Source organism: Hordeum vulgare, chromosome 7H (assembly GCF_904849725.1).
Source record: "Hordeum vulgare subsp. vulgare chromosome 7H, MorexV3_pseudomolecules_assembly, whole genome shotgun sequence".
NCBI classification, from domain to species: Eukaryota; Viridiplantae; Streptophyta; class Magnoliopsida; order Poales; family Poaceae; genus Hordeum; species Hordeum vulgare.
Genome location: NC_058524.1, coordinates 32679717 through 32751805, shown reverse-complemented (window position 1 = coordinate 32751805; position 72089 = coordinate 32679717). Strand labels below are relative to the sequence as shown.

Sequence of the window (72089 nt, the reverse complement as noted above, 5' to 3'; positions counted from 1 at the left end):
ATAATCTTGATGCTCAATGTTCAAGTAGCTTAATCCAGATTTTCCTTTGAAAAACACCTTTCAAACAACCCTTTATGCTTTCCAGAAATTCTATATTATTTCCAATCAACAATATGTCAACCACATATACTCATCAGAAATTATATACTACTCCCACTCACTTCTTAGGAAATACAAGTTCCTCACAAACCTTGTATAGACCCAAAAACTTTGATCATCTAATCAAAGTGTATATTCCGACTCTAAGATGCTTGCTCCAGTCCATGGAAGGATCGCTGGAGTTTGCATACTTGTTAGCATCCTTAGGATTGACAAAACCTTCTGGTTGTATCACATACAACCTTTCCTCAAGGAAACTGTCGAGGAAACAATGTTTTGACATCCTATCTGCAAGATTTCACAAATAATCCAGCAACTGCTAACATAATTCCAACAGACTTTTAGCATCGCTACAAGTGAGAAAGTCTCATCATAGTCAACTCTTTGAACTTGTCAGAAACATCTTTGCCATAAGTCAAGCTTTTAATAGTGACTTTTCACCATCATCGTCTGTCTTCTTTTTAAAGACCCATCTATACTTAATAGTCTTACGACCATCAAGTAGTTCTTCCAAAGTCTACACTTTGTTTTCATACATGGATCCTCTCTCGGATTTCATGGCCTCCAGCCATTTGCCGGAATTCGGGCCCACCATCGCTTCTCCATAGCTAGTAGGTTCATTGTTGTCCACCAACTTGACCTCCAAGATAGGGTTACCATACCACTCTGTAGCAGTACATGACCTTGTCGACCTACGAGGTTTGTAGTAACTTGATCTGAAGTTTCATGATCACTATCATTAGCTTCCACTTCAATTGTTGTAGGCGCCACAGGAACAACTTCTTGCGCCCTGCTACATACTGGTTGAAGTGACGGTTCAACAACCTCATCAAGTTTCCACCATCCTCCCAGTCAATTCCTTCGAGAGAAACTTTTTCTCGAGAAAGGACCCGTTTCTCGAAACAAACAGTTTGCTTCCGGATCTGAGATAGGAGATGTACCCAACTATTTTGGGTATCCTATGAAGATGCATTTATCCGCTTTGGGTTCGAGCTTATCAGACTGAAACGTTTTGACATAAGCATCGTAGCACCAAACTTTTAAGAAACGACAGCTTAGGTTTCTCCAAACCATAGTTCATACTTTGTCATGTCAACGGAATTACGTGGTGCCCTATTTAAACTGAATGTGGTTGTCTCTAATGCCTTACCCAAAACGATAGTGGTATTTTGATAAGAGGCATCATAGTATGCACTATATCCAATAGGGCGCGGCTATGACGTTCGGACACACCATCACACTATGGTGCTCCAAGTGGCATGAATTGTGAAATAATTTCCACATTGTCTTAACTGTGTACCAAACTTGCAACTCAGGTATTCATCTCTATGATCATATCATAGACATTTTATCCTTTTGTCACGATGATCTTCACTCTGAAATAGCTTTGAACTTCTCAATATTTCAGAATTGTGATTCATCAAGCAAATACTCATGTATCTACTCAAATCGTCAGTGAAGTAAGAACATAACGATATCTACGGCGTGCCTTAGTACTCATTGGACTGCACACATCAAAATGTATTACTTCCAACAAGTTACTTTCTTGTTCCATCTCACTGGAAAACGAGGCCTTCAGTCATCTTGCCCATGTGGTATGATTTGCATGTCTCAAGTGATTCAAAATCAAGTGAGTCCAAACGATCCATCTGCACGGAGTTTCTTCATGCGTTTATACCAACAGGCATGGTTTGCATGTCTCAAACGTTTCAAAAATGAGTGAGTACCAAGATCCATCAACATGGAGCTTCTTCATGCATTTTATACCAACATGACTCAAGCAGCCATGCCACGAGTAAGTGGTACTAACATTAATACTTTGTATCTTTTGGTATCAATATTATGAACATGTGTAACACCATGATCGAGATTCAATAAACCATTGAAGGTTATCATTCAAGCAAATAGAATAACCATTATTCTCTTTAAATGAATAATCGTATTACAAAAAACACGATCTAATCATGTACATGCTCAACGCAAGCACCAAATAACAATTTATTTAGGTTTAACATTAATCCCGATGGTAGAGGGAGCGTGTGGTGTTTGATCACATCAACCTTGGAAACACTTCCAACACACATCATCACCTCGCCTTTAGCTAGTCTCCATTTATTCCGTAGCTTTTATTTCGAGTTACTAACACTTGGCAACCGAACCGGTATCTAATACCCTGGTGCTACTAGGAGTACTAGTCAAGTACACATCAAAATCATGTATATCAAATATACATTTGTCGACTAAGCCAGCCTTCTCATCTACCACGTATCTAGGGTAGTTCCTCTTCAGTGACTGTTCCCCTCATTACAGAAGCACTTAGTCTCTGGTTTGGGTTCAACCTTGGGTCTCTTCATTAGAGGAGCAACTGGTTTGCCGTTTCATGAAGTATCACTTCTTGCCCTTCCCCTTCTTGAAACTAGTGGTTTTACTAACCATCAACAATTGATGCTCCTTTTTTATTCCTACTTTCGCGGTGTCAAACATCGTGAATAGCTCAAGGATCATCATATCTAACCCTGATGTGTTATAGTTCATCACGAAGCTCTAGTAGCTTGGTGGTAGTGACTTTGGAGAACCATCACTATCTCATCTGGAAGATTAACTCCCACTCGATTCAAGCGATTGTAGCACTCAGACAATCTGAGCACATGCTCAACGATTGAGCTTTTCTCCCTTACTTTCTAGACAAAGAATATTGTCGGATGTCTCATACCTCTCAACAAGGGCACGAGCCTGAAATCCCAATTTCATCTCTTGGAACACCTCGTATGTCCCGCGACGTCGAAACGTCTTCAGTGCCTCAATTCTAAGCCGTTTAAGCATAATGTACTGAACTATCATGTAGTCATCAACAACGTGTGTGATGGATGTTCGCAACATCTACAAATGACGCTTGAGGTTCAACACACCGAGCGGTGCATTTAAGGACATAAGCCTTCTGTGCAGCAATGACGACAATCCTCAGTTTACGGACCCAGTCTGCATTATTTCTACTATCAACTTTCAACTAAATTTTCTCTAGGAACATATCTAAAACAGTAGAGCTACAGCGCAAGCTACAACATAATTTTCAAAGACCTTTTGACTATGTTCATGATAATGAGTTCAATTAATCATAATACTTAAGAACTCCCACTCAAATAGACATTCGTCTGGTCATTCGACTGGTGCATGATCCAAATCCACTAACTCAAGTCTGATCATCACGTGAGTTGAGATTAGTTTCAATGGTGAACATCTCCATGTTGATCATATCAACTATATGATTCATGCTCGACCTTTCGGTCTCTTGTGTTCCGAGGCCATATGTGTACATGCTAGACTCGTCAAGTTTAACCCAAGTGATCCACGTGTGCAACTGTTTTGCACCCATTGTATGTGAACGTTGAGTCTATCACACCCGATCATCATGTGGTGTCTCGAAACAACGAACTGTCGCAACGGTGCACAGTCGGGGAGAACACAATTTTATCTTGAAATTTTAGTGAGGCATCACCTTATAATGTTACCGACGTTCTAAGAAAAATAAGGTGCATAAAAGGATTAACATCACAACAAATCATAAGTGACATGATATGGCCATGATCTTGTGCTTCTTGATCTCCATCACCAAAGCACCGGCATGATCTTCATCGTCACTGGTGCCACACCATGATCTCTATCATCATGATCTCCATCATTGTGCCAACATCGAGGTTGTCGTTCTATCCATGCTATTACTACTAAAGCTACTACCTAGCAATATAGTAAACGCATCTGCAAGCACAAACGTTAGTTTAAAGACAACCCTATGGCTCCTGTCGGTTGTCGTAGCATCGACATGCAAATCGATATTTAACTATTACAACATGATCATCTCATACATCCAATATACCATATCATGTCTACGACCATATCACATCACATGCATACCCTACAAAAACAAGTTAGACGTCCTCTAATTTGTTGTTGCATGTTTTACGAGGCTGCTATGGGTATCTAGTATGATCGCATCTTACTTACGCAAAACCACAACGGTGATATGCAAATTGCTATTTAACCTTCTCCAAGGACCGCCTCGGTCAAATTCAATTCAACTGAAGTTGAAGAAATAGACACCCGCCAGTCATCTTTATGCAACAAGTTGCATGTCAGTCGATGAAACCGGTTTCTCGTAAGCGTACGAGTAAAGTTGGCCTGGGCCGCTTCAATCCAACAATACCGCCGAATCAAGAAAAGACTAAGGAGGGAAGCAAATTGAACATCAACGCGCACAAACTCTTTTGTGTTCTATTCGAGATATCATCTACGCATGAACCTAGCTCATGATGCCACTGTTGGGGAACGTCGCATGGGAAACAAAAAAATTCCTACGCACACGCAATACCTATCCATGGTGATGATCATCTACGAGAGGGGAGAGTGAATCTACATACCCTTGTAGATCGCTAAGTGGAAGCGTATATAACGCGGTTGATGTAGTGGAACATATTTGCGATTCAAACCGCAGCCCGTCCCGCGATCTCATCACGATCCGTCCCGTGATCCCATCACGATCCATCCCGATCTAGTTTCGAACGGACGACACCTCAGCGTTCAGCACACGTACAGCTCGATGACGATCCCCGCCTTCTTGATCCAGCAAGAGGGCGGAGAGGTAGATGAGTTCTCCGGCACGGCAACATGGTGGTGGTGGTGGTGGTGGTGGTGGATCTATTCCAGTAGGGCTTCGCCTAAGCGCTGCTGGAAAACCGATCTAGAGGAAGAACAGATCTAGAGAGAAGTAGAGGGAGCACGTGGCAATTAGGGTTAGCCCTCACCTCTAAAACCTCTAGTATATATAAGATGCAGGGAAGGGAAGAGGCAGCAACCCTCAAGGTTTGGCCGAAATTGGAGGTGGAGGAGTCCTACTCCGATCCTACTAGGAGTAGGATTCCTCCTTTCCACTTGGAAACTCTTTCCACCTTTTCCACCTTTGGGTTTTTTGCCTCTCAAACCTCGTGGGCCTTAGTGGGAGCTTATGTCAGCCCACTAGGGGCTGGCTTGTATCCTCCCACAGCCCATAAGGCCCCTCGGGGCGTGACACCCCTCCCGATGGTCCCCGGTGCCCTCCCGGCACTCCCGGTACACTACCGGTGAGCCCGAAACTTTTTCGGTGACCAAAATAGGACTTCCTATATATCAGTCTTTACCTACGGACCATTCCGGGGCTCCTCGTGATCTCCGGGATCTCATCCAGGACTCCGAACAACTTACGGTTACCAACACCTATTACTCAACTATACTGAAACGTCACTGGACCTTAAGTGTGCAGACCCTGCGGGTTCGAGAACTATGCAGACATGACCGAGACACCTCTACGGTCAGTAACCAATAGAGGGACCTGGATGACCATATTGGCTCCTACATACTCTACGAAGATCTTTATCGGTTGAACCTCTGTGTTAAGAATTCAGTTAATCCGGTATGTTGTTCCCTCTGTGCTTCGGTATGTTACTTGCCCGAGATTCGATCGTCGGTATCTCCATACCTAGTTCAATCTTGTTACTGGCAAGTCTCTTTAATCGTTTCGTAATACAAGATCCAGTAACTAACTCCTTGGTCACATGGTCATAGGAACCCAGTAACGTTGCAACGTTTGATACACACAAGGTATTCGTCCGGTATCCGGGAGTTGCACGATCTCATGGTCATAGGAACAGATACATTGACATGCAGAAAACAGTAGCAATAAACTGACACGATCATATGCTATGTTTATAGTTTGGGTCTTGTCCATCATCTCATTCTCCTAATGATGTGATCCCGTTATCAAGTGACAACACTTGTCTATGGCCAGGAAACCTTGACCATCTTTGATCAACGAGCTAGTCAACTAGAGGCTCACTAGGGACAGAGGGTTGTCTATGTATCCACACATGTATTTGAGTTTCCAACCAATACAATTCTAGCATGGATAATAAACGATTATCATGAACAAGGAAATATAATAATAACAATTTATTATTGCCTCTAGGGCATATTTCCAACAGCTACAACCGGGACTAAAGGTCCCTGCCAATGGGCCAATCACCCAACCTTTAGTCCCGGTTGGTGGCTCCAACCGGGACTAAAGGGTCTTTAGTCGAGGTTCGTAGAGCCAACCGGGACTAAAGGTCCCTGGCATATATAACCGTTGCCTTCTCCTCTTCCCAATCGACCATCATTTTCGCGATGAAATAGAGCAGAGCAGAGCCGCACTCTCAATCTCGACGCCGTCAGGCTGCCCATTTTCACCGGTGACCCGTGCGCGCCCTCGACGTTGCAGTACGGCCGGTCTGCTCACAAGCGCCTCCCGAGCCCGCTACCCCGACACCGCCAGGCTACCGGAGTTGTCGCCGCCCCCGAAGCCGTCCTCGTTGTCGCCGCCACCGACGTCGGCCACCCGCGCCTCCTCCATCAGTCCGCTGACGAGCCACTGCTGCGCCCCAGCCCTCCTCTCCCATGGTGAGCTCCACCGGTCGCCTCCTTCCCCCTCTTTGTTCGCCTCAGCACCTCGCTATGCCCGAGCGTTCATTCGTTTTTCCCATTAAGTACTCCAGTCGATTCTTCTCAATTATTTGTGATGTCATGATGTTGTTGATCTTAACCAGCGTTCGTAGTCATTCATTCACTTAATCAAGCCGCAAACTACTAGCTAATCCTAATTAACATTCAAAAATCCGAAACAACCATTGCTATCTCACTTGAATTGTGGAGGACTTCAACATTGCACCCACGAGATTTTAGACCATGTAGAAGAAAGTGGAGTTTGTGTAATGGGTTTTGATAAATTGTAATATTGAAGTGTTGCAGATTACTAGACGCAAAGTACATACTAACTTGGTGATACAGTTAATGGGTTTTGATAGATTGTAATGGTTAATTCTTGCTAGGCTCACACATGAGTCTTTTGTTACTGAAATCACAAACTAATGGTAAACTTGGTTAGTTTGCTGCTAATCGATTTTGAAGTCCATCTTTTATAGAAACTGAGTAGACCGAAGTATTCATGTTCCTTACAATAAGATGTCCGTTTATTATTAATTCTAGAAACTTGGATAGTGCTCCTTCTCTAGGTAACATCTTGTAAATAAGAACACAAACATATGGTACAATTGTTGCACTTAAATACTTGTAGAAGTTTATTAAAGTTTATTAAATAGTAGGAATTTAAATAGTTGTAGAATTGGTTCTCGACGTCGACGATACCTAGCTCACATCCTCGTCGATGACTCGGTGGCGACCACCTGTTTGAGAGGCGCCAGCATGTCCGGGACTGGCCTCCGTCGGGCTGGCACTGGGAGGAGCTACCTTCCAGGGCACGCGGCTTGGTGAGGAACCGGGCTCCCACCGTTGACCCGGAGCTTCTTTGGTGGCGTTCACGTGGGCCACTTTCGGTGCCGAGGCGATCGACCCCCGAGGAGGAGGTACGTCGCCGTGTCAGGGAGGAGGACAAGAACGTCCGTCCCTACATGGAGGCGTTGAACGCCGGCTTCTCCAATATCTGGAAGGTTCTTGAGGGATCTCACATGATCTATGATCCGGTGACGGTTTCTGCTCTTTGGTTGTCCACCGCCCAAGACTCAGTACAGCGGCAGCTCTTTGTAGGTTGACCAGTTAGATATTATTCGAGAGATGTATTCGAAATTATATATTTGATAATATTAAGTGGCTTATTCGATGATGCATTAATTAAGTGGATTATTTGATGTATTAGTGATAATATACATGATGATCTTGCTAGCTAAAGTGAATACTAAATTGTTTTATCTTTTTCTCGGTTAGTTAAGCTATGGACGGTAGATACAGAGACCATGATTAAGAACATGTCTTGTACGACATGATACGCTCTGGAAATGAAGAGAATGAAGAAGAAGATGATTGCTCATAATACCTTAACCCATCAGTTGAGGGAACTGAGGAAGAATAACCAAGAGACGAAGGGGAACCGGACGATGATGCTGAAGATTTTTTTTTCGAATTATGAAAGTCCGGTGAGGTATATATTTGATCCTGCTAATCATTACGGTTGACGAGGGAACCGCTCACGTATTAGACTTACTAAGAAAAGACGAGGATGAGTACATGTCATTAAAATTCATGCTCGACCGGTAATTTCAATCATTATCGCACTATGTCGGCCTCTTTAGTTCATTTCCTGATAATCAATGACTCATTATATTCTTTTTCTTTCCCGGGAATGGTTTGGAGCCGGTTCATCAAGAATGTCCGTAGTGAATGGAAACCAAATCTGCGATGGACAACGTTCAGGGTAATTAAGTAGTTATAATGCTTGATTATTATCTGACTGAATTCTATTCTCGAAGACCATTGCATGCGGCAACAATCGGGAAATAATCTATGTGCATACTATGTTTGCGAGAACATTCGCTTTATAATTGAACGACGGATCAAAAATTCAGGAACTCTTGTGGTACATAAATGGTATTCACAGTTTTCATATCATGGTCTAATATATATACACACGTATAAAATATTCATATTGGTCTCTTTCTTTAAAATATATTGGAGAAGTAGGAGGAACTCCTCCGAACGGAACGCATACGAGCTCTTCAAGAGGAAATTTCAGGATTTTTGCTGGAGCAGGTCATAGATCCCAAAGGAGAATATCACTTCACCTATTAATTCATGCATGTAATTGATCCACAAATTGTAGGAGAAATTGTATATACCAAATTGTATATATGTGTGTTTTATATAATATGCGCATGCATATGTTTGGTCCCTCTCCAAATTCTATGATATGTGATTGGTCCTACGAGATATCCTATGATATATGCATAACGTGTACGGTATGTACTAGCTAGCGTAAGATATGTTCTAAATGAAAAAGAATTAAATGAAAAACAGAAAATGAAAATAAACAATAAACAATAAACCACAAAACCACAAAACCCAAAATCACCAAAGCCTGTAGTCCCGGTTGGTGTTACCAACCGGGACTAAAGATTCCGGCCACGTCACGCACACAGCCAGCCACGTGGAAAGGTATTAGTCCTGGTTCGTAGCAAACCGGGACTAGGGGGGTCTTTAGTCCCAAGTTAATAGTCCCGGTTGGTAAACCGGGACTATAGGCCCTTACCAACTGGGACTATAGCCCCGTTTTCCACTAGTGTAGCCCTATCACAAACGATGTGATGTAGAAAATTGTGTGTGATGTGCAGTATGAACTGAGACGTATCTTTGGGATTCCCTATGTGGGATGCGAAGCACATCTCACACGACTTGTTCAGTATGTCTATTCGTGATGATCCTCCCAATTGCACATGCTCTATTTTTGCCTCGCGTGTGTGACCAGACGAAAGCATCATCGATGATTTATCTGTATCATGCGGGATAGGCCCCTCTATCGCCCATACAATAAAAGGTCACTTTTTAGAACTACGTCACAGAAGAGGGATAAAAACTGTTTGTATATCATGCGGCTGTACTAGTGAAAACCCCGGGTTGGAGGACGGGTGGCGCATATGCGATGCGCCACTTATGCCATCACAATGTGAGTAACCTTTGCAAAGGTGTATTTTAACTAATTTTTGTTGGGTAACGTAGCATAAATTCAAAAAAAATCCTACGCATGTTCAGATCTTCCTATGGAGAGACCAGCAACGAGAGAGGGGTAAGAGCATCTTCGTACCTTTGAAGATCGCTAAGCGGAAGCGTTGCTAGAACGCGGTTGATGGAGTCGTACTCGCAGCGATTCCGATCTAGTGCCGAACAACGGCACCTCCGCGTTCAACACACGTGCAGCCCGGTAACGTCTCCCGCACCTTGATCCAGCAAGGAGGAGGGAGAGGTTGGGGAAGAAGACCAGCAACACGACGGCGTGGTGTTGGTGGAGAGACGAGGTCTCTCGGCAGGGCTTCGCCAAGCGCCGACAGAGAGGAGGAGGAAGAAGTGCAGGGCTGCGCCGAGGGAGAGGGAAAATTGTGTCCTCCAAAGGCCAAAAGTGCCCACTATATATAGGGGAAGGGGAGAGGGGGTGCCACCCCTAGGGTTCCCACCCTAGGGGGTGCGGCAGCCCTCCCAGATGGGGTTTGTGGCGGCCAGATGGGGAGGAGGGGTGGGCGCACCCCTCTGGTGGGCCTAAGGCCCACCTAAGTTAGGGTTCCCCCCCTCTTTTTCTTTCCCCTGCGCCATGGGCTGAGTGGGGAGGCGCACCAGCCCAACTAGGGGCTGGTTCCCACCCCCACTTAGCCCATCTTACCTCTTGGGGTCGCAGCCCCCCTTCGGTGGTCCCCCGGGACCACCTCCGGTGGTCCCGGTGGTCCCGGTACGTTACCGGTGATGCCCGAAACACTTCCGGTGTCCGAAACCATCCGTCCTATATATCAATCTTTACCTCCGGACCATTCCGGAGCTCCTCGTGATGTCCGGGATCTCATCCGGGACTCCGAACAACTTTCGGTAATCTCGTATAACAATTCCCTATAACCCTAGCGTCATCGAACCTTAAGTGTGTAGACCCTACGGGTTCGGGAGACAGGCAGACATGACCGAGACACCTCTCTGGCCAATAACCATCAGCGGGGTCTGGATACCCATGGTGGCTCCCACTAGCTCCACGATGATCTCATCGGATGAACCACGATGTCAAGGATTCAATCAATCCCGTATACGATTCCCTTTGTCTGTCGGTATAGAACTTGCCCGAGATTCGATCGTCGATATACCTATACCTTGTTCAATCTCGTTGCCGGTAAGTCTCTTTACTCGTTCCGTAGCACGTCATCGTGTGACTAACTCCTTAGTCACATTGAGCTCATGATGATGTTCTACCGAGTGGGCCCAGAGATACCTCTCCGTCACACGGAGTGACAAATCCCGATCTCGATTCGTGCCAACCCAACAGACATTTTCGGAGGTACCCGTAGTGCACCTTTATAGTCACCCAGTTACGTTGTGACGTTTGATACACCCAAAGCACTCCTATGGTATCCGAGAGTTGCACAATCTCACGGTCGAAGGAAAAGATACTTGACATTAGAAAAGCATTAGCATACGAACAATACGATCTAGTGCTAGGCTTAGGATTGGGTCTTGTCCACCACATCATTCTCCCAATGATGTGATCCCGTTATCAATGACATCCAATGTCCATGATCAGGAAACCATGATCATCTATTGACTAACGAGCTAGCTAACTAGAGGCTTGCTAGGGACACATTGTGATCTATTCATTCACACATGTATTAGTGTTTCCTGTTAATACAATTATAGCATGAACGATAGACGATTATCATGAACAAGGAAATATGATAATAACCATTTTATTATTGCCTCTAGGGCATATTTCCAACAGTCTCCCACTTGCACTAGAGACAATAATCTAGTTACATTGTGATGTATCGAACACCCATAGCATTATGGTGCTGATCATGTTTTGCTCGTGGAAGAGGTTTAGTCAACGGGTCTGCAATATTCAGATCCGTGTGTACTTTACAAATATCTATCACTCCAGTTTGGACATGGTCCTGGATGGAGTTGTAGCGGCGCTTGATGTGCTTCGTCTTCCGGTGAAACCTGGGCTCTTTGGCTATGGCAATGGCTCCAGTGTTATCACAGAAGAGTGTCATAGGACCCGACGCGCTTGGAACCACTCCAAGGTCGGTGATGAGCTCCTTCATCCAAATTCCTTCATGAGCCGCTTCTGAAGCAGCTATGTACTCCGCTTCACATGTAGATGCTGCCACGACTTCTTGCTTGCTGCTGCACCAGCTCACTGCCCCACCATTCAACACATATACGTATCTGGTTTGTGACTTAGAGTCATCCGGATCTGTGTCGAAGCTAGCATCAACGTAACCCTTTACGACGAGCTCTTCGTCACATCCATAAACGAGAAACATTTCCTTAGTCCTTTTCAGGTACTTAAGGATATTCTTGACCGCTGTCCAGTGTTCCGCACCGGGATTACTTTGGTACCTCCCTACCAAGCTTATCGCAAGGTTTATATCAGGTCTGGTACACAGCATGGCATACATTAGAGAGCCCACGGCTGAAGCGTAGGGGACAGAACTCATCTTCTCTCTATCTGCTGCCGTGGTCGGCGACTGAGTCTTACTCAATCTCATACCTTGCAAAACTGGCAAGAACCCTTTCTTTGAGTTTTCCATATTGAATTTCTTCAATATCTTGTCAAGGTATGTACTTTGCGAAAGACCTATGAGGCGTCTCGATCTATCTCTATAGATCTTGATGCCTAATATGTATGCAGCTTCTCCAAGGTCCTTCATTGAAAAACTCTTGTTCAAATAGGCCTTTATGCTCTCCAACATCTCTATATCATTCCCCATCAATAATATGTCATCCACATATAGTACGAGGAAAGCTACAGAGCTCCCACTCACTTTCTTGTACAGACAGGCTTCTCCGTAAACCTGTATGAACCCAAACGCTTTAATCACCTCATTAAAGCGAATGTTCCAACTCCGAGATGCTTGCACCAGCCCATAGATGGAGCGCTGGAGCTTGCATACTTTGTTAGCACCTTTAGGATCGACAAAACCTTCTGGTTGCATCATATACAACTCTTCCTTAAGATTCCCGTTAAGGAATGCTGTTTTGACGTCCATTTGCCAAATTTCATAATCATAAAAGGCGGCAATTGCTAACATGATTCGGACTGATTTCAACTTCGCTACGGGAGAGAAAGTCTCTTCGTAGTCAACTCCTTGAATTTGTCGAAAACCCTTTGCGACAAGTCGAGCTTTGTAAACGGTTACATTACCGTTTGCATCAGTCTTCTTCTTGAAGATCCATTTATTTTCTATGGCTCGCCGGTCATCGGGCAAGTCCACCAAAGTCCATACTTTGTTCTCATACATGGATCCTATCTCGGATTTCATGGCCTCAAGCCATTTGTTGGAATCCGGGCCCGCCATCGCTTCTTCATAGTTCGAAGGTTCACCGTTGTCTAACAACATGATTTCCATCACAGGGTTGTCGTACCACTCTGGTGCGGAGCGTACCCTTGTGGACCTTCGTGGTTCAGTAGTAACTTGATCCGAAGCTTCATGATCATCATCATTAACTTCCTCTTCAGTTGGTGTAGGCATCACAGGAACAACTTCTTGCGTTGCGCTACTTTCCTGTTCGAGAGGGGGTGTAATTACCTCATCAAGTTCTACCTTCCTCCCACTTACTTCTTTCGAGAGAAACTCTTTCTCTAGAAAGGATCCGTTCTTGGCAACAAAGGTTTTACCTTCGGATCTAAGATAGAAGGTATACCCAATAGTTTCCTTAGGGTATCCTATGAATACGCATTTCTCCGCTTTGGGTTCGAGCTTTTCTGGTTGAAGTTTCTTCACATAAGCATCGCAGCCCCAAACTTTAAGAAACGACAACTTAGGTTTCTTGCCAAACCATAGTTCATACGGTGTCATCTCAACGGATTTAGACGGTGCCCTATTTAAAGTGAATGCTGCAGTTTCTAATGCGTATCCCCAAAATGATAGCGGCAAGTCGGTGAGAGACATCATAGACCGTACCATATCTAATAAGGTGCGATTACGACGTTCAGACACTCCGTTGCGCTGCGGTGTGCCAGGCGGCGTTAGTTGTGAAACGATTCCACACTTTCTTAGGTGTGTGCCAAACTCGTGACTCAAATATTCTCCTCCACGATCAGATCGTAGACATTTTATTTTTCTGTCACGTTGATTCTCAACCTCACTCTGAAATTCCTTGAACTTTTCAAACGTCTCAGATTTGTGCTTCATCAAATAGATATACCCATACCTACTCAAATCATCGGTGAGAGTGAGAACATAACGATAACCACCGCGAGCTTCAACGTTCATTGGACCATACACATCAGTATGTATTATTTCCAATAAGTCGGAGGCTCTCTCCATTATTCCTGAGAATGGAGTCTTAGTCATCTTGCCCATGAGGCACGGTTCGCATGTGTCAAATGATTCAAATTCAAGAGACTCTAGCAGTCCATCAGTATGGAGCTTCTTCATGCGCTTAACGCCGATATGACCAAGGCGGCAGTGCCACAAGTATGTGGGACTATCATTATCAACTTTGCATCTTTTGGTACTCACACTATGAATATGTGTAACATCACGATCGAGATTCATCAAGAATAAACCATTCACCAGCGGAGCATGACCATAAAACATATCACTCATATAAATAGAACAACCATTATTCTCGGACTTAAATGAGTAGCCGTCTCGCATTAAGCAAGACCCTGATACAATGTTCATGCTTAAAGCTGGTACTAAATAACAATTATTAAGGTTTAAAACTAATCCCGACGGTAGATGTAGAGGTAGCGTGCCGACGGCGATCACATCGACCTTTGAACCATTCCCGACGCGCATCGTCACCTCGTCCTTGGCCAGTCTCCGCTTATTCCGCAGTTCCTGCTTTGAGTTGCAAATGTGAGCAACAGCACCGGTATCAAATACCCAGGAGCTACTACGAGCGCTGGTAAGGTACACATCAATAACATGTATATCATATATACCTTTAACGTTGCCGGCCTTCTTGTCCGCTAAGTATTTGGGGCAGTTCCGCTTCCAGTGACCTTTTCCCTTGCAGTAGAAGCACTCAGTCTCAGGCTTGGGTCCGTTCTTTTTCTTCTTCCCGGCATCTGGCTTACCAGGCGCGGCAACAGCTTTGCCGTCTTTCTTGAAGTTCTTCTTACCCCTGCCTTTCTTGAAACTAGTGGTCTTGTTGACCATCAACACTTGATGCTCCTTCTTGATTTCTACTTCTGCAGACTTGAGCATCGAGTACAACTCGGGAATGGTTTTCTCCATCCCTTGCATGTTGTAGTTAAGCACTAAGCCTTTGTAGCTTGGTGGGAGAGACTGGAGGATTCTGTCAATGATAGCATCATCCGGAAGTTCGACTCCAAGTGAAGTCAGACGACCGTGTAACCCAGACATTTTGAGTATGTGCTCACTGACAGAACTGTTCTCCTCCATCTTACAGCTGAAGAACTTGTCGGAGACTTCATATCTCTCGACACGGGCATGAGCTTGAAAAACTAGCTTCAGCTCTTGGAACATCTCATATGCCCCGTGTTGCTCAAAACGTCTTTGGAGCCCCGTTTCTAAACTGTATAACATGCCACACCTGACCAGAGAGTAGTCATCACTCCGCGCTTGCCAGACGTTTAGAACGTCCTGGGCTGCTGCGGGAGCGGGAGGGTCACCTAGCGGCGCATTAAGGACATAAGCCTTTTTAGCTGCTTCAAGGATGAGCTTCAGGTTGCGAACCCAGTCCGCATAGTTGCTACCATCATCTTTCAGCTTGTTTTTCTCTAGGAATGCGTTGAAGTTGAGGTTGACGTTGGACATCTACAATATTTATAAAGACAACTTTTAGACTAAGTTCATGACAATTAAGTTCATTTAATCAAATTAAGTATGAACTCCCACTTAAATCGACATCCCTCTAGTCATCTAAGTGATACATGATCCATGTTGACTAACCCGTGTCCGATCATCACGTGAGACGGACTAGTCACCATGGTGAGCAACTTCATGCTGATCGTATTCAACCATACGACTCATGTTCGACCTTTCGGTCTCTTGTATTCGAGGTCATGTCTGTACATGCTAAGCTCGTCGAGTCAACCTAAGTGTTTCGCGTGTGTAAATCTGGCTTACACCCGTTGTATGCGAACGTTAGAATCTATCACACCCGATCATCACGTGGTGCTTCGAGACAACGAACCTTCGCAACGGTGCACACATAGGGGAATACGTTCTCGAAATTTTAGGAGGGATCATCTTATTATGCTACCGTCGTTCTAAGCAATAAGATGTAAAACATGATAAACATCACAATGCAATCATATAGTGACATGATATGGCCATTATCATCTTTGCTCTTTCGATCTCCATCTTCAGGCATTGCATGATCATCATCGTCACCGGCGTGACACCATGATCTCCATCATCATGATCTCCATCATCGTGTCTCCGTGAAGTCGTCACGCCAACTACTACTATCACTACTACTATGGCTAACCGTTAGCAATGAAGTAAAAGTAGCAAGCACAAGGCGTTGCATCTCATACAATAAATTAAGACAACTCCTATGGCTCCTGCCGGTTGTCATACTCATCGACATGCAAGTCGTGAAACCTATTACAATAACATGATCATCTCATACATCATACATGCAACATCACAACTTTGGCCATATCACATCACATGTCAAACCCTGCAAAAACAAGTTAGACGTCCTCTAATTGTTGTTGCAAGTTTTACGTGGCTGATTTGGGTTTCTAGCAAGAATGCCTTCTTACCTACGTGACAGCCACAACGATGATATGCCAAAGCTATTTACCCTTCATAAGGACCCTTTTCATCAAATCCAATCCGACTAGAGTAGGAGAGACAGACACCCGCTAGCCACCTTTATGCACGATGTGCATGTCTGTCGGTGGAACCAGTCTCACGTAAGCGTACGTGTAAGGTCGGTCCGGGCCGCTTCATCCCACAATACCGCCAGAAAATAATAAGACTAGTAACGGCAAGCAAATTGACAAACCATCGCCCACAACTTTTGTGTTCTACTCGTGCATGGAATCTACGCATAGAAAACATGGCTCGGATGCCACTGTTGGGTAACGTAGCATAAATTCAAAAAATTTCCTACGCATGTTCAGATCTTCCTATGGAGAGACCAGCAACGAGAGAGGGGTAAGAGCATCTTCGTACCTTTGAAGATTGCTAAGCGGAAGCGTTGCTAGAACGCGGTTGATGGAGTCGTACTCGCAGCGATTCCGATCTAGTGCCGAACAACGGCACCTCCGCGTTCAACACACGTGCAGCCCGGTGACGTCTCCCGCACCTTGATCTAACAAGGAGGAGGGAGAGGTTGGGGAAGAAGACCAGCAACACGACGGCGTGGTGTTGGTGGAGAGACGAGGTCTCCCGGCAGGGCTTCGCCAAGCGCCGACAGAGAGGAGGAGGAAGAAGTGCAGGGCTGCGCCGAGGGAGAGGGAAAACTGTGTCCTCCAAAGGCCAAAAGTGCCCACTATATATAGGGGAAGGGGAGAGGGGGTGCCACCCCTAGGGTTCCCACCCTAGGGGGTGCGGCAGCCCTCCCAGATGGGGTTTGTGGCGGCCAGATGGGGAGGAGGGGTGGGCGCACCCCTCTGGTGGGCCTAAGGCCCACCTAAGTTAGGGTTCCCCCCCTCTTTTTCTTTCCCCTGCGCCATGGGCTGAGTGGGGAGGCGCACCAGCCCAACTAGGGGCTGGTTCCCACCCCCACTTAGCCCATCTTACCTCTTGGGGTCGCAGCCCCCCTTCGGTGGTCCCCCGGGACCACCTCCGGTGGTCCCGGTGGTCCCGGGACGTTACCGGTGATGCCCGAAACACTTCCGGTGTCCGAAACCATCCGTCCTATATATCAATCTTTACCTCCGGACCATTCCGGAGCTCCTCGTGACGTCCGGGATCTCATCCGGGACTCCGAACAACTTTCGGTAATCTCGTATAACAATTCCCTATAACCCTAGCGTCATCGAACCTTAAGTGTGTAGACCCTACGGGTTCGGGAGACAGGCAGACATGACCGAGACACCTCTCTGGCCAATAACCATCAGCGGGGTCTGGATACCCATGGTGGCTCCCACTAGCTCCACGATGATCTCATCGGATGAACCACGATGTCAAGGATTCAATCAATCCCGTATACGATTCCCTTTGTCTGTCGGTATAGAACTTGCCCGAGATTCGATCGTCGATATACCTATACCTTGTTCAATCTCGTTGCCGGTAAGTCTCTTTACTCGTTCCGTAGCACGTCATCGTGTGACTAACTCCTTAGTCACATTGAGCTCATGATGATGTTCTACCGAGTGGGCCCAGAGATACCTCTCCGTCACACGGAGTGACAAATCCCGATCTCGATTCGTGCCAACCCAACAGACATTTTCGGAGGTACCCGTAGTGCACCTTTATAGTCACCCAGTTACGTTGTGACGTTTGATACACCCAAAGCACTCCTACGGTATCCGGGAGTTGCACAATCTCACGGTCGAAGGAAAAGATACTTGACATTAGAAAAGCATTAGCATACGAACAATACGATCTAGTGCTAGGCTTAGGATTGGGTCTTGTCCACCACATCATTCTCCCAATGATGTGATCCCGTTATCAATGACATCCAATGTCCATGATCAGGAAACCATGATCATCTATTGACTAACGAGCTAGCTAACTAGAGGCTTGCTAGGGACACATTGTGATCTATTCATTCACACATGTATTAGTGTTTCCTGTTAATATAATTATAGCATGAACGATAGACGATTATCATGAACAAGGAAATATGATAATAACCATTTTATTATTGCCTCTAGGGCATATTTCCAACAATTTTTCTGTCAAAAATAATTAAAGTTTTGTATTTTTGTGAGGTCTTCATGTATCCGTATTTTCTTTATTAGCATATCACGTAATTCTAGTTTATAATATATTTGAGCTTTGCGAACCAACCTATGATTGAATGGTTAGGAGTACATTGGCATCCTCAGCTCATGAGAGTTAAAGTCTTAAACTTGACATTGGTGTACGCACTATTCCTGGATTTATTCCAGGCTTCCGACAATATTTGTTGAGTGGAAGGAGACGTTCCGGTCGACTGCGAAGCAGCTATGATGACTACGTAAAATCTTAAAATGATATGTCGGTCCAATCTTTTAAAGGTGCTCATAGACATACGGTTTGCGTGCATGCATTCGTAGAGGTGAGAACATGCTTGTGTATATATGTGAGCTGTTATACTGTGTTCAAAAAAATATCTTCTAATCTTTAATTTTAGTTTAAGAATAACAGATGAAAGTTTGAGGGGATGAATATATAATAGATAAAATGATATTCCCTCCGTTCCAAAATTCTTGTCTTAGATTTATCTAGACTAGTAAAAGTGCCCATGCGTTGCACCGGGTTAGATTTTCTATTTTTGAATCATGAATTTTGTATTTGAGAAGTCCCCCCTCCACCTCACCTCATGTCCTACATCAACATCTACTTGAGCTTGCACCGCCATTGAAGTGCAAGTAGATATGCAAACCAATGACAAACCGATAGCAACTTAATAATACCTATAGAAACTCCCGAAGCGGAAGAAAATAGAAGATACTATCAAACAATCAACTTTCAGACTTCAAACAAACATGGACCAATCACACTACAATAGGAATTAGTTGACAAAATGATTGTATCAACTTTCACACATGAATCAAACAGGGAGCAATCAGACTTGAAGCACTACAGTACAAATCAGTTGACAAAATTACTGTATCAACTTTGAGACTTGAAGCACTACAAACTTGAATCAACTTTCAGAATCTATTACATACTAATAATGTAAATGCAGGATGTGTGACACCAATATATCGAGATTGAGGGGGGGGCTTATAGACTGCATGTCGGTGTCATCAATCATTATTGTTGGCATGTCCGAGAGCAGAACCTCCTTGGCCTCCACCTGCATTCGAGCGGATGCCTTAGGCACCTGCACATGCACACACAGTATACATCAAAACCAGGCCAAATATGAACAACAACAATATAGTTTGCACAGAATCTATCAGTGTGAGGACAGATTAATACACCAGATTTGGTTTTGGACTAAAAAGAATATCATTGCCATTTAATGAAGGCTAGAATCTGAAGTTTGACCAAAGAACATAGGAGAAAAAGAAAAAAAAATGAACTTGACTATGTAAATAGATCCATTACTTGTCTGGTTGTAAGTACCCAATTTTTTTATATTGACAAAATATGAAACCCCAGACCAGTGATATTGACATCACACTCAAACTCTGCTGCTGTCAACTACAAATAGAATCCATCTATGTAGGGGTTCATGATGTGTTGCACAGAACTAAGATAACCACTACAAAGTTTAATCGAACTTCTCACATTACAAAACAACTTGCCCCTTCCTTTTGGTTGGCATTTCTTTACAGTTTTTCTTACTATTTGGCATTATGTGACCATGTAGACAGTATTTTTCAGATAATTTTGTTGTCCCTGCTACTAAAGTTCAGTTCTAGACACGTTAGCCCCATGTAACACACTTCTATTCAAAATAACAAACATGTACTACTACCCTGAAGCAATTGAAGCGAGACACTTCCCTCAAGCAATCAAACTGGAAGTGGTGCTCCTGCATCAGGAGTACCAGGGGCAGCGCAAAAAAAGGAGTACCAGGGGAAAATAGAGGCATGTATCCCATAGGTCTGCTGATCATAGGAAACTGGGAGCATCCATTAACCAAAATTTCACGTATGGAACCCATCATGATCTATCCTGATGATCTTATCCTCATAACCAATAACAAATGGAGGATACACCATTTGAACTGCACCACTGAATGGCCTATTCAAAGCATGGTGAATTTGTTCCGGAATAGGAGAACTCCATCAGCATACTATTGATGAGTGGTGAAACCTGACCAGTAGTATGTCACATTGGTAGCTAGTTACACTAAGTCTACATTTTGCCCTTGACCACTAAGTAAGTTTCTTGTATTTTTTTCAGGCATGTCATACACATAATTGTCAGCCGAATTTGAAAGCTTTATGGTAGTCAATCTATCAGAATTTAAATGCAACTTAATTTTGCAGTTTAAAACCTCATTAAGTTCATTTGCATGTCTATGGTGATAATTTTCCATATAAATTTTAAAGAAAAAATTGACCCTGTAAATCTCTAATACTTACATGTATGATTGCTATGGTTGAACATGACTGAAAAAGGTGACAGGATCAAGTTCTTGTTCTCACCATTGACAGTAGCACTGGATGTACATATCATGGATGAAATTGGGCAGCACAGCCCCTACTGTTTTTAACTCCACGCAGACCTCCCACTCCTCATCTATGTCAGCGTCAATCTCGGAGATCGGCCTCTTGCTCGTCTCTAACTCCGAGCAAACTGCTCTCTGCTTGTTGCACCCCATGTTGCAGTCACACGAGGGAAGAAAATATCACAACTATGGACAAACAAGGGGCGTCAATATCATAGGTCCAAACTCCAAACTGCAACATAAAGATGCAAAATTACACAAGAACAGAAGTGCAGTGACCACAATATGGCACCAATTCTTGAATCAAACCACACAAACGCAAAGACTGAGCCTTGTAGCTAAGGATCCGAGGAGGCGAAGTGTGCCGGTGAGGCTGCACACGGTTCACTGAGTGGAGGAAGAGGAAGAAGTGTGCGTCAGGGCTGTAGGACATTGTCATCTACAGATACACCCGCCATTATCCCTCGAGCAGACCGATGCCCTCCAGAGACGCGACGTTAACAACGCTGGCATGCTGGATGCCGGCCTTGAGCAACTTCAGTGATTCCCAAAACAACCTCCGAGCGGCGCCGGGCACCACCACCATATCTTCCTCTCTCTTCCTCGGCAGGCAGAGGCCACGACGCACTGCACTCACGGCCACCATCCGAATTGATTCCGTGCGCATGGCCTAGCTGGCGGACGACTGCAGGGGGTCAACGCAGGGGAGCATCTTCTCCCGAGATGGAATCAAGGTGGACATGGCCGATCTTGTGCGGCACATGGAAACAACAGGCGAGGGTGACAGCTCCTCTGCATGAACGGCTCCGACGGCGGCTAGATGGAGACGAGCTCCTTCCTCCCACGCGAGCACTGTCAGCGGCGGCCACATGAAGGCGGCCTCTCTCCTCCCGCGCGAGCATGACCAGCGGTGGTTAGATGGAAGCGTCCTCCCTCCCCCTCGCACGAGCACGGCCGACGGCGTCCTCCCCCCCCCCCCCCCCTCAGAGCGCTACGGAGGAGCACGTTGCTGGTGGTGCTCTCGTCGCGGTCAGCGCGGCGAGAGGGGCGCATGCTCGCCCGTGTCACGCCTGCGGGCGCACAACGTCTGAGTGGTGTGGAGGAGCGCCTCAGCCTCGCCCCGACGCGCGCGCACTCGCCGGGAAGAGCTGAGCGCAGCGTCGCGTCGCGTCGCGGGGAGGGGAAATGGAAACGCCGGCGGCAAACCCTCGCCGCAGGTCGTCCTGCGGGAGCCGCGGAACTGTAGCTAGGAGCAGAAAGGGGAGGAGTAAGCGGGGGCAGGGAAGCCACTCACCGAGAGGAGGAGGCACCGTCGCGTCCTCGTCGCCGCCGCTCCCCGGCCAGGCTCTGGCCTTCCTCTTCATCACCGGCGACCCCGCTTCACCGCCCGCCTCCAAATCGGCCTCCCAATCCTCTACAGCGCACCGATCCAGCCCCTACCGAGCAGTCGCCGCCATCATTCCGCATCGAGCAGCCGTCGCCATCGTTCTGCATCAAGCAACCGTCGTCCCCAAACGCGTGGATAAGGAGCGTGTGCGGAATTATTACATGACGCAAGGGTTATTTTGTAAACTCAAAACGTTTTTTTCCAGATCCACTTACATAGGGACTCGGGATTGAATACCCCGAAGCGGAGGGACTTTGTGCAAAAATGCCGACGACGGACGACAGAAGCCTTCGGTGCTTTATTATTAGGGAGAGATATTTCATGTAAGCCACTACATGGGTGCGAAAACCTACAAAACCAATAAGTTATGCTTACATCCCACCTCAGCTGAAATCTGCATCAGGTCAATTGCCACGAAACTATCTTCATCGGGTAAATTGTCCACGAAACATCCAAGGTCGCCGTCGAGTTCGTCGGAGAAAGAAGCGCCGACTTCGCCGGAGGTAGAAGACCATCCGCGGAGCACTCCAATGTCGCCTGTTGCGGCTACACGAGAGGTATGTATCACAAAACCAAAAGATAACCGGGATTTAATCTGGTGAGTCTATGATGCTATTGTCCTACTTGTTTGGTCAGTTGTGGACTCATGGTGTAGGCTACTGAAAAAGTTCTTCAGATATGTTTCTGCTGGCCTTCAGAGTATGGATTTTGTACATTCGCAGTGCGGTTTAGGTCCTTCTATAGAAGTTTCTCCTCCCGAAATTTCTGTTTATGGCTTCATTTTTCATTCAGAGACGAAGCAGATTGGTTGAACATCACCAGAGACACACGGTGACGTTTAATCCATCCGTTGAGCTATAACAGAAAGAAATTCGTCTTTGGTTGACCAACGTTTCAGAGTTATAAAGATTTCTTTTCCTTCCTTTAAAAATATACTTACATGTCTTTCTAGCTAAGTTTTTAGATAGTACTACTGTTGCATGAAATTCATCTTTGGCTGACCAACGTTTCAGAATTATAAAGATTTCTTTTCCTTCCTTTAAAAATATACTTACATATCTTTCTGGCTAAGTTTTTAGACAGTACTACTGTTGCATACTGGAGATGATATATTAGAGTAGTAGACTGACACAACATGGCCATATATGAGAAATTGAGAACTACCGGACTACAAAGAATGTTAAGTGTCGAAGCACTTCTGTACGAGTTTGCAACAGAATACGTTGGTGCATGATCCAACATACATAATCCAATCAGTGGTATTTAAGCAGATGCTTAAGCAAAAGAATTCATGTATGCATAACCCCACATTTAGCAAAATATACATGTCGGGCAGGATACCAGGGATTCAGCAGATATGCAGGAGTACCAGGGATTATGTGTTGGAAATATGCCCTAGAGGCAATAATAAAATAATTATTATCATATTTCCTTGTTCATGATAATCGTCTATTGTTCATGCTATAATTGTATTAACAGGAAACAGTAATACATGTGTGAATAAATAGATCACAATGTGTCCCTAGCAAGCCTCTAGTTGGCTAGCTCGTTAGTCAATAGATGATCATGGTTTCCTGATCATGGGCATTAGATGTCATTGATAACGGGATCACATCATTGGGAGAATGATGTGATGGACAAGACCCAATCCTAAGCCTAGCACTAGATCGTATTTTTCGTATGCTAATGCTTTTCTAATGTCAAGTATCTTTTCCTTCGACCGTGAGATTGTGCAACTCCCGGATACCGTAGGAGTGCTTTGGGTGTATCAAACGTCACAACGTAACTGGGTGACTATAAAGGTGCACTACGGGTACCTCCGAAAGTGTCTGTTGGGTTGGCACGAATCGAGATCGGGATTTGTCACTCCGTGTGACGGAGAGGTATCTCTGGGCCCACTCGGTAGAACATCATCATGAGCTCAATGTGACTAAGGAGTTAGTCACACGATGACGTGCTACGGAACGAGTAAAGAGACTTACCGGCAACGAGATTGAACAAGGTATAGGTATATCGACGATCGAATCTCGGGCAAGTTCTATACCGACAGACAAAGGGAATCGTATACGGGATTGATTGAATCCTTGACATCGTGGTTCATCCGATGAGATCATCGTGGAGCTAGTGGGAGCCACCATGGGTATCCAGACCCCGCTGATGGTTATTGGCCAGAGAGGTGTCTCGGTCATGTCTGCCTGTCTCCCGAACCCGTAGGGTCTACACACTTAAGGTTCGATGACGCTAGGGTTATAGGGAATTGTTATACGAGATTACCGAAAGTTGTTCGGAGTCCCGGATGAGATCCCGGACGTCACGAGGAGCTCCGGAATGGTCCGGAGGTAAAGATTGATATATAGGACGGATGGTTTCGGACACCGGAAGTGTTTCGGGCATCACCGGTAACGTACCGGGACCACCGGAGGTGGCCCCGGGGGACCACCGAAGGGGGGCAACGACCCCGGGAGGCTAGATGGGCTAAGTGAGGAAGGGAACCAGCCCCTAAGTGGGCTGGTGCGCCCCCCACCCAGCCCATGCGTACCAGAGAAGGGGGGAAGGGGGAAACCCTAGGCGCAGGTGAGGCCCAAGGCCCACCTAGGGTGCGCCCCCCCTTTTCCTGCCCTGGCCGGCGCCCCCCTCCCATCTGGTGGCTGCCGCACCACCTAGGGAGGATCCCTAGGGGTGGCGCACCCCCCTCCCCCTCCTCCTATAAATAGAGAGGGGTTTGGCCATTGAGACACACGGTTTTTCCTCTCTCTCGGCGCAGCCCTGCTCCTCTCCCTCCTCCTCTCTGCCGGTGCTTGGCGAAGCCCTGCCGGGAGACCTCGTCTCTCCATCGACACCACGCCGTCGTGCTGCTGGAGTTCTTCCCCAACCTCTCCCTCCTCCTTGTTGGATCAAGGTGTGGGAGACGTCACCGGGCTGCACGTGTGTTGAACGCGGAGGTGCCGTAGTTCGGCACTAGATCGGAATCGCTGCGAGTACGACTCCATCAACCGCGTTCTAGCAACGCTTCCGCTTAGCGATCTTCAAAGGTATGAAGATGCTCTTACCCCTCTCTCGTTGCTGGTCTCTCCATAGGAAGATCTGAATATGCGTAGGAAAATTTTGAATTTATGCTACGTTACCCAACATTATGCTTGCAGGAGTACCTATCCATTTCCAAAGTAACAAGAAAACAATAAATCAACGCTTAAATACCAGAAAAACATAGTACAGTGCATCAGTGATTCATAGTGTCAGCATAAGAACTTACCTGAAGTTCAGAGATCTGCATGTGCATAAGGAATCAAGGGGAGGCGGGCATACCTTAGCCGGGAGGGAGTGGCATCCAGCCTTGGAGCTCACCTTCTCCGGCCTCCTCTCAGTCGATCCATCCGCCCCGCCGCCGAATTCACGTCAGAGTAGCCGGATCAAAGGGAGTGGCACCCAGCCTTGGTGTTGGAATTATGCCCTAGAGGCAATAATAAATGTATAGTTATTATTATAATTCCTGTATCAAGATAATAGTTTATTATCCATGCTATAATTGTATTGAATGAAGACTCATTTACATGTGTGGATACATAGACAAAACACCGTCCCTAGCATGCCACTAGTTGGCTAGCCAGTTGATCGATGATAGTCAGTGTCTTCTGATTATGAACAAGGTGTTGTTGCTTGATAACTGGATCACGTCATTAGGAGAATCACGTGATGGACTAGACCCAAACTAATAGACGTAGCATGTTGATCGTGTCATTTTGTTGCTACTGTTTTCTGCGTGTCAAGTATTTATTCCTATGACCATGAGATCATATAACTCACTGACACCGGAGGAATGCTTTATGTGTATCAAACGTCGCAACGTAACTGGGTGACTATAAAGATGCTCTACAGGTATCTCCGAAGGTGTTAGTTGAGTTAGTATGGATCAAGACTGGGATTTGTCACTCCGTGTGACGGAGAGGTATCTCGGGGCCCACTCGGTAATACAACATCACACACAAGCCTTGCAAGCAATCTAACTTAGTGTAAGTTGCGGGATCTTGTATTACGGAACGAGTAAAGAGACTTGCCGGTAAACGAGATTGAAATAGGTATGCGGATACTGACGATCGAATCTCGGGCAAGTAACATACCGAAGGACAAAGGGAATGACATACGGGATTATACGAATCCTTGGCACTGAGGTTCAAGCGATAAGATCTTCGTAGAATATGTAGGATCCAATATGGGCATCCAGGTCCCGCTATTGGATATTGACCGAGGAGTCTCTCGGGTCATGTCTACATAGTTCTCGAACCCGCAGGGTCTGCACACTTAAGGTTCGACGTTGTTTTATGCGTATTTGAGTTATATGGTTGGTTACCGAATGTTGTTCGGAGTCCCGGATGAGATCACGGACGTCACGAGGGTTTCCGGAATGGTTCGGAAACGAAGATTGATATATAGGATGACCTCATTTGATTACCGGAAGGTTTTCGGAGTTACCGGGAATGTACCGGGAATGACGAATGGGTTCCGGGAGTTCACCGGAAGGGGGCAACCCACTCCGGGGAAGCCCATAGGAATTTGGGGGGGTCACACCAGCCCTTAGTGGGCTGGTGGGACAGCCCACCAATCCCCTATGCGCCAAGAGAGAAAAATCAAAGGAAAGAAAAAAAAAGGAAGAAGTGGGAAGGGGGAAGGACTCCCTCCCACCAAACCAAGTAGGACTCGGTTTGGGGGGGGAGAGTCCTCCCCCCTGGCTCGGCCCACCCCTTGGGGATCCCTTGGACCCCAAGGCAAGGTCCCCCTCCCTCCTCCTATATATATGGGGCTTTTAGGGCAGATTTGAGACGACTTTCTCACGGCTGCCCGACCACATACCTCCATAGTTTTTCCTCTAGATCGTGTTTCTGCGGAGCTCGGGCGGAGCCCTGCTGAGACAAGATCATCACCAACCTCCGGAGCGCCGTCACGCTGCCGGAGAACTCTTCTACCTCTCCGTCTCTCTTGCTGGATCAAGAAGGCCGAGATCATCGTCGAGTTGTACGTGTGCTGAACGTGGAGGTGCCGTCCGTTCGGTACTAGATCGTGGGACTGATCGCGGGATTGTTCGCGGGGCGGATCGAGGGACGTGAGGACGTTCCACTACATCAATCGCGTTCTCTAACGCTTCTGCTGTACGATCTACAAGGGTACGTAGATCACTCATCCCCTCTCGTAGATGGACATCACCATGATAGGTCTTCGTGCGCGTAGGAAAATTTTTGTTTCCCATGCGACGTTCCCCAACAGTGGCATCATGAGCTAGGTTCATGCGTAGATGTCTTCTCGAGTAGAACACAAAAGGTTTTGTGGGCGGTGATGTGCGTTTTGCTGCCCTCCTTAGTCTTTTCTTGATTCCGCGGTATTGTTGGATTGAAGCGGCTTGGACCGACATTACTCGTACGCTTACGAGAGACTGGTTTCATCGTTACGAGTAACCCCTTTTGCTCAAAGATGACTGGCAAGTGACGGTTTCTCCAACTTTAGTTGAATCGGATTTGACCGAGGAGGTCCTTGGATGAGGTTAAATAGCAACTCATATATCTCCGTTGTGGTGTTTGCGTAAGTAAGATGCGATCCTACTAGATACCCTTGGTCACCACGTAAAACATGCAACAACAAAATTAGAGGACGTCTAACTTGTTTTTGCAGGGTATGATTGTGATGTGATATGGCCAATGATGTGATGTGATATATTGGATGTATGAGATGATCATGTTGTAATAGAAATATCGACTTGCACGTCGATGGTACGGCAACCGGCAGGAGCCATAGGGTTGTCTTTATACTAACATATTTGTGCTTGCAGATGCGTTTACTATTTTGCTAGGATGTAGCTTTAGTAGTAATAGCATAAGTAGCACGACAACCCCGATGGCAACACGTTGATGGATGATCATGGTGTGGCGCCGGTGACAAGAAGATCATGCCGGTGCTTTGGTGATGGAGATCAAGAAGCACGTGATGATGGCCATATCATGTCACTTATGAATTGCATGTGATGTTAATCCTTTTATGCACCTTATTTTGCTTAGAACGATGGTAGCATTATGAGGTGATCTCTCACTAAAATTTCAAGACGAAATTGTGTTCTCCCCGACTGTGCACCGTTGCTACAGTTCGTCGTTTCGAGACACCACGTGATGATCGGGTGTGATAGACTCAACGTTCACATACAACGGGTGCAAAACAGTTGCGCACGCGGAACACTCGGGTTAAGCTTGACGAGCCTAGCATGTGCAGACATGGCCTCGGAACACATGAGACCGAAAGGTCGATCATGAATCATATAGTTGATATGATTAGCATAGGGATGCTTACCACTGAAACTACTCTCGACTCACGTGATGATCGGACTTGGGATAGTGTAAGTGGATCATGAACCACTCAAATGACTAGAGAGATGTACTTTTTGAGTGGGAGTTTAGCATATAATTTGATTAAGTTAAACTCTAATTATCTTGAACATAGTCTAAGTCCACTTTGAATATATTTGTGTTGTAGATCATGGCTCACGCAAGTGTCATCCTGAATTTTAATACGTTCCTAGAGAAAGCTAAGTTGAAAGATGATGGAAGCAACTTTGTAGACTGGGCTCGTAATCTTAAGATAATCTTACAAGCTGGGAAGAAGGATTATGTCCTTAATGCTGCGCTAGGAGATGAACCACCCGCTACGGCTGATCAGGATGTTAAGAACGCTTGGTTAGCGCGTAAGGAGGACTACTCAATAGTTTAATGTGCAGTCTTGTATGGCTTAGAACCGGGACTTCAACGTCGCTTTGAGCGTCATGGAGCATTTGAGATATTCCAGGAGTTGAAGTTTATCTTTCAGAAGAACGCCCGGATCGAGAGGTATGAGACCTCCGATAAATTCTATGCTTGCAAGATGGAGGAAAACTCGTCTGTCAGTGAACATGTGCTCAAAATGTCTGGGTACTCAAACCGTCTAGCTGAACTGGGGATTGAACTCCCGCAAGAAGCTATCACTGACAGAATCCTTCAATCACTGCCGCCAAGCTATAAAGGCTTTGTGTTGAACTACAACATGCAAGGGATGAACAAGTCTCCCGGCGAGTTGTTTGCGATGCTGAAAGTCGCAGAGTCTGAACTCCATAAAGAGCATCAAGTGTTGATGGTAAGCAAGACCACTAGTTTCAAGAGAAACGGCAAAGGCAAGAAGGGCAATTCGAAGAAGAGCGGCAAGCCTGTTGCCAATCCGCCGAAGAAACCTAAGGCTGGACCTAAGCGTGAAACAGAGTGCTTCTATTGCAAGGGTATGGGTCACTGGAAGCGCAATTGCCCCAAGTATCTGGCAGATAAGAAGGCGGGCAAAGAAAAATCAGGTATATTTGATATACATGTTATTGATGTGTACTTAACCGGCTCTCGTAGTAGTGCCTGGGTATTTGATACCGGTTCTGTTGCTCACATTTGCAACTCGAAACAGGAACTGCGGAATAGACGAAGGCTGACAAAAGACGAAGTGACGATGCGCGTAGGAAACGGTTCCAAGGTTGATGCAATCGCCGTCGGCACAGTGTCACTTCAGCTACCATCGGGATTAGTGATGAACTTAAATCATTGTTATTTAGTGCCTGCGTTGAGCATGAACATTATATCTGGATCTTGTTTATTGCGAGACGGTTACTCTTTTAAGTCTGAGAATAATGGTTGTTCTATTTCTATGAGTAACATCTTTTATGGTCATGCACCAAATGTGAGAGGATTTTTCATATTGAATCTTGATAGCGATACGCATATACATAACATTGAGACAAAAAGAGTTAGAGTAAACAATGATAGCACCATATTTTTATGGCACTGCCGTTTGGGTCATATTGGTGTAAAGCGCATGAAGAAACTCCATGCTGATGGACTTTTGGAGTCACTTGACTTTGATTCACTTGACACGTGCGAACCATGCCTCATGGGCAAGATGACTAAGACTCCGTTCTCCGGAACAATGGAGCGTGCAAGTGACTTGTTGGAAATCATACATACCGATGTGTGTGGTCCAATGAGCGTGGAGGCACGCGGCGGATATCGTTATTTCCTCACCTTCACTGACGATTTAAGTAGATATGGTTATGTCTACTTAATGAAGCACAAGTCTGAAACATTTGAAAAGTTCAAGCAATTTCTGAGTGAAGTAGAAAATCATCGTAACAAGAAGATCAAGTTCCTACGGTCTGATCGTGGGGGTGAATATCTGAGTTTCGAGTTTGGTACTCATTTAAGACAATGTGGAATTGTTTCGCAGTTAACACCGCCTGGAACGCCACAGCGTAATGGTGTGTCCGAACGTCGTAATCGTACTTTGTTAGAGATGGTGCGATCTATGATGTCTCTTACTGATTTGCCGTTATCATTTTGGGGTTATGCATTAGAAACAGCTGCATTCACTTTAAATAGGGCACCATCAAAATCCGTTGAGACGACACCATACGAACTGTGGTATGGCAAAAGACCAAAGTTGTCGTTTCTTAAAGTTTGGGGATGTGATGCTTATGTCAAAAAGCTTCAGCCTGAAAAGCTGGAACCCAAAGCGGAAAAGTGCGTCTTCATAGGTTACCCAAAGGAGACAGTTGGGTACACCTTCTATCTCAAATCCAAGGGCAAAGTGTTTGTTGCTAAAAACGGAACTTTTCTCGAGAAGGAGTTTCTCTCGAGAGAATTGAGTGGGAGGAAGATAGAACTTGACGAGGTTGTCGAACCTCTCATCCCTCTGGATGGTGGCGCAGGGCAAGGGGAAACCTCTGTCGTTGCAACACCGGTTGAGGAGGAAGTTAATGATGATGATCATGAAACTCCAGTTCAAGTTTCTGTTGAACCACGCAGGTCGACGAGATCACGCGCTGCTCCAGAGTGGTACGGTAATCCCATTTTGTCAATCATGTTGTTAGACAACAATGAACCTGCGAATTATGAAGAAGCAATGGTGGGCCCAGATTCCAACAAATGGCTAGAAGCCATGAAATCCGAGATAGGATCCATGTATGAGAACAAAGTGTGGACTTTGGAGATACTACGTGAAGGCCGCAAGGCTATTCAGAACAAATGGATCTTTAAGAAGAAGACGGACGCTGACGGTAATGTGACCGTTTATAAAGCTCGACTTGTGGCAAAGGGTTTTTCACAAGTTCCAGGAATTGACTACGATGAGACCTTCCCACCCGTAGCGATGCTTAAGTCCGTCAGAATCATGTTAGCAATAGCTGCATTTTTCGATTATGAAATCTGGCAGATGGATGTCAAAACGGCGTTCCTTAACGGTTTCCTTAAGGAAGAGTTGTATATGATGCAACCCGAAGGTTTTGTCGATCCTAAAAATGCTGACAAGGTGTGCAAGCTCCAGCGATCCATTTATGGACTGGTGCAAGCATCTCGGAGTTGGAACAAGCGCTTTGATGAGGTGATCAAAGCATTTGGGTTTATACAAGTAGTTGGAGAATCTTGTATTTACAAGAAAGTGAGTGGGAGCTCTGTGGCGTTTCTAATATTATATGTGGATGACATATTACTGATTGGAAACAACTAGAGCTTTTGGAGAGCGTAAAAGGTTACTTGAATAAAAGTTTCTCTATGAAGGACCTAGGAGAAGCTGCTTACATTCTAGGCATTAAGATCTATAGGGATAGATCAAAACGCCTGATAGGACTTTCACAAAGCACATACCTTGATAAAGTTTTGAAGAGGTTCAAAATGGAACAGTCCAAGAAAGGATTCTTGCCGGTGTTACAAGGTACGAGATTGAGTAAGACTCAGTGCCCAGCAACTGATGAAGATAGAGAGCATATGCGCTCTGTCCCCTATGCTTCAGCCGTAGGCTCTATCCTGTATGCAATGCTGTGCACTAGACCGGATGTTAGCCTGGCAATAAGTATGGCAGGTAGGTTCCAGAGTAATCCAGGAGTGGATCACTGGACGGCGGTCAAGAATATCCTGAAGTACCTGAAAAGGACTAAGGAGATGTTTCTCGTGTATGGAGGTGACGAAGAGCTCGCCGTAAAAGGTTATTTCGATGCAAGCTTTGACACAGATCCGGACGACTCTAAGTCGCAAACCGGATACGTATTTATTCTTAATGGGGGTGCAGTAAGCTGGTGCAGTTCCAAGCAAAGCGTCGTGAAGCGGAGTACATGGCTGCCTCGGAGGCGGCTAAGGAGGGTGTCTGGATGAATCAGTTCATGACGGATCTTGGAGTAGTGCCAAGTGCACTGGATCCAATAACCTTGTTCTGTGACAACACTGGTGCCATTGCCTTAGCAAAGGAACCAAGGTTTCACAAGAAGACCAGACATATCAAACGACGCTTCAACCTCATCCGCGACTACGTCGAGGAGGAGGACGTAAATATATGCAAAGTGCACACGGATCTGAATGTAGCAGACCCGCTGACTAAACCTCTTCCACGGCAAAAACATGATCGACACGAGAACTGTATGGGTGTTAGATTTATTACAATGTAATTCACATGGTGATGTGAGGGCTGGATTATTGACTCTAGTGCAAGTGGGAGACTGTTGGAATTATGCCCTAGAGGCAATAATAAATGTATAGTTATTATTATAATTCCTGTATCAAGATAATAGTTTATTATCCATGCTATAATTGTATTGAATGAAGACTCATTTACATGTGTGGATACATAGACAAAACACCGTCCCTAGCATGCCTCTAGTTGGCTAGCCAGTTGATCGATGATAGTCAGTGTCTTCTGATTATGAACAAGGTGTTGTTGCTTGATAACTGGATCACGTCATTAGGAGAATCACGTGATGGACTAGACCCAAACTAATAGACGTAGCATGTTGATCGTGTCATTTTGTTGCTACTGTTTTCTGCGTGTCAAGTATTTATTCCTATGACCATGAGATCATATAACTCACTGACACCGGAGGAATGCTTTGTGTGTATCAAACGTCGCAACGTAACTGGGTGACTATAAAGATGCTCTACAGGTATCTCCGAAGGTGTTAGTTGAGTTAGTATGGATCAAGACTGGGATTTGTCACTCCGTGTGACGGAGAGGTATCTCGGGGCCCACTCGGTAATACAACATCACACACAAGCCTTGCAAGCAATCTAACTTAGTGTAAGTTGCGGGATCTTGTATTACGGAACGAGTAAAGAGACTTGCCGGTAAACGAGATTGAAATAGGTATGCGGATACTGACGATCGAATCTCGGGCAAGTAACATACCGAAGGACAAAGGGAATGACATACGGGATTATACGAATCCTTGGCACTGAGGTTCAAGCGATAAGATCTTCGTAGAATATGTAGGATCCAATATGGGCATCCAGGTCCCGCTATTGGATATTGACCGAGGAGTCTCTCGGGTCATGTCTACATAGTTCTCGAACCCGCAGGGTCTGCACACTTAAGGTTCGACGTTGTTTTATGCGTATTTGAGTTATATGGTTGGTTACCGAATGTTGTTCGGAGTCCCGGATGAGATCACGGACGTCACGAGGGTTTCCGGAATGGTCCGTAAATGAAGATTGATATATAGGATGACCTCATTTGATTACCGGAAGGTTTTCGGAGTTACCGGGAATGTACCGGGAATGACGAATGGGTTCCGGGAGTTCACCGGAAGGGGGCAACCCACTCCGGGGAAGCCCATAGGCATTTGGGGGGTCACACCAGCCCTTAGTGGGCTGGTGGGACAGCCCACCAATCCCCTATGCGCCAAGAGAGAAAAATCAAAGGAAAGAAAAAAAAAAGAGGAAGAAGTGGGAAGGGGGAAGGACTCCCTCCCACCAAACCAAGTAGGACTCGGTTTGGGGGGGGAGAGTCCTCCCCCCTGGCTCGGCCGACCCCTTGGGGATCCCTTGGACCCCAAGGCAAGGTCCCCCTCCCTCCTCCTATATATATGGGGCTTTTAGGGCAGATTTGAGACGACTTTCTCACGGCTGCCCGACCACATACCTCCATAGTTTTTCCTCTAGATCGTGTTTCTGCGGAGCTCGGGCGGAGCCCTGCTGAGACAAGATCATCACCAACCTCCGGAGCACCGTCACGCTGCCGGAGAACTCTTCTACCTCTCCGTCTCTCTTGCTGGATCAAGAAGGCCGAGATCATCGTCGAGTTGTACGTGTGCTGAACGCGGAGGTGCCGTCCGTTCGGTACTAGATCGTGGGACTGATCGCGGGATTGTTCGCGGGGCGGATCGAGGGACGTGAGGACGTTCCACTACATCAACCGCGTTCTCTAACGCTTCTGCTGTACGATCTACAAGGGTACGTAGATCACTCATCCCCTCTCGTAGATGGACATCACCATGATAGGTCTTCGTGCGCGTAGGAAAATTTTTGTTTCCCATGCGACGTTCCCCAACACTTGGAGCTCGCCGTCTCCGGCTACCTCTCCGTTGATCTGTCTGCCCCGTCGCCAAATCCACATCGGAGCAGTCGGATCCGCCGCCTGCCTGCCCTGTCATCGGGACGAGGACAACGAGAGGAGCACCTGTTCGTCCGCTGCCTTGGAGCTCGTCATCCACCGGACACCTCTTACAGATCCAAGTTTTTTTTCGTAAAAACGAAACCAAAGGAGATTGATCCGCTCCTGCTCTTGCTCTGAGCCGGGCTCGCACGGGACACAAGAAAGGGGGAGGAAGATGGTCGGCCGCGTGGGTGCCGCGAGCGGGACGGGGGAGATTTCGTCGCTGGCGCTCACGCTGATGGCCGCCGCGGGCAGGACGGGAAAGACGCGGGACGGGGAAGATGACTAAAAACAGGACTGCTGGTTGATTCCGAGAAAACAGAAGGGTTTTTATGTAAAAGTGGCGCGACGGACGACAAAAACACTAGGTGCTTTATTATTATGGAGAGATATGAATGTATCTAGTCACGTTTTAGTATTTTGATACATCTATTTTTAAACAAACCTAAGACAAGAATTTTAGGACAGAAGGAGTATAATATAATTGATAGATAACAAGATGTATTGCGGAATACAAATGCGAGAAAACAGATACCCCACATAGTTGGCTGGACCATTCAAAACATTATGCCCTCTTCAATATTTATTTCCGTACGTCAGGTTAGCAAATCAGAAATGTGAGTGCTTCTGGAGCGCCATGTGAAAAACATGGACTACACATATGTGCACATGGTAATATTTTGTGAAATGGTTTATTTGGCATGCAATTAATGAGCCATGTTACAGCGTACTATCATCGTCCATGCACTATTGGGCAATAATCTAGATGCATTGTTAACCTATGACGTTTGGTATTCCCCCACGATTTTGTTAAGAAAGATTTTATATTTTTTTTCAAAACTAGTACAAAATTTATAATAAATTTAAAAAGCATGTATGCGTTTTTAAAAATGTCATAAGTAGCACCCCGTCGGCCTATGGGTGGTCGATGGGGGACCAGTCGGTCTTTGGGTGACCGATGGGGGCCTGTCGGCCTGCGGGTGGCTGAAGTGCCACCTGTCCATCTGAGGGTGGCCGAAGAGGGGCCACCGGCCTCCAGGAGGCCGAAGAGCCCCTGGATAACCCCTACCGACCCTTCTTCCTCCTCCTTCCTCCTCATTTCCTCGTTTCTCTTCTCTCTCTCGTTTTTCCCCCATTTTGCCCCCCCCCCCTCCGATCTCCTCCATCCTCCGTCCATTTTCCTATTCAATCTGCTGAATCAACACATCCTATCCCTCTTCACCGGCCTACGGTCTCATTTTGGAGGTGGAGGTGTGGGTAAAGGTGGTGGTGGTCGTTCGGTGTTCGTCGTTTCTTCGCACGTTTCAAGGGTAAATTCAACAATCGTTGTCGTATGTTCCGGTAGATTTGGATATATTTAGGTGACTCAGTTAAGTAGTTTAAATATTTTTAGGTTGTCTGATAGATTTGGATATATTTTAGGTCTGACAATTAATTAGTTTAAATATATTTTAGGTTCTTCGGTAGATATATTTAAGTCTGTCTGGTAGATATATTTTAGGTTCTCCGGTAGATATAATTAAGTTGTTTAAATATTTTTAGGTTCTCAATGTAGAAATATTTAATTCTGCTAGTTAACTTGTTTAAATATATTTTGGTTCTCCGGTAGATTTAGTTCTGCCAATTAATCTGTCATGGTTTCTTGGAGCGAGGGATCAAGCTCTTCTTGGGATGATGATAGTGTGACTAGCCAGGTACGTTAATTTCGGGTTCCCAGCTTTTACGGGTAGGTTTACCGTTCTTCATTTCGACATTTCATAACAGTTCGGTGTCTTTTGTTTTTAGCTTCCTAGGACTATCCCATGCTATGAATGGAGTGGCATTGCTCATGAACTATCTTCTCGCTGTATGCATCTAGAGTCTTGCCTCACGCAAGTTGCATTTCAATCTACTGACACTGGACAGCGTTTTCTTGCTTGTGCAAAGGAGAAGGTATGTTGCACTGTAATTAGTTAATCTTAGTTAGTTTTCTGCTCCACTCAATTTCATGTATGTGAATAACTAAAAAAAATTGAATTTAGGCAGAAGAAAAGTGTTGCTATCTGGAGTGGATAGACCCTGAGTGATCAGTTGCTATGCAGTTTTCATAGGTCAATTGTGGAGCATGCATGACAAAGAAAACAAGGACAGAATCAGAGATAATCTGAAGCTGGGTGAAGAAAATTTCAAAATAGTTGAAGAAAAGAGGAGGATGGAGGAAGAGCTTCGATTTTTCAAACTTGATTTTGCAAAAATGGTGGCTGACAAGAAGGAGGCTATTAGTCAGCTTGGCAGTGCTAGGTTGGCTATCAGTGATCTGAAATAGGAGCTTGAGAAGAAGAAGTTGGCAGACCATTCTTCCACCAATCTACATCACGTGCTCAGGGCGAAGGCAGAGAAAGAGAGGGACCAGATTGTGCTAGAGACAGACCAAATGAAGGAAGAGAAGAAAAAGTTGGAGCACATCATTTCTGATATGATGAAACAGAACCATTGCTATAAGGACAAGGTGAAGAAGTTGAAGGAGATCTGTGATGAATTTTAAGTATGTAATGGTTGAATTTGTATTGAACTATCCAGTACTAGAATTTGTATTGAATTATCCAGCAGAACTATCCAGTAGTAGAAGTATTCAGTAGTTGAACTATCCAGTATTAGAATTATGTATTGAATTATGCAGCAGAATTATCGAGTAGTATCAGTAATTATCCAACAGAATTATCTAGTAGTATCAGTAATTATGTTTTTTAACTAAGCTCATGCAGACATAGTGCAAACATATTACAAATTTAAACACAGTGCACACATATTACAAATTAAAACATAGTGCAAACATACTCCGACATACTACACATGAAAACATAGTACAGACATATTACAAATTAAACCTAAGGCCGACACATAATGTAGGTTCTGAGTTATTTATTCCTCGTCCACCCTTCGGCCTCGACTGCCACGTCCATCACATAGTTGATAGACAACAGATACCTTGCGAAATACAAATACGAGAAAAAAGATACCCCACATAGTTGGCTGGACCATTGAAAACATTATGCCTTCTTCAATATTTATTTCCGTACGTCAGGTTAGAAAATCAGAAATGTGAGTGCTTCTGCAGCGCCATGTGAAAAACATGGGCTACACAAATGTGCACGTGATAATATTTTGTGAAATGGTTTACTGTATTTGGCATGCAATTAATGAGCCATGTTACAGCGTACTATCATCGTCCATGCACTATTGGGCAATAATCTAGATGCATTATTAACCTATGACGTTAGGTATTTCCCCCACGATTTTGTTAAGGAAGATTTTGAGTGCAAAGAAATGTTCGTGGAGATAAGGTGCCAGTTCACGGGCAGTTGACACTTGCACAGTTGGAGGCTTTAGTTTTGCAAATCTTTAGAAGTACTACGACATTACAAAGTATAGCATATGCCCTTGTATTGTACTCCATCTGTAAAGAAATATAATAGTGTTTAGATCATTACTTTAATGATCTAAACGTTCTTATATTTCTTTACCGATGGAGTACTACTCTCTTCATTCTTAAATATAATTATTTTCAAATTTTCACTATAAACATATATGAATGTATACATGCATATTTTAGGGTGTAGATTCACTCAGCTTGCTTCGTATGTAATATCTAGTGAAACCTTTAAAAAAATATTTAAGAACGAGGGAGTATGAAATATCCCACCATTGTCGTTTCCTCCTATATATATCCTCCTCGGTCACCTCTACATGCATCTAAACCACACCACACAACACCATGAGTTTGCTGTCTTATGTCAAGCACCTCAGACGCCTGTACCATCACGCTGCCAACATCCTCGTCCTTCCAATTGTCGCTACAACCACACCCGTAGCTGGCATCCCAACAAAATTTGCACCATGGCTCACCGCTGCACCCGACAATGTGCCCCAACCTAGAGCTATTTGTCATGTCCACCTACTCCTTGCCGTTGTTCTACTGATCATCACGGCTACTGTCTACATTTCACTCCGGCGTAGAGCAGTATACCTTGTTGACTATGCTTGCTTCCGACCAAGCTCCAACTTAAGATTAACAAAGGCAACCTTCCTCGAGCATGCATATCTCTCGCCTCTGTTCGATGATTCTACTGTCAACTTCATTGCTACAATTCTTGAGCGCTCAGGCATTAGCGATCAGACATATGTCCCGCCTGCAATTCACTATATAGAGCCATATTGTGGGCTTGATGAAGCACGTTTTGAAGCAGAGTTGGTGGTCTTCTCAGTAATCGATGACCTTTTCTCCAAGACATGCATCAACCGCGACGTCATTGGTGCTCTCATCACCAACTGTAGTGCATTTAGCCCGGTACCATCCATGGCCGACATGATTGTGAACAGATACAAGTTGCGAGGTGATCTTCGTGTCATCAACCTCTCTGGGATGGCATGCTCTGCAGCAGTGACCTCAGTGGGGCTCGCAAGCAACATGTTGCAGGTCATGCCTTGGGGGTCGCACGTGTTGGTGGTGTCAACGGAGACCATTGGGCCATCTTACTATACGGGAAATAAGCGCTCCATGCAATTGGTTAACATCTTGTTCCGCATAGGCGGTGCTGCCAAGTTGTTGTCGACTTCTAGGTCCAAGGCTCGGTTTCGGCTTGGGCATTTCACGCGGACGATCACTGCGGCAAACAACGCTGCTTACAGGTGTGTTTATCAAGAGGAAGATGACAAGGGCAACCCAGGGATTACTCTTTCTAAGGACCTTATGGATGTTGCTAAGGACGCTCTCAAGGTCAATATCATGACAACCGGGCCTCTGGTCCTACCAACATTGGAGTTACTCAAGTTTTTGTTCTTCTGTGTGGCAAAGAAGGTGATCTGTTGGTGAAAGATCAAACCATACATCCCCAATTTCTGTGTTGCATTTGAGCATTTCTGCATCCATGTCGGTGGACCAGCGGTAATCACCTCAGTACAACGAGGTCTTAATCTATCCGACAAGCATGTTGAGCCATCGAGGATGACGTTGCATCGATTTGGAAATCAGTCGACCTCGTCGGTGTGGTATGATTTATCATACATCGAGGCCAAAGGTCGGATGAAGAGAGGCAACAGGGTGTGGATGATCGGATTCGGTGCAGGGTACGAGTGCAACACTGTTGGGTGGGTGTGCATAGAACCATCTTCACGTGTGGATGGACCCTGGGCTAGCTGCATCCATCGTTACCCAATGGACGTCTCCAAGAGTGCTTAAATCCTGAGGATAATTACATCTATTGGTTGGTAAAAATCCAATAATAAGGACAACACTATTGGATGTCCAATACATCTTCTGAGTTTTCCAAAACAATGGTAATTTATAAATATACTATGTGCCATCCATGTCAAAATACAGTGCATTTAAATTTGCCCCAAGTCAAATGTTGTAAATTTTGACCAAGTTTGTACAAAATGATAAGAACATTTACAATATATATAAACCCTAAACCCATATATATATATATATATATATATATATATATATATATATATATATATATATATATATATATATATATATAATATACTATCCTGCAATATATTTCATAATGAATTTAAGGGTGTTGATTTGATATTATAATTAATATTTTCTTCTAAGGATTTGACCATGATTTATTAAGTTTGACTTAAAAAAAAACTAATATGCCCCACATTATGGCAGAGTAGTATGATACAGTATGAGAATTTAAAAACAAAAAGGCGACTAGTTGCGAACATTGCAAAATAAAAAAGGTTGTGTATACAAAATTGGCAATATTAATCAACCTTGTTAGGTTACTATACTGACAGTATATAAACTTGTCATGTGCATTCAGTTTAGTACAAAATCTTGCAAAATGCAACAAACTTGATGAAAACGAGGGCTAATCGTCAACATGATGAAAACAACCAGCTCATTAAATTTTCAATAGTGTCGATAGGGACCGAGAGAGCTGTCTTCGTTTTTGGTGTTCCTTCACAGATCTACGGATTTCACTCTTACACACAAATTTTTACTCTCTTTTGTCTCAAGTGAATTGGCTTCGAGAGCTGTCTTAGTTTTTGGCGTTCCTTCGCAGATCTATGGATTTCAGTCAACACACAAATGTCTAAGTGAATTGGTTTCAAGAGCATTTCAGTACTTTTTGGGAACTTTCACTTTCAACCCAATTCACCTGCTACATGCCGTTCACATCCAGTCACTGGTGACAGTGATGGGTAATTTTCTCCCAACTTCAATGAAGCTTCATAAAAAAATTAAAATATCTCAGATTTTAGTTTTTTCAGAGCAGCATATCATGAAGCTACCTCATTTGGCTTGTTTTTTCTGAAGCAAAGCTGAAATTTAAATAGCATAGCAGTCTCAAACACGCTCTCATTCTGAGAAGCACCCCCACCCCGCGTCTGCTGGTACGGAAGACATTGGATAGCACAGACCCAAGGTACCATAAGTGAGTATATCTGAAGCAGTGGAATCTAGATGAGCATTTTACGAGTTGGCAAATGAATTGCATTTTTCCCAAATAGTTCGTTGGTTGGTGATTTTCCCTTTGTTTTTGGCATCATTAGCATTCATTTATCAGACATCTGTAATGCAACTACACAAGGTAAAGCACGTCCGTAAAAATGCAATCATCTTCAATAAAGCAGCAGCAGAACCCACAAGTTACCATGACCAGGCAAATGTACATTACTCAGCGAAAGAGCAGCTGAGTTTGATACGACACGATGCCAAACATTAAAAAGAAAACATAGTAAATCATTTTTTTTCCTTCGACACGTCACCAACCGACAAACCCCAAGCTAGATTATTCACTGCATATATCATGCGGTACGCCAAGCGGATAGATGCAAAGCCCACAGGAGCAAACTTAGTCCCAGACGACCAAAATAACAACATATCAGGGTGGGCTTAGAAACCCTGCTCGACCAGGTAGTCGCCAAGCCTCTCCACGACCAAATTGCACTGGCCAGGAGTCATGGGCTCATCGTAGATACCAAGAATCAGGGCCATGCCCGTCTTCTTGATAGTAATGCCACCGGTGCCCTGTAAGAAACATCACGGGAAACATGTAAGAACCTGCTCTTCCTCTTCAGCAAAAAAAGGAAATCAACTGCTTGTCTACTCTCTGGTTCCAGTTATAGAAGTAACTTCATTCGGATTTGTGCAACTTAACTGAAATGAATTATGCGGGTAATGACTACCAACTCCTCCTTGTGGGGAATATCAGCAAATAAGTATCACCATTCAGTAGACTGGAATCACACTAATGACAATCTAGCAGCTGAACCACTAATAGATGGTATGCATGCAGGGAAATATAGAGCAACTACAAGTACTTTAGTCTACACAATACAACCACTAATAGATGGTATGCATGCAGGGAAAGATAGAGCAACTACAAGTCCTTTAGTCTACACAATACAGGGTAAGGAAAAGTGCAGGTACGAGCTAGTAATAAATTAGCGGCTTGTACATGCTATGGTGTCACAATTTTTTATCAACCAACACGAGTTGTCCTGTTTATAATGGATGATGCGTGAGAGCATTCATCTGATGAACGCGCTTGCATTAATTGGGGGGTACAGCGGCATAGTAGCTCCTACAATGAGGTTTAGTAACATATTATTCATAAAACAACCGGTACCAACAGAATAAATTAATTCAGTTTGCTGGGCAAAGCTAACATGAATGTTAAGAGAAGTCACAAAGCGTTGATGGTTCACAGGCAGTTTCTTTGAAAAGAAATGTACCTTCTTTCCTCGGATGACAACCCCAGGTTCACCTTGGATGACCATGTATTTTGTGCCTCCAAGGAAAAGACCAGTTGGTGCAAGATGTCCGGGTTCGTCAAAGTCCTTAATGATGCCAGCAATCTCCTCAGGCTTGAACTGCAGCATCCAGAAGCAGAACACAAGGGAAAGCTCAGATAGGGCAGGCAAAAAAATATATATAACTGTCATAACAAACACATTGTGAACATAAAAACATGGGACTCCCGCCACACATCACGATAGGCTTTCATGGTGAATTGAGGTGCCTTCTGAAACAAGAGTATAGTTACTACCAGCACCATACAGTACAAGGATATGACACGGCGTGATTTAACCAGCAGTCAAAGTGAACCTAAGGCAATGCTAGATCATTTTTTCAACAATAATTTTCGCAGCTAAGCACCTAAAGGAGGACAATCGAACAACACGAGGCACGGCAACACAAATTCATGGCCAAAAAGGACACACGATTCGATAAATCGACAACGTGAGAGCGTTTCTCGTCCAGCAAAAGCAGCAGCTACACGGACTATGAGATTTAAAAGTGCCCCAACACTAGGCTACTGTATTGCCGATGCTTCTATGAACTACCCTGATCGCAAGTTGAGTTGGATCACCCGGCAAGGCAACGAATCCGATTCCACCATCTACATACGTATCGTTCAACTCACAAGACACACCGTATAATTCACATCAACACCCGCTCCCAGCGCAGGGGAATCAACATCCCAACGAGAGTCCAGCAGCAGCAGCCAGGCAAGCTACGAGATCCGCGGCTCGGGTCGGCCGAGATCCGGATCTCCCCCGCCCCCGGCCCGATCCGGGCGCGGGGGGGCAGATCGCGCGCGGATCTAGGGCGGGGCGGGTCGATCGGAGGAGAAACGAAACGGGGTAGACCGGCGGATAACCTGGGGGAAGTTGGGGGACTGGGCCCAGACGCTGCCGTCGTGGCCGAGGATGGCGGCGGAGGTGAGGTGCTGGCCGTCGATCTCGCAGCACAGGTGGTCGTCGACGTACGTCTGCCACGACATCCTCGGTCGCCTCCCGCTCCTCCTCCTCCCCCTTCTCCGGCGACGACTACTCTCGGCTGCGTGGAGCGCACGCGGTCTCGGCTGGGGATGCTTTGCTTGGACCTGGATGTGCCTGGCTTTGACGGCTGGCTGGGATGGGGTGGGGGTCGGGGTCGGGGTGGGGAATATATCGGTTGCGTGCGGGTGCGCGTGCGCGTGCGTGGGAGGGAGGTCCGGGGTAGAAAAACCCTACTTTTTCGTTTTGCCTTTAACGTTTCTAGAAACGGCAAACAATTATTGCTGATTTTTATGGTGGTGAGAGAATGTGAGGTGTGTGATTTTTATTTTTATTTTTATTTTTTATATTGAGGGATTTAATGTATGGATATTTGAAATTTGGTTCTATTGGTTACATGTCACCGGAGACGCTAATTGTGGGTTGTGGTGGTGAGTGAAACTCGGCGGTAGCGGAAGAGATCGTTAAGCTGAAGCATGCGAAGGAGCGAGGTGGGCGATGGGTCGCGGGTAGGCGGAGTTTGATGGATGCTCATAGAGGATGCAGGAGAAAGGACTATAGGTGATGAAGAGCAGCGTCGGAAAGAAGAAGAAGAGTATAAGGGTTGCAGGCAAACACAGAGATGAACATCACCTCCAAGAACAATCATTTTCTCCTAGCCTCGTTTCCTCCACCGTCTCTCTGTTTCATTCGCCTTCCTTTCTTCTTCCTTTACTAAGCCCCCTCCCCCTCCCCCTCTCCCTCTCCCTCTCTCTCATGATCCAGCAGCCATGCCATCAGGGGGTGAGGCAGAGGGTCCTCGTGTTCCTTAGTAGCTATAGGTTTAGGAGATGTGTCCCCGATGGATGTTTTTGGATCTTATCCCTTTCCGATTAAACCAATTATGGTTATCTTCGTCCTCCTTCCTTTCATCTCATCCATGGTAGATGGGATTGAGGACCCGAGAGGGCTTCAAGGGAGCAAACCTGAGGCCTTTGTTGGGCTACAACTAGCGTCCTCTCGGATCTTTATGTTGTAGTCTCCTTCCGCGCAAGCTAGTCACCATGGAGGTGGTAGTAATTTCGTTGAAGGATTGGTATTGTTGGTCCATTTTCTTTCTTATTTCTTATCTGGTTTTCAGTCTGGACCAGGATCTCCAAGTTCTATGCTTCCAAGGCCACCTTGGTGGTGAGGGAGATGGACATAATGATTGGGTCCAGGCACAACATCGACGGCTCTCGCGAAGAGAACTTTACGTGTGCACTCACGGTCGACTGCTAATCATCTTTGTTTCGCATCAAATCTTTTGGCGGGATGGCAGCATTGTGTGTGAGGGAGGGAGGTCCTCACAAATCCTCCTTTTTCATTTTGCCTTTTACCTTTCTAAAATGGAAAAGAATTATTATTGATTTTTGGGATGGTGAGGGAATGGAAGGCGCGTGATTTTTTCTTTTTCTTTTTATTGAGAATTTTACCGTGCGAATGTTAAATTCCAGTCATACTCTCGGTTTGACGCCATATGAGACGACGATGGTGGGTTATGATGGATTGGTGGTGACAGATCTCGACGACAACATAATGAGGGCATTGAAGTGTCGAAGGAGCAAAGTGCTCGACGGGTCCGGGTAGATGAAATTTGGTGGATGCCTAAGGAGGAGGCATGAGAAAGGAGTTTAGGGCTGCGATACAAGAAGGAGAACAAAAGAAGTGGGTGAGGAAAAGCATTGTCGGGGAGAAGGAGATTAGAAGAGTCGCGCACGAAGATAGGGGACGAAGGTCACCTCCAAAAACAATCATTTTGGCTTACAATAGTTTTCTTTTGACGGGTTAAAATAACTTTAGGTCGGTTTTGATATTCCATTGTGTTTATTACCAACGTGTTGTGGAGTCTATTCGGGGTTCATTTCTTTATTGTTACGGTCAAAGAAGGTTGGTGGTGCCAAGATGGGCATGTGGCATTGAGGAGCTCGATTAGTGTACTAGTATTTGTGTTATTTAACAGTCAGCACGTAAACGAAACCCTTAACGTATGGTTGTTCACAAGGAATCCATGCATTTCATAATGTCTTGTATGTTCATGGGATGGTAGTCGTAGACACGTAGTTTCGTCATGAATCATAGCTTTGGACGGAGTTGAACAAGTCAGTAATGATAGTTTTGGTTAAAGGTGATGATGAATAATCAACTATTACGAAGAATTTGGAAACATACCAGGTGTTGCTCGCTAAATATCATCCAAAATGGAACAGTGGCATGATTTTCGACGAACATAACATGTCATTGAATAGAATTTGCCAATATTTAGATGGATAGAAGATAAGTTGCTAAATATCTTATCAGAAGGACAAGTATAGGGCCACCCAACAATTTGACATGACAGTGGCAACATGTGGGGCATGGGCAGCAACTTTTTCGAATAGTTCTCATTGGCGAGTTAGAGACAAGTGTGATAGTTTTAGGTTGGTGTCGGGCCAACAGTTGATGGATCAAAAAATAAATTTATGTATAACGACTTCCTCTGTAAACTAATATAAGACGTTATAGAACACTACAGAAGTGGTATTAATTAAGTCGAAGAAAAAGAAGCCATGATCGAAGAACCACTCATGACAAGTGGCAACAGGGTGTCGCAAGGGGTGGCTATCATCAGAGAAGAAGAGAGGAAAAACAAACCCAAACCATTTGCTTTGGGGATTTGTCGGTGACCCCACTCATGACGAATCCAGATCCTAAATTAAGATCCGATCAGGCCATCCTCATTCCGATGGCGACAGGAGGAAACTTGCAGGGCTGGAGCACCGATTTTGCTGTCCGAACTCGGCTTCACTTTCCCCCCAACAGATTCGGTGCCCAACTCAAGAAAAAAATCATTCCGGGCGCTGCCATCCACACAGGAAAATTCTAAGGAGCATTTTCTGTGGGGACTGTCTGATTTCGCTAATCCCGAAACTCTGTATATATATACTTTAAAATATGCTTATATACATTTATATTTATTTATATTGATTGAAATCTCTAAATATACTTCCTCTGTCCGGAAGTACTTGTCCGAGGAATCGATGGAAAATTCTAAAGAGCTTTTTCCTATGGAAACAGTCTGATTTCGCTAATCTCGAAACGCCGCAACTTATCTCATTTCACCAATCTTGAAACCCCGAACTAGTCTTCAGCAGAAGTTGTATAGCCTTGCAAGCTTAAACAGTTACTACTTTATTAAAAGAAAAACAGAGGTCCTGGTCCTGCAGAAACTTACACAAGGGCAGTCAGGCAAGCACAAGATGCAGAACCAGCCCCCAACAACGATGTATGCACGGAGCAAGGCCCAAACGAACTGGATCCGACACAACAACGTGAGAACACATGACAAAGACGATGAGCAGAGCAGCACATTTACAAAGATCTTCCGGCAGAGGAATCGATCGCCTCGGCTCCACGTCGACGAACCACTTGAGATCGGGACCGGTACGGCGCTAGGATGCACGCTGGTCGGCATGCGAGGGCGAGTCGCCGCCAGATCGCATCGGGGAAGGAAGTAGGCATGACAGCATCTTCTTCATCATTGGCCCTCATGGGGTGGCCTTGTGAGAAGGCGAGCTGGCATCCTCCCTGATAACGCCTGGCAAACCAGAGCCATCTTCAGATTGCGGTACCACGTCCACCGATGGAGATGATGATGTTGTTGCTGCTGCTGCTCCAACGACCTTCGTACTGAATTCTTGAACCACCTGCCATTATCAGGGCCACCGAGAATATAAGTATTTTTCGACGGGTACTGATTTAATTTAAACCATCTTCTACCAATGGACCAACATGGGCATATGAGGAGCTGCCTATCGTTCAAGACCACTTCCGAAACTCGGAGTTCTACAGTGATCACACCGCTGGAAAGTAGATAATTCATACAGTATTTAATTCGTTCTATAATTAGTGGGCTGGATTAGGTCCACTGGGAGTGAGTTTGGTCCACAGCCACATTATATAAATTTAGTGCAGCTATATGATAAAAGTGGCTAATATGTCACAATCCAAGCAGTTTACAGGTAGCAGCATTGATTTACAGATAGGATATGAGTTCCATGTTTAATCATCTTCAAATGATCAAACCAGAAAAGTATCACTTTTTTTACATATGGCAGATAGGCTACAGGTGATCGGTCCAGGTGCAAAGAGTTAGAACAAACATATTTCCTGGCAGCGATGTTCCCTCTGTGCTTGATTGAAGCCTGTTTAATTAATCCTTAACAAAGGTCTGCAAGTGCCAAATGATGGAAGAGGGCGCTAAAGTGCAACATATATTTTTCAGTTAGTTATCAGCTATCACCAGCTATATGTTGACTGCTAACTACCTATCACGGGTAACTTATGTCGATCTGTATATAATAGTGAAGGCCTGAGGGACAAATGTATATGGAACTTATTACATCCAAGAAACAACACAACTGGAGAGCAACAAAACCAAATATTGACACTTCAATGAGTTGGTAATCTCAGAAATGAGTTAGGAAATGTCCAGTACCTTTCTCTGGGAACGGGTCAGCAGCACTCGAGCCCTTTTAGATCTCACATGCTCAAATGCTGTGGTAGGTGTCATATTCTTGTACTTCACCTGATAAAAATCAAGCATAAAAAATTCCAAGAAGCACAATACAAAATTAATTCCAAATAAATGGTATGCGATAATTTTGTTTAAAGATTCTAAATAGCTAGCAATAGTTCGGATTATCGCCTGGAAAGCGTGAAGACCGTGATTTTAGCGAATAGTTCGCTGTTGCTTTTTTATTATAGCCGTGAAGGCGGGAAAACCACAAATTTACATTGCCTACTATGAATCTTTAAGTTTTTACCTGAATTTTTGACACGTTAGTTTCTCTAAAAGAAGAATAAGCAACTTACCAGATAGCACAAGACAATCGTTGTACTCCGTCCCCTTCCAGCTTTGCAGTGAATATATGTCATCCTCCCATGAGATGCGTTTCCTGATTAAGCATGAAAAGTTAGCATTGAAAATCTAAATATCTAACAGAAAGCGATGTTCTGCATGGCCAGTAACTTCATCATCGATTCTGTATAACCAGCAAAAAAAAAAAACTTAGTTAATAAGAATTAATTTGGACAAATTCTGATGCTCACTTACTATGAATGAAATCAACAGCTTGACTAATATCCACAAGTGATGGAGCAAACATGTAATCTCTTGTAGGAATAACAAGGTGATCAATCCCACGCGACTGTAAATTTTTAACAGATGAGCACTTATGTCATAAGGAATGTCAGTTGGTCATGACTTCCATTGCAACCATTATGATCAGAGTGTGGACATAAATTTCGTGCACTTATAAAGGGTTAAAGGCTCTGTACAATGATATCCATCTTCTACACATATAATTATTTGCGAGTTACTTGCCTTATATACTGATGATGGTACTAACGTCTCAAATGGTTCATTCAGGGTTACAACACCATGTACTCCAAGCTTCTGCAAGCGTGGAACATCCCTACGGAATGGAACAGCTCCAAGCAAAACGAACTGGTAAAGAGGACAATGTTTAGATCAATGAGATTTATTCATCTTATCCTTATCAGTTAGAATATTTTAAAGAGCACAGAAACTAGTAATAGGCTTCAATCTCATTAAAATGAAATAATTACTCAAACAGAAGGATTGCATTACAATTCACTATCACATAATGCAAAACTAAAGACAGATGTGAGTACATCAAAATCTTGATATCCACACCCATGGAAAAAAGTAGACAGAACCAGCAACTGATCCGCTATAAATACCATGATCATCATCACAATAATCAGTGTGCGGATGGGGAAACTAGCACCATGTAGAAACTTGACTAAAACTGATAATAAACAGCGATCCGTAAATGTACTTGCAAATGAGAAACTGTAAATGTGCCATATACATTAACTTAAGCCAGTCAAGATTTGGAAGTTAGAACGCATGTTTCTCACTTCACCACTGTTGCAAAACGACCATTAACACCAATAGGTCTGTTTCTGGTCTGTCTTATGAACTATGATTTCTGTTAATTCCTGCTTTAAGAGAAAAAAAATGCATCAAACAGGCCTAAACGTCTGGTCAGTGTAGCTGTAAACAAACATTTGTGATTTAGGTACTAGTAGCAATGATAAAGTCAATACACCATGAGTCTGTTAAATTGTCGGGAAACATCAAGCTAGAATCACAAATAGTGTAACTCTTTAATTTCTGACAGTGACCGAAACAACATCTTTTGGAGAGCACCCAAACATCCTCTCCCTTCTGAAAATTACAGACCCCCCCCCCCCCCCAGGTTGTACCAATCACCTCAAAGATCCCAAGTGCCAGCATTCAAAATATTACATGATGCTAGTTGCTACCAACAAAGAAACATAGTAGTTGCTAATTCTGACAGCCCCACGGATGACCACATTTCAGACGAATGTTTATTCTCACTCCAAATAATGCATTCTAATTCTAATTCAACACAGATGCTATTATTTGTAAACTACAACAAAATGATAACGCATTTGCATCTAAAAGTTCACAGCGATGGCGGAAATTACTTGCTCATCTGACAAATAACCTAGGTAGTCTCTGAGTCTTGTCTCGCCCGGGATCAAGGCTGCTGGAAAGGCGGTCTATGGTGGTGGGAGCACACGCACCTGATCGACCTCGTCCCACCACCGGAACTCGGCCTGGACCTTGCTCCTCACCACGTTGTAGAGCAGCGTCGGGTAGAAGAGCGCCCTCGCGGCAGCGCCCACCGCCGCCTCCTTCGCCTTCCTCCGAGCCCCCGCCCCCGCCCCGCGGTGCAGGCCGGCTGACTCCGCCGCGGCCATGGAGAATCGGCGTTCCTCGGCCGTGCGAACGACGGCCGGATTAGTTGCCACTCGAGATTCGCAGGGGAGGTCTCTGTCTCGGCGACTTCGAACGAGCTGCCTTCTCTGGGTTTTTTTTTCCAAGAGAAGAACAACTGGGATGGAATTGGGCCGTGCTGCGAGCGCCAGCCCACAGGCACGAAATGTCGGCTTGCATGTGCCCGGCCAAACCTGGCCAAACGGGCCGGCCCGACTGCCCGCAGGCCAGGCACCGAGGCACGACATGGGCCGGGCCTGGCACGGGCTAATCGTGCTTGGGCCAGGCACGAGCACGCCGTGGGCCATGCCCGGGCTGCCACCCCAAGCCCGCGTGCCGACACGATTAGGGAGCGATGGGGGAGCCGGGGGGGGGGGGGGGGGGGAGTGGGCGTGCGGCGCGACGCGGCCAACTGGCGCGAGCCACGAGAGGCGGGAAAGGGCGGGAGCGGGGGCGGGAAAAAGGCGGGCGAGGGGCCGGACCGGCGGGATTTTTTTCAATAAAATCGGACAGCGTGCTGCGGGCCTAGCATGCCGCGGGTCGGTCCGATTAGGCCACGTGTCGTGCTTGGGCCTGGACCCGGACATGCGGGCCGGCATGGCACGACCCGTATATTAATCGTGCTCAGGCGGACCGTGTCGTGTCCGGCACAATTACGACGGATCGGACCGTGCCGTGCCGGGCCGGCACGTGACGCGATAAATTGGACGAGCCCACCATGGAACAAGGCCAATCCCGAGAGCCGGGCCTTAAGGTCGGACACAACACGACACTTTTAATTGCGAGGTTGCCACCGACGCGTAGCTATGGGTGCGTTTGGTTATGTTGCGTAGCTAGGTAATAGCTCGGCTAGCCCATCTAGCCAGCTTACGTTTTGCCAGCCTTGCCTCGGTAACTAGTTTGGTTGATTTATTACTTTATATCAACCTTTGCCAAACGAAGACCATTTGCATGATTGAGTCACCGATTCTCTCACACGAGAAGTTTGTCGTCGGAAGCGAGCCAATCTGGCTCTCGTGCGATTTTCTAGCCCACCCAAGGTAGCTCGTCCACGAAAGCTAGAATATTTTAACAGTTCCAAACACTTAGCCTTGCCCGGCAGGGCTATAACTAATTTTACCGGGTCCAAACGCTCCCTATGTTTTTTCTACATTTTTTAGATTTTCCTGCATTTCCCTTAATGTAGATTTGTATGTGTTTTTTCTGTACAAAAATATTTTGCTATACATTTTTCTTAATAATTTACAATTTTCTGAATTGAAAAACATCTTAGAAGGTTGAAAAGTAATGCGAGCCTGCTCGCATCCGTGTCGTGTCAAGCCCGCTTTATAGCCACATGTCGAGCTAATCCCTGTGCCAGGCCTTTCCATGTACCTAGGTTTTTTGCTACTTGTATGAAAATCACAAAATTAACTTTTGTAATATAATGTACTACCCCGCCTCAAAATAAGTGTCTCTACTTTATACTAGTTGTAGTATTATAAAAGTGTAGTAAGCTTGAGACGCTTATTTTGAAAAGTATGGAGTACTTCTTACAGTTTCGAGCATCCAACATCGTCTTCACCTCCATCCTAGACCCTCTATGAGTCTGGGTGTCGAAGTCGACCCCATCACTCCTGAGAGCACTTCAGGTACATATTGGGTTAAATGTAATCTAGGAGAATAAACCTTTTAAAATTCTAAATTCATTTTAATAATTATGTACTGAAGATAAACAATCTGTAGAGTATATGCATGGATTCTGAATCCATGACAAATAAACTTAAGCATCGTCGGTGCTACTCGGCTCAGCAGCAGCATCAACAACTCCGGCATCGCTTCCAGACAAACGTGTAGTGTGTTTGAGGATGTGCTAACATATCCCTCGTCGTCTGACTCTGAGGAAGACAACCCGAAGGCTAACCCCAATCACTAGCGGAGCGTCGGCGAATCGTTATGACGACAGCAGTGATCGTTTGATGGTCTAAGAATCTCAATGTATTTTTTATTATGTTTGAGATGTTTTGTACTTCTGATGAATTTTTATAATAAATCTGATTCTTTACGTCAAAAACAATGTGTGCGTAAAAAAAAATTTGAGTGACATGCCCACTTGAATTCTATAGAATTATGCCCTTTTGATTTGCCGGATTCTCAAAAATACGACAATAAAAATAATATGAAATTTAAGTGTCATGCACACTTGAACCCTTTAGGATTAATATGGACTGTTTGATGCCACAAAAAGCAAAGGAGCCCTATATATCAAAAACTCAAAAACTCCCATGAATCAAAGGAGCCCCAAATGTTGCCTAGCTCCGGTCCATTACCACTTCCAACTTTTGAGTTTTTAGTTTAGTTTTTACTGTTAAATGTCAGTTCCCTAGAAACTTTCTTCACATCGGTCGATTAAGTATAAGGCACGCAGCCACAAGAATGAAATGATAGGCCATGAGTATGTGACACTCTCATTGAGGTCTCACCAGCACCTCAACAGAGGCAGGGCCAACACGGGCACACAACATTGTCGTTGTCGGAAGAGGTAAGCGGTTGATGATGCGGGCCGGGTGCAAGGCAAGGGTGCGACAATCAGCTCCTGAAATAGATGAGTCTTGTTGGATGATCGAGGCGATATCGACGTGATAAAGGTGACGACTTAATCACTGCGGAGCAGCGAGGCAGCGCGTGTGGCCCTACCATGGGTGGCGGGGGTCGACAATAGAGGAGGGTTGCAAAGGGGGGGGGGGGGCTGAGGGGTAAGAAGCACCACAAATAGGTTGCCCTTGGAGTTAATTTCACGGAAGACATGTGTGTGTGGGCGCGTCGGGAAGGTTGCATGCAAAATTAATTCATTGTTACAAATACTGCATCTAAAAAGAAAACATAGCATGACCGCCATAAAAATGAAGAACAAACTCATAAAAATGCACTGTTAATAATCAACAACATCGACATCCATGATTGGAACGCCTGAGGTGATTAGCCATCACACAATACATGGAATCACAATTACATACAAATGTATCATCTTTATTTAGGTTTATAAGTCCCCCTTAAATTTTGAGTCAAACTTCACCTAAAATTTGAATAATAAATTTTAAATTATGTGTCTAAACAGTATATCATTACGAACTTCTTTCGAATACTAATCCATTATATCATCTCTCAAAATTCGATGGGGCTATTAAACCCAGACAGAGAACTCCACACCTAACCCCCGGAGCAACAAGATTCAATAACCCCACTACTTGAGATGTCGGAATATATTTTCGGTAAAATGTATGGCAGTGTTCGACATATTAAGCTATAAAATCTGATAAATCAAACAAAAATATTAGCGGATATCTAGCAACTTCGTCCGGGTTAATAAGTCCCTCTTGTATTTTCAGTTAAACTTTGACTAACAAAATATAGTTATACTCCACAAAAAATTATACCATCAAAAAGGAATTGAAATACAAAGTCGATGGTATGTTTTTTCTGTCATACTCCCTCTGTCCCAAAATAACTGTCTCAACTTTATAATAGAGCTAGTACAAAGTTGTACTAAGCTTAAGACACTTATTTTGGGACGGAGAGAGTATAACTTAATTTTTGATAGTCAAATTTACGATCAAAGTTTGACACAAAATACAAGAGGGATTATAAAATTAAGAAATTTAGAAAGCAAAAATGCCTATAAATCCACAATACGGCCCCAAAATCACGTATGCCTAGGAACACCTCAAGACGTGTCACGTAGGTTTATCTCCTCCAGTGCATCTCGCAATTTTAGCCAGAGTAAACTATGCACGCAGCGCACAATACTGGTAAATTTATTCTGTTTGTTCCATAGATCTTACAACATATGGAATACAGAAACTGAAGTGCATGGTCAGCTTTAGAACGTTGCTCGACCCAAAATTATTGAAATAATCTTAAACTGCCAAACTAAATGAACAGATAGTATATAAGAATTCAAACTGAAGATGGTGAAGGCACCAAAGAAGAAGAGGAACACAGATAAGCAAAGCTTATTGGGCCGCAGGAGTAGGACTGGGCGGCGCCAGCTCTGGAGGGACTTCCCGAGTGGCACCAAGCATGGAACCGTGTTCCTCATCCTGGTGAGCAACTTTCTTGCGCAACACTTTCTCAAAATCAATCTTTTCCACGGGCTTGGCATTCTCAACAGCGTGTGCCTTGGCTAAGTTGGAATAGTTGGCAGCCGACTCCGCTATAAAAGCAATCTCCTCATCTGTGAGCTTCCTCAGAAATTTCGCAGGGTTTCCACCCCATACCTAAATTGAACAGAGACAGTCAGCAAGAGATCATTTGCTGAGATAAGATAATCAAACAAGGGTTATGCAGTTTTTTGCTTCATCAATGCAAAAAATGCATGCCATACAAGTCACTGGCAGATGCAATTACCCCCCCCCCCCCCCCCCAAGAAAAGCAACATGAAGTATTTTGCACTATCTAATAAAATATCCAAGCCATTTGAATAATGCATGTATCTAAGAAAATGGTTCTTCTCTCAACGCATGCTAATCCAGATTCAGACATACAGTATTTCTTGTAAAGAACAGTTAATTAATTAAACAAGATAAGCGAACGTGTAAGAATCTAAACAATAATGGTAAAGTAAAGCACAACCTCTCCACAAGGGATCCTTGTATTCTGTCTTACAAGGGCTCCGGCAGCAACCATCCCATGCTTTTCTACAACAACACCATCTAACAGGGTTGCTCCCATACCAACAAAAGCTTCATCCTCAACAGTGCATCCTTGTAATACAGCACTATGTCCTGCGAAACAAAGTTTGGAACATATATATCATATCAGAATATCAGTAAAAAATCTACACAAGAATGAAGGTCCTACATAACTGTAAACAGGTTTGGTGTCAGATTGGTTTTGGCATATCATATAGTGGACAAGATGAGAGGCAATGGGTACCATTACCAATATCAGAGTTTAAATTTCGAATACAAATGTTAAGTTATAGTGCATATCCTCTGCTAAATGTATGTCATGCTAACACTACTAAGGTTTTGCACAAAAGTTCAATTGCTCAAACCTGTCTTCAAAATTATCGATACTATTGTGTTGGGATAAAAAAACATGGTATCTATCTGGTATATTTGCTTACAGTCCAGAGATCATACTTTAACCATAGAAGTAGGGCTCCAATAACAAAATATTTGTGAATATCAATGAAAAAGTAGTACCCCGATAAAGACCAATAACAATTTTACTAGACTAGACTTTGGTCTAAGCATATAATGAACAATTAAACATCACGAGACTGTGGAATAAAGCAGTGGTTAAAACAAGAACCAGAAGGTATATCTATATTTACCTACTGTGACATTGTCTCCAATGATGGTTGGAAAGACTTTCCCACTTAGATTAGATTTTGCCACATGCACAACAGAATTGTCCTGTATATTGGTCCCAGATCCAACTCGAACGTTATTTGCATCACCTGAAATCAAGTATATTGATTTAGCAAAGAAGACGATAATGAGGCTCACTGGAAAACTGAGCACAAACCTCTTAAGACGCATCCGTACCAAATTGAAGACCCTTTTCCAACTTCAACATCACCAATAAGGGATGCACTTGGAGCGACAAATGCCTCTTTGTGAACATGAGGGGCTTTGTCAAAGATGTTCATAAGTGTGCGATGCCTTGAAACTGGATAGTCCAAAACAAAATCATGTTAGCACTTTGATAGGTGTAGTTGCTGACAACAGCACAAACAATTATAATGTATGCCAACATAAAACATGGCAATAATAATTAGATGCAGTGCACAACATAAGCAGCATCCTGCAGATAACGGTGCAGAAGATCAAGTGATGAGAAAGTGTCATCTGCCACTTGACAGCCACAGAAAGCTAATATGCAGATAAAGAAAAACTTACAGATGGATACACATTTTATCCAGCTACAAAGTGTGACATGAAGAGGGAATACAAATTCATGAGCTTCATCAGGGATTCAGTGGTCAAACAAGATAGAGTCAATGCAAGTAAAATGCCAATGTCTTCTTTTTTCATTGAAATGTGACACACCTAGATATCATTCAGGAGATGCGCGATCAAAATGCTAACACAGGATTAATAAGCTTACAAACATACAGAAACAATCACGCCGAAAATGACAAAGATAACATCATCAGATGTATACAAATAAGGGGTGAACACAACATATGCACATCCAAGGATAATGAGATCGATGAGGAAGAAATGTGCAGAACCAAAAAGGCAGGTTCAGTTAATATGCAATTATAGTATAAATAATTTGGGTAAGATTCAAGTTCTACCAAAGAGTGACCTGTAACCCGTACACTGCCCACAGCCTTAGTTTGGCTTATACTGTACATTAAACATGTTAGCTATTCCAAAACACATCAGTAGATAAACAACACCGTATTTCACAAAATGAAATGAGCAATCATCCTAGAAAGACAGTCGATTTGAATCCGAATCCGTGCAAGACCTTGATGACCTAACAACGCAGAACCCTAGGCCAGCCCCAATCTAATGGGGGCGCACATAACCGTGATATTTCCTGAACCGGACCTAATCCTAATGGGGGCGATCCCGATTTGCTCACTCTTTTGGGGCCGCCCGAGAAGAACAAATCCACGCGATGCCCGGAGTATCTGCAAAACTCGACGACGGGGAGGGGGAGGGGGAGGGGGTGAGGGGATGTGTTTGTGCTTAATTACTCTGCTCGTGGAAGAAGTAGTTCCCTTGGAGGCGGCAGCCGAGGCGGTCGAGGGCCTGACCGGTCTCCCGGATCCAGAACCCCACCGCGTAAGACGCCTTCGCCATCTCTCAGGGCGGCAGCGGCGGCGGGCAAGATCGCAGATGCGGCGGCTGCGGCGCCGGTGGCCTTGCGTCTGTTGGTCCGTCGCCTTGTGAGATCTGGAGGAGAGAGGGGAGCTGAGCCGAGAGCCTGTCAAATGGATGTAAAACTGGGTGAGGTAAAAATGATTATAGGATATATAGAAGATGAAAACAAAATTGGGCATTCAGGTGTCAGTTTTTTTTTTTTTTTTTTTGAAAAGCAATTGAAACATGAGATCCAACGGTGGGAGGCCGGGAGACGGATCTGATGGGCATCACAGTTGATTATAATCATCTGTTTTTTTTCTTTTTTTCTTTTGAACACTTCTAATCATCTGTTGAAGATGCTTAATATGTCTTCAATGTATGTATTATTTTTAAAGTAGTCCTTATATATTCACGTTATGTGTATATGGTTTTTCACGTTTTCTAATATATTTATCGGACTATATTTGTTTGAGAACTTGTTTTTTGCAATGGCGATTTGCTTTAAAATGAAACTAGTCCCAAAGTGATAGATATCCATGGGATTTATAATAAAAACTCTTATGAAGATCATTGGATGTTAAACTTGATTCTTTGCAATAGTTTCGCGATATGAAGATAGTGATATGTGAGTTATGTTGATAAGTAATTATTCTTTTGTAAAAATATTGGTGTTAAGGTTTGTGATTCCCTATACATGCATATGAAGTCAATAATTATGCTATGAAATTACATCCTACTTGTGTTGCATTATTCAGTGTTAGTTATGTTTAATGTTCGCTTACGATGGAATAATTATGCTATGAAATTACATCCTACTTGTGTTGCATTATTCAGTGTTAGTTATGTTTAATGTTCGCTTACGATGGAATAATTATGCTATGAAATTACATCCTACTTGTGTTGCATTATTCGGTGTTAGTTATGTTTAATGTTCGCTTACGATGGTTTTCGTTCCTTGGTTGGGCTCTTCTCAATCTATTTGCTAGCCTTCACTTGTACTAAGTGAGAATATTGCTTGTGCATCCAAATCCTAAACCCAAAGTTGTGTCAAATGAGTCCACCATACCTACCTATATGTGGTATTTCAACGTCGTTCTAAGTAAATTTTCAAGTGCCAACTCTAATGTTTAAAATAAATTTCTGCTTTGTGTGACCGTACCGCTCATGAAGCGACGAGGGATGGCCGGTATCTTCCATGTTAAATAGGTTATTCTCAAGATGAGTGTTTATTCACTTTTCATTGAATGAGAGTATGACGGAATAGGGATGCACAGTCCCGAAATGCAAAGAAAATTTATTTTACGTTGTCAATGAATAAAATCCTTGGAAAGCGTTGGAATGGACGGTACCCGTGGATGCGGTTAGCCATGGAGTGTGAAAGAATGGTTGAAAAATAAATAAAATTTATTTTCAGTTTGGTAACCGCCTATGATTTGTGTAGTGCTAGTGCAACAAAAGACCTTCCAACGGCGCCAGAAACAAGCGTGCTGACGGGAGACTATTCATGTCTTGATACTCCTCAGCAACGGCACCAGGAATCCGTCTCCTACGGCTACGCCTTTAGGGACTTCCTTGGCAAATATGCAAAGGATTCCCCCGTGGCCTTGGAGCCTTGCGTTGGTGTTCTCTCGAAGCGGAAAGGGTGATGTAGCACAGCGGCGGTAAGTATTTCCCTCAGTTTTGAGAACCAAGGTATCGATCCAGTGAAGGAATATCACAAGTACATGCACAAACACAAAGAGCTTGCACCCAACGCTATGAAGGGGTTGTCAATCCCTTATAGATTGTTTGCCAAGTGAGAACTGAAAGCAACAAAGCAAAGTAAAAGCGAAGGTGGAAACGATAGGTGTGAATAGACCCGGGGGCCGTAGTGTTCACTAGTGGCTTCTCTCATGAAAGCAAGTAGACGGTGGGTGAACGAATTACTGTCGAGCAATTGATAGAACCGCACAAAGTCGTGACGTCATCTATGACAATGATTATATCTATAGGCATCACGTCCAAAACAAGTAGACCGATACTTTCTGCATCTACTACTATTACTCCACACGTCGACCGCTATCCAGCATGCATCTAGAGTATTAAGTCCAAAAGAACAGAGTAACGCCTTAAGCAAGATGACATGATGTAGATGGACAATCTCATATCTACGATAAAAGCCCATCTTGTTACCCTTGATGGCAACAACACGATGCGTGCCTTGCTACCCCTTCTGTCACTGGAAAAGGTCACCACACGGTATGAACCCAAAACCAAGCACTTATCCTATTGCAAGAATCATAGATCTAGTTGGCCAAACAAAACCCAAGACTCGGAGAGACTTACAAGGATATCAAATCATGCATATAAGAAATCAACAAATACTCAAATATATATCATAGATAATCTGATCACAAATCCACAATTCATCGGATCTCGACAAACACACCGCCAAAGAGGATTACATCGGATAGATCTCCATGAAGATCATGGAGAACTTTGTATTGAAGATCCAAGAGAGAGAAGAAGCCATCTAGCTACTAACTAGGGACCCGTAGGTCTGAAGTGAACTACTCACGAGTCATTGGAGGGGCGATGATGTTGATGTAGAAGCCCTCCAACTCCAAAGTCCCCTCCGGCAGGGCACCGGGAAGGGTCTCGAGATGAGATCTCGCGGAAACGGAAGCTTACGGCGGCGGAAAAGTGTTTTCGTGGATGCCCTAATTTTTTTTGGATTTTTAGGGAATTTATAGGCCAAAGACCTAGGGCAGGGGAGCGCCAGGGGGGCACAAGCTTGGTTGTCGCGGCCTCCCCCCTGGCCGCGGCAACAGGGCTTGTGGGCCCCCTGTGGGCCCACTTGCTTGGCCCTCAAGCCTCCCAATCTTCTTCCGTTCTGGAAAAAATTATTTCGGGGATTTTATTCTGTTTGGACTCCGTTCCAAAATCAGATCTGAAAAGCGTCAAAAACACAGAAAAACAGGAACTGACACTTGGCACTGAGTTAATAAGTTAGTCCCAAAAAAGATATAAAAGGTAAACAAAACATCCAAAGTTGGCAAGATAACAGCGTGAAACCATCAAAAATTATAGATACGTTTGAGACGTATCATGTAGCATGGAAGATATTGGGAACTCTTAGTCGTTTTCATTGACAGGAAAAGCATACCACCCAAAATATTTTATCTCTAAGTTTTTTCGCTTTGAGCTCTTGCACCGCTACAAATCTCTGCTTCCCTCTGTGAAGGGCCTATCTATTTACTGTATGCAATTTTTATTTTGAATTTGAGTCTCCATATTCTCTTACAAAGCACCAACCAAGGAACATTGTTATCATACTTGAGCATTGGATGTAGCTAATATTTGGATGTGTTGCATGAATGGATCAATGATGGAGCATGATGAGCTAGGGAAAGCGTTCTTTAGCATTGATTTTTGAAAGACTTGATTACTTGTTGATATGCTTGAGTATTGAAGTTTTCATGTCAAATTATAGACTATTGCTTTGAATCATCTACAATTCCATATGTACATGCTAGAAAGAAAATAATATGATGAACATGTTAGGGAGCATTCCACATAAAAAAATCTGTTTTATAATTTACCTACTCGAGGATGAGCAGGAATTAAGCTTGGGGATACGTCTCCAACGTATCTATAATTTTTTATTGTTTCATGTTGTTATATTATCATTCTTGGATATTTTATAATCATTTTATATCTTTTTTTGGGACTAACCTATTGACATAGTGTGCAGTGCGAGTTGTTGTCTTTTGCTTGTTTTTTCCTTCATAGAAAACCAATATTAGATGAAGTCCTAATGCCATGAAATTTTATGAAGATTTTTTGGACCAGAAGGAAACTTGAGGACCAAGGATTCCAACCAGGGGAGGTCCAGGCGGCCCACTAGGCACGAGGGTGCGCCCCGGGCCCCTGGCGTGCCCTGGTGGGTACTGGGGGCCTCGGGCACCTCCTCCACGGCCTGTGAGTTCTATAAATACCCCAATAATCTGGAAACCCTAGAAAAGGAGCCGAAAAATCGTTTCAGCCGCCGCCAAGTTCCAGAAGCCACGTAATTCAATCTAGTGTCGTTCTGGAAGGGAACACGATCACAGAGGGGTTCAGCATCCTCATTGGTACTCCTCCGATGATGCGTGAGTAGTTCATATCAGACCTACGGGTCCATAGGCAGTATGTAGATGGATTTCTTTATCGTTTTGCTTCTCAATACAATGTTCTTTTGGAGATCTATTTGATGTAACTCTATATTTTTGCGGTGTGTTTGTTGGGATCCGATGAATTGTGAGTTTATGATCAAATCTATGAAACTATATCCATTCTTGATTATTATAGCCTCATATTTCTTCTCCAATATTTGGGTTTTGTTTGGCCAACTTGATCTTTGTATCTTGCAATGGGAAGAGGTGCTTTGTGATGGGTTCGATCTTGCGAGCTCAATCTCAGTCACAGAAAGAGACATGACACACATGTATCGTTGCTATTATGGATAAAATGATGGGGTCTATTCCTACATGAATAGATCTTGTCTACATCACGTCATCATTATTAAAGCATTACTTCGTTTCTCCATGAACTTAATACACTAGATGCATGATGGATAGCGGTCGATGTGCGGAGTAATAGTACTAGATGCAGGCATGAGTCGGTCTACTTGTCTTGGACATGATGCCTATATACTGTTGGAAATATGCCCTAGAGGCAATAATAAAATAGTTATTATTATATTTTCTGTTTCAAGATAATCGTTTATTATCCATGCTATAATTGTATTGAATGGAAACATAAATGCATGTGTGGATATATAGACAAAACAATGTCCCTAGTGAGCATGTAGTTGACTAGCCTGTTGGTCAAGGATGGTTAAGGTTTCCTAGCCATATACAAGTGTTGTCACTTTATGACGGGGTCACATCATTAGGAGAATGATGTGATGGACAAGACCCAAACTATAAACGTAGCATAGGATCGTGTCATTTTGTTGCTATTGTTTTCTGCATGTCAAGTATACATTTATATGACTATGAGATCATGTAACTCACTGACACCGGAGGAATGCCTTGTGTGTATCAAACGTCGCAACGTTACTGGGTGACTATAAAGGTACTCTATAGGCATCTCCGAAGGTGTCCGTTGAGTAACCATGGATCAAGACTGGGATTTATCACTCCGTGTGACGGAGAGGTATCTCGGGGCCCACTCGGTAATACAACATCACAAACAAGCCTTGCAAGCAATGTGAATAAAGAGTTAGCCACGTGATCTTGTATTACAGAACGAGTAAAGAGACTTGCCGGTAACGAGATTGAAATAGGTATGGAGATACCGACGATCGAATCTCGGGCAAGTAACATATCGAACGACAAAGGGGATGATATACAAGATTGTGTGAAGCCTTGACATAGAGGTTCAACTGATAAGATCTTCGTAGAATATTTAGGATCCAATATGGACGTCCAGGTCCCGCTATTGGATATTGATCGGAGCGTGTCTCGGTCATGTCTACATAGTTCTCGAACCCGCAGGGTCTTCACACTTAAGGTTCGGTGACGTTTTCGGTATATTTGAATTATTGATGTTGGTAAACGAATGTTGTTTGAAGTCCCGAATGAGATCCAGGATGTCACGAGGAGTTCTGGAATGGTCCGGAAACAAAGATTGATATATAGGAAGTTGGTATTTGGATTTTGGAAAAGTTTCGGGCATTACCGGTAGTGTGCCGGGAGTGATGAATGGGTTTCGGGGGTCCACCTAGTGGGCTCACCACTCCCTGAGAGAGCCACATGGACTTTGGGGTGGCGCAACAGCCCCTGGTGGACTGGCTAATCAACCAAATAAGTCCCATGAGGAAAAAGGTGGAAAATCCAAAAGAGGTGGACAAGTGGGAGAGGAGTCCTCCTCCAAGTGGAGTTGGAGGAGGACTCTTCCCTCCTTGCTTCAGCCGAGCCAAGGGAGGCTTCCCTTGGTGGGCAAGCCTCCTCCCTACTTCCTCCTATATATACTATAGGTTTTTGAGGGTTTTTGCACAGAATTTTCAGCCACGTGCTACCCTCTCCTCTAGATCATAGTTCTTCCTCTAGATCGGTTTTTAGCAGTGCTTAGGCGAAGCCCTGCTAGAATAGATCCACCACCATCGTCGGCACGCCATCACGCTGTCGGAGAACTCATCTACTTCGCCGGCTCTCTTGCTGGATCAAGAAGGCAGAGATCGTTATCGAGTTGTACGTGTGCTGAACGCGGAGGTGCCGTCCGTTTGGCGCTAGATCGGGACGGATCATGGGACGGCGGCGATTTGGACCGCGAAGACGTTCCACTACATCAACCGCATTTCTTAACACTTACCGCTTAGCGATCTACAAGGGTACGTGGATCTGATCTCCCTCTCATAGATGATCATCACCATGATAGGTCTTTGTGTGCGTAGGAATTTTTTTGTTCCCCTTGCAACGTTCCCCAACATATACATGATCGTTGTCTTGGATATCGTCATAATTATTCGCTCTTCTATCAATTGCCCAACAGTAATGTTTTTACCCACCGTGTGCTATTTTCTCGAGCGAAGCCACTAGTGAAACCTACGGCCCCTAGTCTATTTTACATCATCTATTTGCAAGATCTATTTTGCTATTCGCGTTTCCATTTTATTTGCTCTTTTATTTTCATATCTATATTATCAAAAGCCCAAAAAATACCTTGTTGCGTTTTATTTACCATCACTTTATTTGCATCTATAAATCTATCATTTTTACTGTTTTATTTTACCCACGAGAGATTGATAACCCCTACACGCGTTGGGTTGCAAGGATTTGTCATTTGTGTGCACGCATCGCTTATATAGTCTTGTGGATCTTCCTACTCCATTGATACCTTGGTTTCATAACTGAGGGAAATACTTGTCGTCGTTGTGCTACATCACCCTTTAAGCTAGGAGGAAAACCAACGCAATCAGCGATGAGTGAGATTACTTGGTGGAAGATATTACACTACTAGGAAAAAGCCTAGTAGTAGCGCGGGTGCCACACGCGCTACTACTAACCATCTGTAGCGCGTACCTGTGACCCGCGATACTACTATTAGTTTCGAAAACCAAAAATAATAATATCGATCCCGTGCGTGCTGTTAATGGTTCGATGCAGCGGCGTCAAGGGTCGCTGGAGGCGCGGACGTGCGATGACACACCAGATCCAAGGATGGCTGCTGGAGAGGGCCTAGATCTAGGGCAGAGCAAGGCGCGACGCGGGGCTTCTGTTCGCAACCAAGGCATAGAGCTCCTGGTCGTCCATGGCGACGACCTGCACGAGCATGACATGAGAGGGTAATTCAAACTAGTGGGAGAGAGAGAAATAGGAAAAGAGCGAGAGAGGAAGGAGATGGAGGGAGCGGTGGGGTTGGTCACCGGTGGTGCGGTGCTCTGGACGACGGCAGCCAAGGTAGCGGCCTCTTTACGTGCCATGGAGGAAGAGGTGGGCCTAGGCAGGATGCCGAGGCGGCGACCTCTTTATGCGCCATGGAGGAGGAGGCGCGCCTGGGCAGAAGGTCCATGTCCGCGCTTATGGAGAGAGAGGGGCGAGAGGGACGGGAGAGAGGAAAGATTTAGGGGAGGAGATTTTGATGATATGTATATTGTTACTTCTCTTAGTGGTGTCATGTGAACATCGACTACATGACACTTCACCATGTTATGGGCCTAAGGGGAGTCATTGTGGAGTAACAAGTAGATGATGTGTTGCGAGAGTGACAGAAGCTTAAACCCAGTTTATGAGTTGCTTCATAAGGGGCTGATTTGGATCCACATGTTTCATGCTATGGTTAGATTAACTTAATTCTTCTTTCGTAGTCGTAGATTCTTGCGAGAGGGGGTAATCGTAAGTTTGTTGTTAGTCCAAGTAAGAACAACACCTTAACACTTGTCCACCCACATATCAAATTATAAAAGTAGCGAATGCGAATCAACTCAATATGATGAACATGAATAGACAGAAATTCCGACGTGTCCTTAGGAGCGCTTGCTTTATATAAGAGTACTTTCAGGTTTGTCCTTTGCTATAAAAATGATTGGGCTACCTTGGTGCACCTTTGTTACTATTATTACTTGTTACAAAACAGTCTATCACTGTTACTTACAACACTTGCAGAGAATACCTTGCTGAAAACTGCTTATCATTTCCTTCTGCTCGTCGTTGGGTTCGACACTCTTACTTATCGAAAGGACTACGATTGATCCCTTATACTTGTGTGTCATCAAGACTCTTTTCTCGTGTCGTTGTCGGGGAGTGAAGCACCTTGGTAAGTGGGAATTGGTAAGGAAACATTTTGAGTGGTTTACTCATGTTTGTCACTATGAACGGTCACCCTTTGAGTGGTTTGTCCGAGGCATCTTCGCCTCGAACTAAAGATGAGGATATACCTACTGAACCTACTGTAAATATTTATTATGAAATTCCTTCGGGTATGCTTGAAAAACTGTTATCTAATCCATATGATGGAACGACTCATCCTGATTACCATTTGATATTTGTTGATGAGATTTGTGGATTGTTTAAGTTTTCAGTTCTACCCGAATACAAAGTTAAGAAGAAAGTTTCCCCTTTATCTTTGGAGGAAAAAGCATTAATGTGGTACATGCTATTGGATGATATTGGATCATCTCACTAGAATCGTTGGAAGCTGGAATTTGATCAGAAGTTTTATCCTATGCATCTAATCCATCATGATCAGAATTTTATTTATAATTGATGGCCTCGTGAAGGATAAAGTATCTTTGAAGCTTGGTGGGGGGGGGGCTTAAATCTATGATGCACACCTGCGCCAACCATGAGCTCCCAAGAGAATTGATTATACAAAAAATTTAGGCTCGATTTTCTCATGATGATCGAACATTATTTGATTCTTGTGCTGCTAGTTCTTATATGAAGGAGATTAAACGCAACTCTGAATATTGGGAACTCGATGAAGGTAAAGAGTCAGTTATAAAGCTTGATTTTGATTATGTTAAATCTATCATGGAAACATCTTCTTTTCATGAGTTTAGCAATAAATATGGTCTTGACTTTGAGATAGTAGCTACTTTCTGCAAATATTTTGCTACCTATGTTGATCTTTCAAAGGAGAAGTGGTTTAAATATCATCCTCCATTAAAAAATTATCCGAGGAACCTGTTAAAATTAAGAAGGAAGAAATAATTGTTAACCGTGTTGATCCAATTGTTCCTACTGCTTACATTGAGAAACCTCCTTTTCCTGTTAGGATTAGAGAACATGCTAAGGCTACAACATTGGTCAATAATAGTTATGTTAGGACACCTACACCTTCCGAACAAATAGATATTGAGCCTAATGTTGCTATACTTAAAGATCTCCTAGTTTATAATATTGATGGGCAAGTTATTTATCTTTGTGATGAAGCTGCTAAAATTGCAAAACCTGTTATAAACAAATGAGATGAACTTGATAAAAGTAAACCAATGGTAGGCACACCTGTTATCTCAGTTAAAATTGGAGATCATTGCTATCATGGCATGTGTGATATTGGTGCTAGTATTAGTGCTGTACCTTTTACATTATAGCAAGAAATTATGCATGGTGTAACACCCTCTCAAATTAAAGATATTGATGTCACTATTAAACTTGCAAACCGCGATAGTATTTCACCACTTGGGATTGTTAGAGATGTTGAAGTCTTGTGTGGAGAAGTCAAGTACCCAACTGATTTTCTAGTACTTGGTTCGGAACAAGATAACTTTTGTCCCATCATATTTGGTAGACCTTTCTTGAATACTGTTAAAGCTGAAATTAATTGTGCTACTGCGAAGGTCAAAGTGAGCTTTGGTGATATGTCTTATGAGTTTAATTTCTCCAAGTTTAGTAAACAATCACATGAAAAGGAATTACCTAATAAGGATGAAATTATTGGTCTTACTTCTATTGTTGTACCTCCTACCGGTCCATTAGAACAATATTTGCTAGTCCATGAGAATGATATGTGTCACGCCCAAGATGCGACCCTATCCTCAATTTGGCACGAAGGCCTCGTCAGGGATAGAAGCGCATCTCGTCGTGTCGCAAGAATGGATATCATTACAAGTACATGTACTGAAAAGAAGAGGTATATAACAGAGTTGGCTTACACTCGCCACAAGCTACATCAGAGTCACTTCAGTACATTACATAATCATCAAGAGTAAGAGCAGGGTCCGACTACGGACGAAAACAAACGACAAAAGAAGAACGACGTCCATCCTTGCTATCCCAGGCTGCCGGCTTGGAGCCCATCCTAGATCGATGAAGAAGAAGAAGAAGAAGAAGCAACTCCAAATGAACAATCAACGCGCTCGCGTCAAGTAACCTTTACCTGTACCTGCAACTGGTGTTGTAGTAATCTGTGAGCCACAGGGGACTCAGCAATCTCATTTCCAAAGGTATCAAGACTAGCAAAGCTTAATGGGTGAGGTATGGTTAAGTGGTGAGGTTGCAGCAGCGGCTAAGCATATATTTGGTGGCTAAACTTACGAGTACAAGAAATAAGAGGGGGAAGATCTACGCATAGCGGACGTGAACTACTGATGATCAAATGAATGATCCTGAACACCTGCCTACGACAGACATAACCCCACCGTGTCCTCGATCGGAGAAGGAACTCAAGAAAGAGACAGTCACGGTTACGCACACAGTTGGCATATTTTAATTAAGTTAACTTTAAGTTATCTAGAACCAGTGTTAAACAAAGTTTCCACGTTGCCACATAACCGCGGGCACGGCTTTCCGAAAAGATTTAACCCTGCAGGGGTGCTCCAACTAGTCCATCACAAATTACCACAAGCCGCATAGAAATCCTCAATCATGAAGCTCGCGATCTCGTCGGATTCCCTAGTGGAAAACCTCAACTCTGAGATTACCCAAAGCATCACCGGAATCCCGATGCACACGATATCCCGTCAAAGGTAAAACTAATCCAGCAAGGCCGCCCGACGTGTCGACGATCCCGATAGGAGTCGCGTACCTCGTTCTCAGGACACGACGGATGAGCGATGGTTACCACGCCAAACGCCGAGTTGCCCCAGGTAGCGTTAATAAGCTGCTCTGTTTTGGACCAACACTCATGCGGAGCACTGGCCCGGGGGTTGATTAAATTATCCTCGGGGTCCGAAAAGTCCCTATGCAATTTTATTAGGTGATTAGGCAAATGTAGTACCAAAGTTGGGCCTTGCCAGACCAGCTTTAATCTAAAACGAATTATAAAGGGGGTCCCCATAACAACCCCGATCGTGTTAGGAGCGCTCAATTATGGAGCATAACACCGCTAGCCGAAACTAAGGGGGCAAAGGTGGAACAAAACACCAGGCTAGAAAGGCCGAGCCTTCCACCTTTTACCAAGTATATAGGTGCATTAAATTAAATAGCATTTAAATATGGTGATATAACAAGGAACCGATGTTTTCACATGGAAGCAACTGCACTTGCAACTAGCAACGCTAACACAGGGTTAAGCAAGCGGTAACATAGCCAATCAGTGGTTTGCTAGGTTGAACAGGTTGAAGGTTTTCATGGCATTGTTGAGAGGCTGATATTTAACATGTGGTAGGCAACGAGACATAAACGGTAGCAACGGTAAAACTAGCATGACAATGATAGTAATGGTATCTGGGGAAATGGTCATCTTGCCTGAGATCCCGCTTGGAAGAAGAACATCTCCGTGAAGCAGAAGAACCAATGTAGTCGAACGGGTCCTCACATCCGACACGCTTGCGGAACTCTACCGAGACGGAGGGAAACGGAAACAAGGATCAACACACGATATACACCACACGATGCAAGACACACATGATGCATGAACGGTCTAATGCAAGGCATGACAATCACAACAATCAAACACTATACATTAAGTGAAGCTCAATATGCAACCAGTTGCATATTGACGAAACTCCACGTTTATTTATTTAGTTCTATACCGAATAGGTACACGACAATATTAAATGTGATTAAACATGGCAAGAGGTGAAGCGTAATTAAACTATTTATCTAGGCATTTTAAATGAGGTCGGAAATGACATATAGCACCTCCGAGACGACCTCACATGTTAATTTACGATTCTGTCCAGATCTAAACTAACACATTTAAATAGTTGTTAAACAAAAAAACAAATAGGTTCATGTGGTTCTACGCGTCATTTCAAGCAATCTACACATAAAGAACATCTCCAACGGAGCTACGGATCAAAAGATACAAGCACCGCAAGATATGATGGCATGAATGCAAAATCTGTGCAACGGCGGCTACGAGCACTTCAAACATACAACTAGCAAGGGAAAAATAAACTACATGAGATTCTAAGCAAGTTTCATGTAGGACACGATCAATTCGGAGCTACGGTTCAACAACTACGAGCAAAACAAGAAAACACTACAATCTGCCAAAATCAGCCACATAGCATCTTCTACACCCCACAACTACGGCTACACAACACCGATAAACTCAAGCAAGGCATGACATGAAAGAGGGCAAGAAGCACTACTAGAAACAACTAACAACAACTAGCATGGCATCATGGATCACTAGGGAAAGAAGACACAAAATAGCATCTCACACACTATTTCAGACTTAGTAAAAATTACACCTCATGAAAGTGCAGTTTTCGATCTGAAGCAAAATTGACAGCAGCAAAACCTATAGCTACAAGGCTCCAAATAGCATGAAAATTCACAGCAAGCTAGAGAAACATAAGGGCTACAACTAACTCCATTGCACCAACCTCAAAAGAGCTACAGAACAAAAGATAGAAGCAAGACAAGACAACAACAAAATAATAACAGATTCCAGACTTAGAAATATTTCAGCACCTCCAAATCAGCACTATTTCTAGCAACTTGAGAGCAATCAAACCACACCTAAACATGCATTTATATTGCAACTAAAAATACCAGGGGCTAGACTAAACATCAAAGAACAACTCCCTAGTTGACAACTCCGTCAAACGAAGCACGGAATAAATCCTACGAAATAAACAAAAGGGTATCACGGCAAAATATCGCGCGAACTAACTTGCTCTAAAGCTAAAACTAATTGCACAGAAAAATCCCATGGATTTTTCTACCCCGGAAACATATAAAATATGTGGGTTGCACAACAAAAATAAAGCCACACATAAATGCGGGAAAATAACCTATATACGGGAAAATAAACTAGCGGCAATTCCCTACACGCAAAAATACAAATGACCGCTCTAAAATGCATGGAAAAATGATTCCTAAAACATGGGCATTTCTAACACGGCATTCGAGCAATTCGAACACGCGCGGAAAATTAAATACGCTACTAAACCTATTGGGACAGCATGTCAAACGATGCATTCGGCACGCTAAACGGCGTCAAACAAATATGCAAGTTGCGCCAACGTGTTCTACACGAGAAACTACGCGAAATACATATATTACTCGCTTCGTTCCGACTTACGGATAATAATCTACGGGTGTTTTAATATCTATATAATCCCTGGAATTAACTAAACCGAAAATCCCTAAAAGAAAAAAAATAATCTACCGGGCCTAACTCGGGGGCAAGGAAACTATCCTGCGCCTAGGGCGTGGAATAGAGGGGCTGGCAAGGGGTTCTCACCTCGGGTCAACGGACTGGCCTGGTGGGGAGCTTGGGCCGGCGGGGGAGGCCGAACTGGGCCAAGGACGCTGGCGCTGGCCGGCCCAGGCGAGCGTTGGAGGGGCTCAGCACTGGTGCGCTGGTGGGCCGCGGCGAGGCGAGGGTGACCGGCCCACGTGGCCACCGGTCAACGAGCGAGGCGAGCGCTCGTTCTCCTCGCGCTCGAGCAGGAGGACCTGGCCACGGCGACGCGAGCGCTACCGGCACGAAGCTGCCGGCGGCGAGCTCGCAGGCCAGTGGCAGGGAACGGCGAGGGGGGAGCGGATCGGGGGCTGGCGACCCGGATCTGGGCGGCGACGGGAGCCGACGCGGCGGGCTCGGCTCGGGAGGCCAAGGTCAGCGATGGCGCAACGGAGGCCGAGGGCGGCGGCCAGATCCGGCTGGGATCGAGGTGGCGGCGGAAGGCCGAGGGGCGGCGAGGCGCTCCGGTGGCGGCGGTGGGGCTGCCCGCGGCGGCCGGCGAAGTTGTGACAGCCCGAGACCGACGTTCCAGAAGATCCCCCTTCTATTCCATTTTCGACGTGTGTTTATTTTTCTTTGTCGCATCATCATCGCATCATGCGCATCATCTGCGTTGCATTGGCACCCCGTTGTCGCCAGTTTTCAAAACTTGCATCCGTTGTTAGTTGCCGGTTCTCGTCGTCGTCCGTTCTGAGCCCGACCACACACGCACGCGCTCGCGGCATCGTCTAAATCTTGTTTTCAAAAGTGTGTTTAAAACTTTCTCTGATTGGGTTGGAACTTGGCGTGCGGTCGTAATTAGTTGCAGCTAGGACGCCTGTCAAGTTTCGTCGCAATCGGAGTCTGTCTGGTACCCGAACGGTCGACCGTAGCGGCACCGTATTCGGTCTATCATCGAACATTTTCCGGTATTTTAAATCTCGTTGCCGGGCTGCCCGTTTTCCCTCTCATCTCCGCCTAGCCCCTTTGCACAGTGCACCGACCCTACACGCAACCTAGTCCGAAAACCTCCCGGGACCCGAATCGGACAATCGTGACCGTTGGATCCGGATCAACCCCCTTTTACCGCAAATCGTCATCGATTTGTCCACCGGACTCCCTAACCTGCCTATTTACACGAAGGAACCCGACATGGTTGCGACATCATGTGGAACGAGCAGCTCCACCGCATGCATTCGCGAGCAGCTCAACTGGTCCAGGCCATCTCTCTTTCTTCCCTCACTAATCTCATCCCTTCCCCTTCTTTTCTCTGCAGAGAAGCTCCCAGGGATGCCCGATCCATGGAGGTGAGCCGCCGAGAAGATTGTCATTG

At 44.5% G+C, this 72089-nt stretch overlaps 3 protein-coding genes, 1 non-coding gene and 1 pseudogene across 4 annotated transcripts; 1 reads left to right on the top strand and 4 right to left on the bottom strand.

The window, feature by feature from the left end:
- Positions 1-25513: 25513 nt before the first annotated feature.
- On the bottom strand, positions 25514-25580 carry LOC123414520. Its single transcript, XR_006614457.1, has one exon. It is a non-coding gene; the product is annotated as a small nucleolar RNA snoR101 (small nucleolar RNA).
- A 12930-nt stretch (positions 25581-38510) lies between these two features.
- LOC123413178 lies at positions 38511-40016 on the top strand (annotated as a pseudogene).
- Positions 40017-41356: 1340 nt separating this feature from the next.
- LOC123407596 (profilin-1) lies at positions 41357-43718 on the bottom strand. The gene is made up of 3 exons (XM_045100760.1): positions 43423-43718; positions 42494-42631; positions 41357-41786 (listed from the first exon to the last, which is right to left on the bottom strand). Exons 1-3 carry the CDS (start codon positions 43543-43545, stop codon positions 41652-41654), a joined length of 396 nt encoding a protein of 131 aa, XP_044956695.1. The 5' UTR covers positions 43546-43718; the 3' UTR covers positions 41357-41651.
- Positions 43719-46620: 2902 nt separating this feature from the next.
- Positions 46621-50480, bottom strand: LOC123411493 (phosphatidylglycerophosphate phosphatase PTPMT2-like). Its single transcript, XM_045104451.1, has 6 exons — positions 50177-50480; positions 48924-49046; positions 48654-48747; positions 48413-48495; positions 48036-48125; positions 46621-47244 (listed from the first exon to the last, which is right to left on the bottom strand). The coding sequence occupies exons 1-6, from the start codon at positions 50351-50353 to the stop codon at positions 47086-47088; spliced, it is 726 nt and encodes a 241-aa protein (XP_044960386.1). The 5' UTR covers positions 50354-50480; the 3' UTR covers positions 46621-47085.
- Positions 50481-54129: 3649 nt separating this feature from the next.
- On the bottom strand, positions 54130-57312 carry LOC123407841 (gamma carbonic anhydrase 1, mitochondrial-like). The gene is made up of 5 exons (XM_045101069.1): positions 57064-57312; positions 55881-56024; positions 55687-55812; positions 54981-55132; positions 54130-54625 (listed from the first exon to the last, which is right to left on the bottom strand). The coding sequence occupies exons 1-5, from the start codon at positions 57167-57169 to the stop codon at positions 54362-54364; spliced, it is 792 nt and encodes a 263-aa protein (XP_044957004.1). The 5' UTR covers positions 57170-57312; the 3' UTR covers positions 54130-54361.
- Between the last annotated feature and the right edge of the window lie 14777 nt (positions 57313-72089).

Bases quoted from the DNA above. Each gene is read 5' to 3' on its own strand.
- LOC123407596 (XM_045100760.1), bottom strand. From the start codon at position 43,545: ATGTCGTGGCAGACGTACGTCGACGACCACCTGTGCTGCGAGATCGAC. The intron at 42,632-43,422 runs GTTATCCGCCGG...TGGATGCTGCAG, and splicing joins AGTCCCCCAACTTCCCCCAG to TTCAAGCCTGAGGAGATTGC. The intron at 41,787-42,493 runs GTACATTTCTTT...TGTTTCTTACAG, and splicing joins TTGTCATCCGAGGAAAGAAG to GGCACCGGTGGCATTACTAT.
- LOC123411493 (XM_045104451.1), bottom strand. From the start codon at position 50,353: ATGGCCGCGGCGGAGTCAGCCGGCCTGCACCGCGGGGCGGGGGCGGGG. The intron at 48,496-48,653 runs GTAAGTGAGCAT...ATGCTTAATCAG, and splicing joins AGCTGTTGATTTCATTCATA to GAAACGCATCTCATGGGAGG. The intron at 48,126-48,412 runs GTAAGTTGCTTA...GATTTTTATCAG, and splicing joins CGATTGTCTTGTGCTATCTG to GTGAAGTACAAGAATATGAC.
- LOC123407841 (XM_045101069.1), bottom strand. From the start codon at position 57,169: ATGGCGAAGGCGTCTTACGCGGTGGGGTTCTGGATCCGGGAGACCGGT. The intron at 55,133-55,686 runs GTAAATATAGAT...TTTGTTTCGCAG, and splicing joins TGGAGACAATGTCACAGTAG to GACATAGTGCTGTATTACAA. The intron at 54,626-54,980 runs GTTGTGCTTTAC...TGTTCAATTTAG, and splicing joins CAAGGATCCCTTGTGGAGAG to GTATGGGGTGGAAACCCTGC.